General features: G+C 39.6%; 2 protein-coding genes and 1 long non-coding RNA gene across 7 annotated transcripts in view; 1 reads left to right on the top strand and 2 right to left on the bottom strand.

Moving 5' to 3' along the window:
- SCAPER (S-phase cyclin A associated protein in the ER) overlaps positions 1 to 8638 on the bottom strand; it is a 515685-nt gene extending 507047 nt beyond the window's left edge. For 2 of the 3 annotated variants that reach the window (XM_029951067.1, XM_029951068.1), the window contains exons 1-2: positions 8568 to 8638; positions 1091 to 1158 (exon numbers count right to left, since the gene is read on the bottom strand). In XM_029951067.1, coding sequence (XP_029806927.1) covers positions 1091 to 1096 — 6 coding nt within the window. In that variant the 5' untranslated portion in view covers positions 1097 to 1158; positions 8568 to 8638. The remainder of the gene's footprint in view (positions 1 to 1090; positions 1159 to 8567) is intronic. The other variant, XM_029951069.1, reaches the window with a different exon arrangement.
- A 6358-nt stretch (positions 8639 to 14996) lies between these two features.
- LOC115302506 lies at positions 14997 to 30911 on the bottom strand. The gene is made up of 3 exons (XR_003913502.1): positions 30468 to 30911; positions 22566 to 22646; positions 14997 to 15139 (listed from the first exon to the last, which is right to left on the bottom strand). It is a non-coding gene; the product is annotated as an uncharacterized LOC115302506 (long non-coding RNA).
- Positions 30590 to 47072, top strand: RCN2 (reticulocalbin 2). Of its 3 annotated transcripts, none has more exons than XM_029952424.1 (7): positions 30590 to 30961; positions 31349 to 31454; positions 34476 to 34672; positions 40729 to 40842; positions 44377 to 44473; positions 45586 to 45725; positions 46248 to 47072. In XM_029952424.1, the coding sequence occupies exons 1-7, from the start codon at positions 30818 to 30820 to the stop codon at positions 46398 to 46400; spliced, it is 951 nt and encodes a 316-aa protein (XP_029808284.1). In that variant the 5' UTR covers positions 30590 to 30817; the 3' UTR covers positions 46401 to 47072. The 3 variants fall into 3 exon arrangements, with proteins under 3 accessions (XP_029808284.1, XP_029808283.1, XP_029808286.1); XM_029952423.1 differs by having other exon boundaries at positions 45583 to 45725; XM_029952426.1 differs by lacking the exon at positions 30590 to 30961 and adding an exon at positions 31062 to 31211 and having other exon boundaries at positions 45583 to 45725.
- Positions 47073 to 62530: the final 15458 nt, after the last annotated feature.

Below are 62530 nucleotides of genomic sequence, written 5' to 3'. Positions count from 1 at the left end.
TGAATGCTGAGAATGAACTGAGGGTTGAAGGGGAAGGGGGAGGGGGGAAAAGATGTGGCGGTGATGGTGGAGGGCACTTAAGGGGAAGAGCACTGGGTGTTGTATGGAAAACAATTTGACAATAAAATATTATGAAAAAAAAATGAAATACTTTAATCCCCTGACTCAGCCAGGACCCCTTTTATGTGCTTGAACAAACCTGTACTAGTTTGTAGCACATCTCACAATTATATTTTAAATCATATACGTAAGTATTTACCGTTTATCTTTCTCCATGAATGATGAATAACTGGCATGATAAAGAAATCATGAATAAATGAACATCACTGGGAAATGAGGTATTCAACATAAATAAGTAACTAAACTTTGCCCTGCTAAGCACAAATTCTTATCAGTTTTAATATTTTGGATGAAAATCTCTGATTCATACTTCCCTGACTTTTAAACAAAGGCTACTGAATCAACTTCCTCTTTTCTTGATACTTTCAGGTTATCACTAGGAACAACTTTTGTGTATTACAATATGCCCTCAGGAACTATAGAAATGCAAAGGATGGTTGCTGTAAAATAAATAGGCTCAGGCCAAAGTGCTTTTTAGACTTTTTGAGCTCTTTACTTCCTGATAATTAGACAGAACAGAAAAGCTTAATTCTTAATTATTTTCTCTTCTTCCCTATCAAGATACCATCTTTCAAGTCTTACTTGTTAGAATTATAGGAAATATTAGTACTATGGTTCTGAATAAGAAACTCAAGAATTCTAAAAGTAAAGTGAATATACTTTCATCATGTGAATTATCTGTGTAACTGATAATTATGGATGATCACAGGCATTTTTAATTTACTCTCAGGTTTTTGGTCACATTCCTTACCATCACAGTTGGCAAACAAGCAGTGCTTTTACTACGCTTTGCCCATTAGAGCTATTTAAAAACAAAACAAATCAACAGGAAATACTATGAAGCTGTTAAGAGGAAATAAAGCTCTCTGATGCTCTAGAGTATACTGCAAAGATAATAAATGAAAAGAGACGCAAGGAAGGGAGGACAAAAGAGACTAAGGTTAGTGTTTAAGGTAGCATGATCACTTACCATCATTCCTTAATTCCCTTGGTATGCCAAGAAGCTCATTTACCACATAAACCCCTGGGGTGTGACTCCTACAATAAAAAATAATATATATACATATATATTCTTACTCTTAACATTGTCAAAAAATATTTATTCTTAAAAAGATACAAGTCTCACCACCACAAGTTTGTCATTACATTAAACAACAAAAAAATAAAATTGCTCTTTTATACTGCCTGTTTTAAATATTCTACGCGGAACAATACCTCAGTTCTCTCCAAAAAAAAAAAAGTTAAATACAAGAGAAACACTGTGAATGAATTACATTAAGAGTCTATGATACCTCAATCCAGAGACTTTTTTTTTTACTACCATCTATATAGCGCACACAACTCACATACAGTATATCCTTACCAGTTCACAAATGTATGTTTAACTGAAACAAAAGTTTCATCCCTATTGTCTGAGATATACTCTGATATTTCCTTCTCATTTTTCAAATGCTGCTTTCACTGAATTGATTTATGACCCACCAATGAATGCAAACTCCGGATACAAAACACAGTATACCTCTTCTTAGGAACTTTCAGAAAACTGAGATTTTACCAGAATATTTTAATTACTATTATATAAGTCCCACATAGAACAGATCTTACTTTTAAGGATTTCAACATAATGTGACCAAACCTTTACTCAAATCCAAAGCAGAAACCCCAATAGAACACAAAGGGACCAGGATATTGCTGGATAGAATGGCCTAACCCCGTAAGAAAAGCTAATGAAACAAAGAAAAGAAAGTAGCAATTAGAAGCTAGGTGCTTCTGGGTGAGAGCCTAGGTAATTTATCCTTTGCCCAGTGTATTTGCTCCTTTTAAAATGCAGCATGTAAGTCCACACACAAACTTATACACAAGTATTCATAGCACCATACATAATGGCAAAAAATTGTTTTCAAATTGTGAAAACAATCCAAATGTCCACCAAATGATGGATAAAGTTGATATATCCATACAATGGAATATTATTGGGCCATAAAAAGGAATAAAATGCTTATACATGCTACAACATAAAGGAACCTTAAAAACATTATGCTAAGAAGCCAGCCAGTCACAAAAGATAAAGTACTGAATAATTTATAGGTAATTTCCAGAATAAGCAAATCCACAGAGTCAGAAAATAGACTATTGGTTGCCCAAGACTAGGGAGTTGGAAGAAAATGGGAGTTACTGCTAATGAGCATAGGGTTTCTTTTTGGAATGGCAAAAATGTGCTAAAATTCATTACAGTGATGGTTACAAAAGTCTGTGAATATACCAAAAGCCATTTTTAATGGCTGAATTGTATGGTGCATGAATTATATCTCAATTAAACTGTTTTGTTTTTTTTTTTAATGCAGTGCCTCTCTGTTCACCACTCTCCCAGCTACTCTCCATCTCGGAGTAAAAGCCAAAGTGCTCACCTCCCTGACCATACCTCGACTCCTCTCCTCTTTGGTGTTCATTCCACTGCAGCCACACTGGCCTCTTTATGTTCCCTAATGTGCCAGACACACTCATGCCTCAGGGTTTTATAATTATTGGCCACTTATCTGGAAGAGTCAAGATTTACTCCATCTTTACTCATATACCACTTCCTCAGTGAAGCCTTCCCAAACATTCAATTTAAAACTGCAACCCATTTAGGGGCACCTTCAGTACAGCACACAACTCTTGATCTCGGGGTTGCGAGCTCAAGCCCCATGTTGGATGTAAAGATTACTTTAAAATATTAAGTTATTTAGTAAATTAAAATACATTAAGTTGCAACTCATTTATCCTGACTCCCACCCCTGGGACTTCCTATCTAGAAGTCTAGATAGGAATGCTCTCTAGAGCATTTATCTCTAGAATAATATATCTAGAATGCTCTCCTCTAGAGTATTTATCACCTTCTAGTATTTACTTAATTGGTATGCTGTCCATCTCCCCCCACAGGGACATAAGCTTCATGGTGTTTGCTGGTTTTGTTACAGCTATGGCCTCAGAACCTATGGCATTCAGTAGGCACTAAACATTTGATAAAGCCCATGCTAATGAGTATTTGTTCACTATGTTGCCCTCCTCTCACCCTCCTACATATTCAAAGCTTTCTACTGTTCAAGGCCAGCTCAAAAATCATCTTCATAAAGCCTACTCTGACATCCCCAGATGACAGAGATCCTCTACATCTGAATTTCCAGACCACTTCATCTGTATTCACTTCTAAAAACTCAGAGAAAGCATGAGGTAGTGGAAAGAGTACATAGAAACATTGGCGTCAATCAAATCACTGGCTATGTGACTCTGACAAGTCATTTAATATCTTTGAGTATCAGTAGTCCCATCTATAAAAATGAAGAAGTTAAAAAGGCCATGTCCCGGGGCGCCTGGGTGCTCAGTCAGTTAAGTGTCTGACTCTTGATCTCAGCTCAGGTCTTGATCTCAGGGTCATGAGTTTAAGCCCCATGTTGGGGCTTTTTTTTAAAAAAAAAAAAAAAAAAAAAAGGCTATTTCCTCAGTTTTCCAAAATAGGTACACAAATGACTAACGGGAGCATGAAAAGATGCTGAACACCATTAGTCATTAGGGATATACAAATGCCAACCACAATAAGCTATCACTTCACACCCACTAGGATGGCTATAACCCAAAAGACAAAAAATAACAAGTGTTGGAGAGGAGAGGATATGGAAAAATTAGAAGCATAATAAACACTTGTAGGGAATGTAATATGCTATAGCTGGTTTTATAAACAATCTGGCAGTTCCACAAAAAGTTAGAGTTACTATATGACCCAGCAATTCCACCCAGTTACTATATACCTAGCAATTCCACTCCTAGGTATATACCCAAGAGAAATGAAGACATATGTCCACACAAAAACTTGTACACAAATGTTTATAGCAGCATTATTCATAATATTCAAAAAGTGAAACCATCCAAATTGATGAATGAATAAATAAAATGTGGTATATCCACACAATAAAATATTATTAAATTAATAATTATTAATAAATATTATTAAAATAATAAAAATAAAACATGAAGTTTCTGGAGAAGTCAAAACTATGTAAAAAATAAACTGTTACAGGGGTTAGAGAGAAAGAGAGATAAATATGCAGAATTTGGGGAATTTTTAGGGCAGTTAAAGTATTTTTTATGAAACTATAATGGTGTATACATGTCATTACACATTTGTTCAAACCCATAAATACAACACCAAGAGTAAATACTAATGTAAAATATGGACTTTGGTGTGATAGGAACCTGTCAATGTAAGTTAAATTAATATTAACAAACATTCCACTCTAGTGCGGGTTGTTGATAAAGGGAGAAACGAAGCATAAGTGGAGACGGGGAGTGTATGGGAAGTCTCTGTACTTCCCCTAAAAAATTTTTCTGTGACCCTAAAACTGTTCTAAAATATTAAAGAGTTTAAAAAAAAAAGCCAGAAATCCTGATACATGCTACAGCATGGATGAACACTGAAAGTATTATGCTAAATGGAAGAAAACAGACACAAAAGACCACCTACTATATGATTCTATTAATATGAAATGCCAGAATAGACAAATTCATAGAGGGGGGAAAAAGTAGATTAGTGGTTACCTAGGGCTGATGCAGGAAGTAGGAAGGGGAAGAGAGGATAGTTGGGAATAGGGAATGACTGTTAGGGGGTTTGAAACTGGGGTTTTGAAAATGTCCTAAAATTGTGGTGATGCTTGCACAATTCTGTGAATACACTAAAAACCACTGAAATGTACACTTTAATGACTGATTTTACTGTGAAATATATCTCAATGTGTGTTAAAAAAAAAACCTAATATGTAATTCAGAACTTGCAAAATTTCAAGCATTCAGTTACTACTTTCATATTTGCCATAACCACCACCCATACTATTATTCATATAACATTTTTCTCTAAATAAAACACTTTTACTTACAATTTATTTTTTTAATGTTTATTTTTGAGAGAGAGCACACACAAGCAGGGAACAGGCAGAGAGTGAGGGAGAGAGAGAATCCCAAGCAGAATCCTATGTGGGGCTCAATCTCAGAACCATGGGATCATGACCTGAGCTGAAACCAAAAGTCAGATGCTTAACGGACTAAGCCACCCAGGTGCCCCTTTTACTTACATTTTAAAAGAAAATCTATAATGCTACCATAAACAAAAAAGTCAGTTAAGATAAAAAAAAATGGATATGGGAAATATCTGGCAGTTCTCCTCAAATAAATTAAATTTGAGAAACTCTAGGCTACAGCAGAACAATGGGCAAGCAGAAAATGGAGCACAAAAAATAAACAAGTCAGTAAATGGAACAGACACTGGGCAGAAATTTTGAAACAAGAAGCTGCCAGTGATAAACTGAAGTCTCACTTGTCCTAGCCTGCCCTATAGTCCCTATAGAAACTGTGGAGATACTTGAGTCCTACAAATGGAAATGGAAGATTGGCTCAAGGGCCAGGAAAGACCTGCCTCTCTTCTTTATCTGAGTTTAGGTACGCAGGTTGTGAAGGGGCAAGAAGCAAATGGCAGGCCCAAAATAGTGAGAAGCCTGTTAGTAACTCTACTCTAAAAAATACAGGCCCATCTAACAGAAGCCAGGACAGTACATCTATCAATTATTCTGTATTTACCAACAAATTCTAACAAAGTTGGGGTTTATAATATCCAATGTTCACAAAATCTATCACTCATGTTCTTGAATTTTCTGAAATTGAAAAAAATCCAAATATTTCCCTGAGTCTGGTACTTAAACTATGCTGTCATAGGCATATTCAAAAACTATCAGAAACTGTTCACAGCTTTTTGGAAAGCCGTGAAAAATTAAGTGTATTATGGCAAAATAAGTACTTTGAAGAACATATACATTTTATTTACAATTTATTTATAATTCCAAGTTGTTTAATGAAGTTTTTAATTCGGAGGACTTCCATATATACTACCATGAATAAATCACACAGGATGCATTTATCTTCTCCCATGAACCTGGCATGCCTCTTTGAAAAAACCAAAACTACCTCTTTTTTGCAATACTACATTAAATTGGCATAATACATGCTAAAACCTTTACAAATGAAATATATCTGAGTTTTGCTTCAAAACAATGAAGGGGGATTAGCTTTTATGAGACAAAATTGTACATGCATACATGAAATAGAAAAACTGGTACATAGCAATTAATTCTACCTTTAATTCATGTTTTCAAAATATATAATGAAATTACTTTAAGAAATTATCATTAAAACATAGTCATTATTTTAGCAAAGTTTCATGAAATCTTTAGTGTTCATGTCCAGAATAAAGTCTTCCTATAAATCATTTCCTTCTAATAATTTTTTAAGGTGGCTCCACCAGTGAGCTGCAGTTTTTGCTTTTCTCATCATATCTACTGCCAAAGCCAAACACATTTGTGAAAAAAATGACCATCCCAGCATACAACTAGAAACAGATTTTTATTAATTATTTTACTATTCAAGTCATTTGCAGTTCTCACTTCTACAATTTCAGAACTGCCAATTTCACAATGGATATCAGCTTGCACCATTAGAAAGAATTCTGTTTAACTTCCCACTTCACCACCACCACCTCCTAAGTGTTTAAAGAATGTTCACGTGGGATTCCCAAATCACTTTTGTTTCCCCTTTAAAACTAGGTTGAGTTGTGGTTAGGTATGAAGGTGAAAGAAAGACAGAATCTGGACCTCCTTCATCTTAACATTCCTGTAAAGTGGTTAAGTAAAGATATTAATAAAGTTTGCATCAAATCAACCTTTCAATGATTAAGTATCTATGAAGCCCTAAGGATATTTTTAAAGTCTATATTTCAAATACCATATCCTTTGAACCCTAGTCACCAATTTATAAATGCATTTGTATAACAACACACGCACAATCCACCAGGTGGCCTAACATAAAGTTATTCTCTACAGAGAATAAAAAACTGCAGCTCAAGGGAGCGGGGAGAAAGGCAAGCATTTGCTGAGGGCTTACTATGGGCAAGAAGCAGTTCTTAATGCTGTACACATACCTCATTTACTTGCTATCAACAAATTTATGAGGTGAATGATATTATCTCTATTTTACAGATGAGGAAACCAAGGCTCAGAAAAATTAATCTGCCAAAGGATATGTAGTGAAGCTGGGATTCAGCCTCAAGCCAGTCTGCCTTCAAAGCCCTCATTCTCACACTTCCTCCCACAAAGAAACTTTCCAAATCATATTAAAAATTGACTCATCAATTATTAATTCCCTAGTGGATATTACTCAGATCATTTCCATATGAGACGCAAATCAATCTGCACCCAACACATTTTGAGGAAAAGTCATAGCTAGAAAAAAATACAAGAGCCAAGACATCTATATAAACCAGAGTGGGATGGATAATGGTCAGATTACCAACCCAAGGTATAAAAGCATCATTCCAGATCAACTATTCACCAGCTGGTGATCCTGGGGCAAGTAATAACGTCTTTGAACCTCAGTTTCCCCACTGATAGAATGAAGACAATGCCTAGCCCACCCTTCTACCTCAGATTATGGGAATCAAAGAGTTAATGTTGGTGAAATCAATGTGTAAACCATTGTACATATAAGGAATTACTATCTATTCAGTAAAATGACTATAATGAATAGCAATTTTCATAGAAAATATCTTGGCACAAGTAGAATGAGGGATACGGTCCACCAGCAACAGGAAGCTGGTCTCAAGCAGGCAGCCCCATCCCAGCGGGAGCCACTTGACAGCAGCAGGTGCTCAGAGAACCAGTTTTCTACCTGCTTTCTAAAAATCCCCGTCCCTCGCTGGCGAGGGGAAGGCGCGAATGAAGTGGTGGGAAAAGAGCACTAACACAGGCAGAAGGCTGGGTCCTACTACTCCCACGTGCAAGGCATTGGTTCAACTCTTCACCCCTTCAGGCCTCAGTTTACGAATTTGTAAGACGTAGAGAGAATTCCCGCCCTGCTTCCCAGGCAGAGCTAAGGCCCGAATCATCAAGCAGGGAAAGCGTGGTCAACTCTGCGGAGAATGAAATGATGGTGGCGATCACCTGTCAAATGAAGGGCTGGGTGGGAGTCTCCTACGGAAACTCCTTGCAGTTTGGACATTCCAGAAGCCTCAACACGCGCATCTCCGCGTACCCCGTGAAGGGGTGAGGCCGTCCCCCGCACCCCGCCGGGTGTGCGGGGTCCCACTTCCCTCGCACCCTAGTTGAACCCGCAGGGCAGGCCGGGAGCCTGCCTACCCTCGCCCCCAGACCTTCACAGAGGGACCCCGGGCCCTCCCAAGCAGCCGTGGCTCCCCTCCCCCAGCAGCGATCGCTGACCCTCTCCGCCCACACTCCCAGGTGAGGGGAGAGGGTAAAGCGGAGTATCCGCCGCCATTTTGTCCCTTGGACCCCGCAACGCATTCCACCGGGCCGGGCCTGAGCCCCGGGCCTCCTGGGTCTGCGCTACGCGCGCCCCTCGCGGACACTCACCCCCGGCAGCCTTGCGCAGTTCGGGGCGGCTCCGAGCGTCCCGCCGGGAAAGGGGCGGGGCAGGGAGGGGCGGCTGCGGAGGGGCGGGGCGGCTGCCCGGTGCACCACGTGACTCCTAGCCGTGGCCGAGCCGCTCCTAGCCGTAGTTGCGGCCGCCCGCGCGCAGGCGCAGCCGGGTTCGCGCCGACCGGTAGCGGAGGCGGGGAGGCTGGGCGTGGGTTGGCTTTAGTTGTCCTCGCGTGATTGCTTCTGTGGGGCTCTTCCCTTCCTTAACCTGCGTTCTCACCGAGGCTTTTAGCCACAATTTTGGATTCAGTCCCTTCCCTCCGCCTGTCTTATCGTTACAGTCCCACAGATTAACGACCTAGAGGCCCGCCTCACAAAAATCTGTGCATGTGGAAACGCTTCGGAAAAGCACGCAGCACTATGCCAAGCATTGCTTACCATCCGCGGTAAAGCTTTATTCGTCCCCTCTTGTGTGCCAGCCTTGAAAGGCTCAAAGTACAAGGTCCTACCAAATGTGTTTTCTCTACTTCAAAGACAAAATAAACACACCAATTAAATAATTTAACAATGTTTAAATCACAGTTCTGAATGAAATAGAAAAGAAACTCAACGCAGACCATAATTATGAAATGAATAGTCCTCATCACTTTTCATTCAGCTGGGAAATTCGGACTCTACCTTTCCCTCTCATTACCAACCCACAATAAGCAGAAGTCATGAAATCTAATGGAGTCTACCTCACAAATAGACTATAGACGCTGTGAAGGCAGGAACCATATTAAATGGCTATGTTCTGGCTCCTTTCCCCTCTTGCCTTCTTAGAAAGTGTGTTCTTTAATTCATTTATTTGACAACTCTTTGCAGGGGACTTACCATATGACAAATGGTATTTTATATGGTTGGAATTAATAAATAACAAAACATTAAAAATGCCTGCCTTCCAGAACACCTGGGTAGCTCAGTCCTTTAAGTGTCCAACTCTTGGTTTCATCTCAGATCATGCTTTCATGGTTCTTAGGTTCAAGCAGTGCGTTGGACTCTGGACTCTGGAGCGTCTGGGTGGCTCAGTTGGTTAAGCATCCGACTTCAGCTCAGGTCAGATCTCACAATTCCTGGGTTCCCGTGGGGGAAGAGGAGGCCTCTGTGCTGATATCTCAGAGCCTGGAGCGTGCTTCAGATCCTGGGTCTCCATCTCTCTCTGCCCTCCCCCTGCTCATGCTCTGTCTGTCTCTCTCTCTCTCTCTCTCTCTCTCTCTCTCTCTCTCTGTGTGTCTCTCTCTCTCTTAAAAATAAATAAACATTTTTAAATGCTTTAAAAATAAAATATAAATAAATAAAAATGCCTTCTTGGAGCTGCAATAAATAATGAGCATAACAAGTAAATTACATGATAATGTAATACACACTACAGTAAACAAAGTGAGTAGGATAAGGAGGATGGAGTAGGGAACATATTGCAATTTCATAAAGTGTAGTCAGGGCTTTATTCCTCTAATCAACTATTCCTTTTCTCCTCTCCTTTAATTCCCATGAGGGTTTAAACAACCTCTCCCATCTTGAAATCTCCCACCCAACATACCCCACTTCAACTTCTGCTTTCTTTTTCCTTTCTGCAGGCCTGCCCTTCACAGCTACATTTCTCCAATGCAGGATGTCTCTATTTCATCAACTATAACTCATGTCTAATAACTCGGAGTACTGCACTCTGGTTTCTTCCCTACCACCCTATGAAACCCATTCTTTCCAAAGTCACTAGGATTCTCCTGACTACAGATGCTATGAATGGATTCATCATGACCTAACTTACTTTCTCTAAAAATTTTGACACTCCTTCCTTCTGGAAACACTCTTTCCTTGCCTACCAGTTTTACTCTCCTTCACTTTTTCATCTCTAATTACCCCCTCTTCATCTCTTTTGAAGTCTCTTGTGTTTCTCATCTCTTAATTGTTGGTATCTCACAGGGATAGGTGCAAGCCCTCTCTTTTCCCACTGGACACACTGTCTCTGGGTGATTGATTCTTTTTACATAATTTCAGTTAGCATCTTTATGCTCTAGATTTCCCAGAATATATCTCCAGGCCTGATTTCTGCTCCTGAGCTTCAGATCCATATGGTTAACTACCTGGATAGTTCCACTTGAGCCTCTCAGAACCAACAAGATGAAAATAAAACCACACATTATCTTTCTTATATACATGTAAAAACAGCCTCATGAGATATAATTTCCATATCACACAATTCACCCACTTTAAAGTATTCAGTGGTTTTTAAAGCATTTACAGAATTGTGCAACCGTCACTACAGTCAATTTTAAAACATTTTCATCACTCCAGAAAGAAACTTCATACTCATTAATAGTAACTTGCCCATTTCCCCTCAATTCCCTATTTATTTCATGTGAAGGGAATCATGCAATATTTTTTGACTGGCCTCTTTCGCTGAGCATAATTTTTTCAAAGTATAACCACACTGTAGCATGTATCGATACATCGATGTCTATGGCCTCTCTTTTTGTGACTGAATAATATTCCATGTATGGATATATCAAATTTTATTTATCCATTCATTAGTTGAAGGACATTTAGGTATCACCACTTTTTCACTATTATGAATAATATTGCTGTGAACATTTGCATACAAGTTTTGGGTGGACATATGTTTTCATTTCTCTTGGGGGTAGACCTAGAGTGCAATTGCTGGGTCATATGATAACTCTATGTTTAACTTTTTTTAAACTGTAAGACTATTTCCAAAATCAGCTGCACCATTTTACATTTCTACCAGCAGTTTACAAGGGTTCCAATTTCTCCACATTTTTTCCAAACCTTGTATTGTCTGTCTTTTGGATCACTTAAAGTGTGGTTGTGATTTATATTTTCCTAACAACTAATTTTGTTCAACAGCTTTTCATGGGCTTATTGGCCATTTGTGTACATCCTGAAGAAATGTCTATTCCAATCCTTTGCTCATTTTTTAATTGGGCTACCACTCATTAACTTTTGCCACAAAATCTTTTCTGATTATTGTTCTGCCAAATATTCTGTGCCTTTCCATGAAATGCCCCTTCCTCAGCCCCACCAATGGTAGACTTGACCATGTGATTTGCTTTGGCCAATAAAATATGAACAGAAGGATCAATTCCAAGCAAAAATTTTATTTTTTTTATTTTATTAATGTTTATTTACTTTTGAAAGAGAGAGACACAGAGTGTGAGTGGGGGAAGGTCAGGGAGAGAGGGAGACACAGAATCTGAAGCAGGATCCAGGCTCTGAGCTGTCAGCACAGAGCCTGACATGGAGCTTGAACCCATGAACTGTGAGACCATGACCTGAGCTGAAGTCCATTGCTTAGCTGACTGAGCCACCCAGGCGCTCCCCCACCCACAAGCAAAAAATTTAAAAGCCAGCTTGTGGGTTCACCATGTCTCTTTTCTGTCTGCCACAAAATAGGCGATTTATTTCAGAGAAAATTTATTCCATCAACCTGGACCCTCTGGCAAACCCCAATAAGAGATCTGATGCGCAGATTTTAGGGCTTTGAACAAAATGCCATCTCTCCTCTGCTGAAAGAGCACTGGATTCTGGTAGAGACCAGGTCGTGATGATATCAAGATCAATGTGATCTCAGCTGCCAATCTTTTTTTTTAATGTTTATTTATTTATTTATTTATTTATTCATTTGGGAAGTGGGATGGGTAGAGAACAAGAAGGAGAAAGAGAATCCCAAGCGTTATCCATGCTGTCAGTGCAGAACCTGACACCAGATTTGATATCACAAACATGAGATCATAACCTGAGCCAAAATCAAGAGTCAGGCATTTAACCACTTAACTGACTGAGCCACCCAGGCACCCCATGTCATTCTTGAACTGCCATAAAATTGGGCATACATAGCAATAAACTATCATCAGTTGAAAATGGTGTAGAAAAGATTACACTTGAGCAGATCAGGAGGACATAAGGAAGTTTAATGGGCAGGTGGCTCAGACCCTACCGCCCTATAACTAGCTGTCAGAGGAGGAAAAACCTGCACCTAGTTTAAAGATGGGTCTGCACAATATGCTGGCATCAGGTGAAAGTAGACTGCTGAGCTGTCACCATTCCATTCAGGAATCGCTCTGAAGGAAATTGGTGAAAGTCAACTCTCCCAATAGGGAGAACTTTGGGCAGCCCATCTGGATGTCCATTCTGTCTGAAGAAAACATGGCCCAAATGTTAGAAGAAACCTCTTCTGGCTCACAGGTAGTAACCAATTATTATGTCTGTTACTCAGAGACTTGGAAAGAATAATATTGGAATATTGATAACAAAGAAATCTATGGAAGAGGTATGTGGATGGATCTCTCAAAATTGACCAATAGTATGAGGATTTTTGCTTCTCATATTGTTACGAAACCTGATCTGGATCACCCAGTGGAAGAACCAAGTGGCACTCAGAGATCTTGGAAGGCAAGAGGTTTATCTCACACTGGCAGGCTCAGAGGAGATCACTCTCCAGAGATCTGAGCCTGGAGCATAAGCAGAGGAACAATTTATAGTCTGTTACTTCCACATTCCACATTCGTAGTAATTTGGAGCATGCAGCAAGTGGGGTTGGAAAAAGAACTCAGAAGGGGTGTCCTTGATCGGGGACTGAATTTCCCTGTCAGTCCTGTCAGCCATCTTATAACAGATTTTTCCCTATCAATGTGAATGCTCACCAAAAGGCTTTCAATATAACCACACGGATGACCCATTCTGTGAACTATGGTCAGCCACATCAGCCTGGTTCAGTGGGCCTGTGTACTAGTAGCTATGGCAACAGGAATAAAGATGTCTATGGCCTCAACAGCTGCCCCTCTGTAAGGCATAAAGTCCACCCTGCCAATAGCATAGGCCAATGTTGAGCCCCTGTTATGCTTCTTTGGGGGCAGTGGGGACATGTTGTTGATTATGTTGGGCCTCTTCCATCACAGAGGGACAGCGATTTGTCCTCACTAAAATAGACACTTTTTTCTCTTTCTCTATCCAAAATGGTTTTGCCAGCAATACCATCTGTGGACTTACAGAACATGCTGATTCCATGATTCATCATCATGATATCCTAAACAAGTTGCTTCTCACCAAGGATCTCATTTAAAAGCAAGAGAAATGGGCTAACATTCTTAGATTTCACTAATCTTATCACATATCCCATCATCTGAGAATAACTGACCTGGTAGATTGGTGAAATAGCCTACTGAAGTCATAATTACAGCACTCCCTGTAGGATAATAACACCCCTCTGAGACAGTGCTGTCCTACAGAAAGGAGTACTATATTTGCTTTGAGCCAGTGACCAACAGATGGTGCTGTTTCTCTTACAGCCAAAACACCTAATGACTCACTGGCAAAGTTCACAACCTTAGACCCTTCTAGAGATCTTAGTTCCTCTTCTAGTTTGGGTTTTTGTCCTAAGACAAATCTTGGCTGCTGTTTGTTTGGGCAATGATCATAGTAAACACGAGTGAGGAAGAGAGGAAAGTGAGCAAGAGAAGGGAGAAAAAAAACAATAAACGTGTGATAATGAGTAGATGAGCACTATAGGCAACTGAAGCTCAATCTCACCAAAAATCTTCTGAAAAACAGTGTGGAACAAGCTTCAAAATTGTCCTTTTGGAGGACGAGAAAGCAAGGAATGTACCCAACAACTCCAACTCACAGGACATTAACTTTCTCACATTCCTGGGCTATACTTCCCTTTGGCAGAGTGCCAAAGAAAGCCCACCAAAAGAGACAAGAGAAGGGGGAAAGCTGTTATTGTTCAAGGAACTCTCTCCATTGAAGCTGCACATGAACTCAGGTGGACTGACAGGATATGGAGAGAGGCATCGCCCTCATCTGCTACAGTCCAAGAGAGTTATACTTTCATGAGAATACACAATAATGACCCAAATGAATGAGAAATAGAAACTGCTACCTGACTATTTTGGGGCCTCATGCCACTGAACCAATCGCCAGAGGAGAGGTTACAATAGTGGATGAAGCAGTAAGTCCAATTAGCAATGAAGGCAAAGAGGACCCTATCTGGCACCCAGGGGGAATCAATGGGGTGCCTCTGTTTTTCCCTCTCCAGCTGAAAAATTTAAAGGAAACCCCCCCAAAATGGCAAAACGCAATAAAGGCAAGACTAGTAGGACTCAGATCCTTCAGGAATGAAGGTTTAGTTCACTACCCAGGGAAAAACAACAACCAGTCAAGCACTGACTAAGAACAAGAGGCATGGAATGAGTAGCGAAAGAAGTGATAAATATCAACTCTGCCATTATGACCACTTACAGAAGCAACTAACAGCTATGCATATTTTTGTTATATATATTAATATAAACTTTTTTTCTCATTCTTTCTATACTAACTCACACAAAGAATGTCAATGGTATTTAACTTTGCCAATTAGTTCAGATGTTACCAGACCATAAGAAATGCAGTTTATTAGGGAAAACTGAATTTCCTAGAGATGATGGGTTTTAAAATGGCAATGACGACTTACTTCACCCATGTTGAGGAGATGATGAGGGTATCTCATTTGTGTGAAACACAGTTGCATCCTGTTAGAAAGAAGCATGAAACTGTAATAAAGGAAGTAAATATTTTGAATAGATAATGATGTGGACTGTGACACTTATTTACCTGCTTGCTCTTGGTCCATTCCCTGATCTTCCCCTGTTTTGCTCTGACTCTCAGCGAACTACATTTTCTGACATCCCTTGGCAAGTGGCTTCCAGCTAGATTTGGCCAGTGAGAGGCCCTGACAGAATACGAAGGGTGGAAGGAAGGGACAATCAGGGTATTATGCTCTCTCACTCTTTTCTCAGGCAAAATGTCTATTAGTGGCTATGTTTCCTCCGTACCGCCAGCTCTCTCCAAACAATCTAGAAGGTAGTAAAGTCAGGCTCTTCCCTAGAGCTTCTGGAGGGAGTATGGCCCTCCTAAAACCTTCATTTCAGCCTAGGCAAACTGAATTGAGACTTCTACCTCCAAAACTAAAAGAATAAATATATGCTGTTTTAAGCCACTAAGATTATCATAATTTATCACTGTAGCCATGGGAAACTAATAAAGGAAGCAACATTTCTCTTGTATACTTTTATATACCTGCACTCCATGTGTGTTATCTAATTTAATCCTCATAACACCAGTAGGAGATAGGTATTTTAAAGATGAAGAAATCAAGATATAGGGAAACTAAGGAAATTGTTATAGGTGTTACATTTAGTAAGAGGCAAGTCCAGGGCCACCGGACTATAAAATCCATGCTCTTTCCATAATGTTACCCAGATCTCCTCATCAATTTGGGCTTTGGTTTCTCCTTTTCCATCTACTGCACTGACCCCAAAAGTCACAAGGGTACCTGGAAAATGAGTTAGTATGTTACTGCCACCTCCAGTGGGAGGAAGGTCCAAGCTAGTCACGTGACTGCCATTTTCTTGGGCAGAAAACTGCTCAGAGGATCAGCGATTCTGGGGCAGTCAACCAAGGTGTCCATTTCCTCAGACTACTAAATTTAATCCTCTAAATTTAATCTCACAGAGAAGAGGTGTTACCACCTGCATCCATCCAAGAAGAGCAGCTTGGCATCAAAAGGAGTGGAAGTGTGCACACTGGTGTCTAACTTCAGCAACTTCCTGAATAAGGATGCCATTGTGGTGCATGCTGGGGACCAACTCCATCTCATTTCAAAGCCTGGATAGCTGAAAACTACCTTTTCCAGACTCCTTGGCCACTAGGTTTCTGAATGTGAATTAGTTTCTGATAATGGGATAAACTCATGAAATATGATAAGTAGAAGTGAGATGAAGCTTAAAACCACCTTTTTACCCTTTATACTATCAAGAAAACTTATGAAAATGTGAATTTTTTCTGCGGCTGGATTCCAAGAGCCATTTTCCAACTTTCTGAGTACCAGGAGAGTGTGAAGTCATGGTGGTCATGGCAACAGTTTCCTGATTACAGTTTCCAGACCTCTGAACCAAAGCTATGTAGGCGTGTCTTGAATAATTCAAATGATGACCTTGGAATGTTGCTGATGGTCCAGTTCTGTATTTTTCTGGGAATAATTTCCAGTGGCCTAGCCTAGATCTTGCTCTTCTAGACCTTATATGCATCAATTTCTTATAATAAGTTTCTTCCTTTAAAAAGTACCTGGAATGGTTTCTACTTTCTGCCTTGAACCACGAAAGATAAAGCTTTCAACTGAAAGTGAATATGACAAATTCAACTTAGAATACATTTAATTTGAAGGGCACCTGGGTGGCTCAGTTGGTTAAGCATCAGGCATTGGTTTAAGTCATGATCCTGTGGTTCATAAGTTCACCCCCACATCTGTGCTGTCAGCACAGAGCCCACTTCCAACCCTCTGTCCCACTCTCTCTGCTTCTTCCTCACTTGCTCTCTATCTCAAAAATAAACATTCAAAAATACATAAAAATTTAAAAAGAACATACCTAATTTGAGTTGCCACTGAAATGTACAGATCCAGTTGTTCAACAAATATTTATGAGCGTATACCATATCTCAGAAACTGTGCTAGTCAGTGAAGAAATACCAGTGAAAAAAGAAACATAGCTACCCTTTTAAGTGACTTAATTCAGATTAGAGAGGCAAATACATAATCAAGAATAGTGTTATAAATATTCTGGTAGGTAGAGCACGATCTATTGTAAGGGTCATCTATTGTAGAGAGTTATCTAACCCAAAGTTGGGGTCCAGGAACACATCTGGGAGGAAGCGATAGCTCTCCGAGACTGAATTAATCAGAGTTCACAGAAGCTAACACTGATTCATGTAAGTAGAAAATAAATTAGTTTAAATGATACGGAATTTGAATATGGACTATACATTAGATAATAGCTTTATATCAATCATTTTCTGATTTAGATAAATGTATGGTGGTTATGTAAGAGAATAGTCATGTTTTAAAGAAATAAACACTGAAGTATTTCAGGGTACCAAGCTACGTTTACAACTTACTCTCAGATGAATCAGAGAAAATATGTGCATGTGTGTACACATGTGTGTGTGTTGCAAAAATAGTAAAGGAACTCCCATAGTCCTTTCATTTAAATTTATCAATTGTTTGCACTTTGCTTCATTTGCTTTACCATTCTTCCCCATGCTTGCTCTCTTCCACCCCCAACCCCTACTTTCTCCCTGTCCTAAGGGCATATGGTTCCTTAACTATTCTTGCAATTTTGCTGACAAATATGAAATTATACAAAAACCAAGCTTTGCAAACCAAAAAAAAAAAAAAAGATATAGGAGATGTCCCCACAATTTCCCAGAATTTCCCAGTGCTACCCAGCAAGAAACATATCCAAAATTCACACCCAGAAACTTGTCACTGAAAGCACTACTTCTGCCCAAAGAACTTGATCGTTTTGTAATGTTGCCGCTAAGAATTCCCCCATGGTCCTCCTGTGGCTTACTCCTGATACAGAGTATTGGAAGATTGCATCTGGCCAGTGGTGGGTCCTAGGTCATGTACCTATACCCTTCCTATAAGGAAGGTAAGAAAGGAAGCTATTTTCAGCTTCTAGATAGAGTAAGAGACTTAAGGTGGGGAATTCTCCAATCATCCGAAGGAAAACAGATGCTAGATGGAAAAAAAGTGACAATATTCACTTGAGTTCACTTCTTTGCTACCCCTGTCCAATATTAACATAAACTCTTCTTCCTGTATTTAATCCTACAGAAGAAAAAATTAAAATGTGCTCACTCCCTTCCTAAAAGAATGATAACCTCAAATCCCTTTGGTAGCTGAATACAGCTTGACTCTGTATGGTATTCAGTCCTTATCTGGTCCCATCAAGATCCTCTCTCAGAATTCTGTAACCCATGAGTGAAATTGTAAAGCTAAGCACCACCCCTGGAAGAAAGGGTCGGAAAAGAAAATGAGACTAGTTTAAAATATATGCAGAACATGTGAGAAAACTATGCAGATTCTATAAGCTTTATTTCTGCAAATAGTCACAAGACTATAACTGATATTTCTAACCTCCATCCTCCATTACTCATTTCATGTTCTCTTGCCCAGAGCAACAATTCCAGCTGGTCAGGCTTCATTACTTGTTTGAATGACCCAAACCTTCATTCCCAAGGGATCTGAGCCCTTGATAGTCTTGCCCACCTAAGATTGTTGGAGTCTTCCATTAACTTTACCACTGGACACGGCAGTATAAGTGTGACCCCAAGGACGTATGTGAATCCCAGCTGTAGTCTGTTAAGCCTCTGCTGCTTATTAGTGACACTATCTCCTCTTGATAGTGAGGATCAATCATCCCAGCCAGCACCTTTTGTGGCCTGTTTTCCTAGTGATATAAAGAACTTCAAGCACCCAGGTGGCAGTCTTAATCTCCAATTCAGGGGAACTATAGTGTGTCCCCTGGAGGAAGCATTTCTGCATGCATACCAAGACCTCTAAACTAGCCCATCAAGGATCACGGAGAAAAAACAAAAAATTTTCCTAATTTGCATTATGTATGAAAAATACATTTCCAGGATGCCTGGGTGACTCAGTCAGTTGAACATCTGACTCTTGATTTCAGATCAGGTCATAATCTCATGGTTGGTGAGACTGAGCCTCACAGCAGGCTCTGCACTAACTGAGTGGAGCTTGCTTGGGATTCTCTGTCTCCCTCTCGGTCTGCTCCTCTCCTGCTCATGGGCATGTGCTTTCTCTCTCTCTCTCTTTCTCTCTCTCTCTCTCTCTCTCTGTCTCAAAATAAATAAATAAACTTAAAAAAAAGGTACACTTCCCACTTCCATCTTGATACCTATACTTTTTTTTTACAATGGAAAAAAAAAAGACAATATCATGATTGCTGACTTAGAGGACACCTTGTAAAGTAGCACCTTAACCTTGGAAAATATTCCGGCTAGCATTATTTTAGTTTTCAATAGACCGTCATACCTCTCTATAAGATCACTTGTTTCTGGGTGATGGAATAAATAAGACCGGTGAATCCCATGAGTATCAGTTCATTGCCTTAACTCTTTCATCATAAAGTGTGTTTTCTTTGCCAGAAGCAATATTAGATGGGATACCATGAAGGTGTATAAGATATTTAAGAGCTACGGATGATGGTATGGTCTGAGGCATGGTGGGCAGGGATATTGAATGGTACCATCAGATAGCAATCATCCAAGACTACCATATATCCCACTTCCATTCTAAGCATCCTACTTCTAAATCAATGCCTTAATTTTCACATGAGAGAAAGGCTATGAATTCAAGAAGTGCCTAAATTCAGCAATTGAAATTTAAATCTGGTTTTCAGCCATCTACAGGTATAGAAAGCTGATGGTTTTCAATCCATACCTCCAGTCATGGTCACTGCCCAACACAGTTCATTGAAAGATTACATAGGCTGGTATGTTGGTTATGTTTTTAGTTAATAGTATAAGACCCTCCTTGGGTCAAGCTGACCCTAATGGAAAAATACCAACCATTGTTTCACTCTCCAACCCTTCTCTGCTTGAACAATTAAGGGTTAGGAAATTGAGTTCTGGAAGTCCTAAAATGTAACCCATAAATTATAACTTAAAGACTAACTTGTTTTTCAAGATATTGTTGCAAAATCCCACCTTTTAACCGCAAAGTTCTCACTTCTCTGCACCTGCTTCGCCTCCTCTTTGGACCTATGATCAGTCACCTCAAATCTCTCCTGAAACAAAGATCTCTAAATTTGATAGGTCTCTGCCAAATCTTATGGTTGTGTGTTAGAATGTGATTGAATGACATGTAATGCTGTAAACTATGATTGGTTATCTCAATGATGACCTTTTCTGCTTTGCTATGATCTATATAACCCCTGAGCTCCTGCTCGGTGACACTCTCCTGAAGACTTGCCAACTTTTGGGAGGGACCATTTGGCTAAACTAAAATAAAACCCATTTTCCATCTCCATTCATGTCCGTGGGTTTCACTCTCAGTGACTCACTTCAGGAAGGAAAGATCTAACATTTTGGAGGCCCCAGTGAGGTCCCGAGAGGAGAAATCCCATTTGGTCAGCCCTGGCGCTGGGCTGTGGCCTCGGACATTGGTTCTGGGCTTGTTTTCCATCATGGAGTTAAGTTTTGTGCCAGTCACGACAGTTCATAGATTGGGTCTGAGGAGGCTGAGGAGCCTGGGCCCTCGCCAACCATCCAAGCCAAGATGTTGGTCTGGGATTTGGGGTCTTCGGACCATTTGGGGTCTTCAGGCCATCTGAGTTGGGCCTGATCACCCCAACATTTGTGTGAACATTTTCTGTTATTGGTGCCTCTTGTGTCTGTCATATGCGCTTGTTCTTATTTTGAGTGTCTTGTCACCATCCGTGTCCTTGTGCTTTGTTTATCACTTTTGGCCAAATGGGCAACTCAGGGTCAAAAGCATATACACCTCTAGTGTGTTTTCTCACTAACTTCAAAGCCATCTATTCACCTGAAAGTGCGGATGAGTATGGAATTAAATTTTCTAGGGACAGGTATTGCAGGCCTGTCTGATGGAAGGTACTTGGCTCAGCTTCTGGCCTAGAGAGGCTACTAAAAGTTCAACCTGTAGATTCCTTATAAAAGGTTCCAGCAAATCAAACTTTAAAAAATCCTCATGAACAATACTTATTCTCACTGAGCTTATGTAAATAATTAGGCCAGGGTTGTTAAGACTGGACTTGTTCCACAAATGCATTGGTGTTGATTTGACTATCTCTGGAAATGGCGGTTTTTTAGAGAGAAAAACTATGTTTCCACAACACACCACTATAAATGTTAAATTCTAGTTCTGATCGTCTTTGAATGTTTGTTGTTACCATAAAGTTACCATAAAGATGACATTTGGTTAAAGCAAAATGTGTACAAAACAAATGATGGATTTAGTACTAGGTACCAGAAAGCAAAATAAAATAAAAAAATAGAAGTAATTAATTGGAAATAATAACTTCTCAGTTGAATCTTTCTCCAGCCAACAGAGGGTTCAAAATACTATATTTTAAGTTCCTGAATATAGATTATAACCATAGATCACCTGGATCAACTAGCTACCAATTCAATGCTTCTGAAGCTTAATGAACCCTTTATTTTGTTTTCACCATGTGATCATTGAACTTGTGTTTTAAAATCTAAGATGACAGGGAAATCAACCTAACCTGAGGCCATACTAATAGCTAAAAGTTCTCCTTGTGGTAAATGGAATTTCTTGTCACTGTAATTTACACCCTTGAAACTAATTTCACATCTTGAAGTCCTTCACATTTCATTGTTAGTGAGGTTTCTACAAACACATACACAACTTCCATTATAGAAGGTGAATTAAAATACCCTAAAAGTATAAATATAGTTATACATGCAATATATACTATGATTCAATTTTAATGATTTTTATAACAGGTGAAGTCCAGGAGTTCTTTCCTATAATAACTTAGGGTCATATGGTCTTCTCAGCTATTAAAAATCCATTGGATAAATAACTGCTTTCTTACACTGGAGAAAGAATTGGGTGAAGGTAGTTTATTTGGGAGAAATTTTAAGTAAGCTTCCTTGAAATGGGTACTTGTTTGCATGTGATTTATTGAGAATGCACTCAGAAGAGACAGGGAAGTGGGGGAGGAAAGCAGAATAGGCAAGGAACTGTGGAATAATGGGATTCCAAGTGAAATCTAGTTTCAGCTTCATTCTACAAGAAGCTGGGGAAGTATAAAGTACACTATAGATCCTGTCTTGTCCTGAAGCAAAGGAGTAGAATTTTTGTACCCTTGCCCCCAATCAATTATTTGTCACAGTTTATAAAACGGGAGGTTGGTCAAACTCCCAGGAATCTCCAGCCCCAGTAGCTTTAAACATATAAGGAAAATCCTTCAGAGAAAGTTGAGTGTATGGCCCATTACCCTAAGTACCTGTGGCTGCTGGGTAGTGGATACTACAACCAAACTGGGAAAAGGGATCTCAGAAGATCTGGGAAGAGCATCAACAATATCTGCCAAGGGCTACCTCTCTTACCGTTCAGATCTGAGTGCTTTACACATTGGGTTTGCTCCCCGCTGTCGTGGCTTTTTCCAGGATTCTGGTCAATTATAATTTCTGGAAAAATATAAGAAAGGAGTCTTTACAATTTGAGTCTCTGCTGCTGTAGCAGGACCCATGGCCATCAGTGATATTCATCATCTTTCTCCTCTACCATCCAATCTAGATTCTCCTCATCCGCAGGTAGTACTTCTGCTGATCTAGGTGGTTTGTTTGGTGAGGTAACCTAATCCTCATCTCTGAGGAGCCTGAGCTCCTGATTATCAAGTTCTTATTAGGAAAAGTTCCACTTATATTTAAAACTGCAATGAGAGTACCAAGAGACTCTTTAGTGGATCACCCAAGTGCCAAACATTTCTGCCTGTCCCCGCTGTGCAGCAGCAGACCTGCCTCTTCATGATTTCCTTCACAAGGTCATAATTCTTTTCTACTGGCCCAGATAACCCAAAGTGGCAAGGTGGCAGTCATAGTATTAAGTTCAGTGGGATTCTTTGTTCCATGGTAGAAGTATCTTCTTTCTGAAAAGCAGGATATACAGAACCATAGGACCTAAAGTTATAGAAACAAAAACCCCAAGTTCTTCAAATGGGTTTCTAAGAATGACAGTAAGTAGAGCTGCTCCTACTTCCACTCTTTGGTTCCCAGACCCAGGTATTGTACTGACTGGGGACACAGAAGAACAGAATGATTGTTGACAGAATAAAGAAAGATAGAGACCATTCTCACAAAATATCATCATAGCTGGATGTTCATTCTTTACCAAGGCACAATAGCATACCTAGAGATACTTTTCAAATGGTTAAAATAGAGCTTAACTTTATTTTCAAAGAAAATTCTCTGCTCTAGATCTCATGGCTTTACTATAGAACCCAAGTGGTCTGTACTGTGACTCTCCTACTGGGATTTGCTAGGGTAAATATGTAGGTAATAAATATTGATTTTTAAAATTAAAAAAATTATTTTAGGAAGAGAGAGCATGCATGCAAGTTGGAGAGAAGGTCAGAAGGAGAGAGAGAAAATTTGAAGCAGGCTCCACGCTCAGAATGGAGCCTGACACGGGGCTTGATCCTACAGTACTAGGATCATGACCTGAGCTGAAATCAAGAGTCCAATGCTTAACCAACTGAGCCACCCAGCCACCTCTGGTTTGTTAAATAATAATAACAACAACAATATATTGTAGAGTCTAACAAGTAGAAAGAATTATACCACATAACAACAATAGCATTAAGGCATGTGGTGGGTAGTAAATGTTATTGAAGGATTCTAAGATCCTTGTACTAATCAGAGAGTGGTGAAAGTCCTATCATATATCAGAGAAATTTTCAGAAATTAAAGATCAATGTTATAATCTCTTTGGTAACACTAAAGGAACAGTAAATCAATGTATAACTAGTAAGTAACTAAGAGAAAGAAAACAGAATAATGAAAAGAAAATTAATTTTTAAAAGGTGAGAAAAAGGAAGATAGAACGTATCAGACAGGTAGAAAAGAAATAGTAAGATGATAGTTTTAAACCAAATCTCTCAGTCACTATATCAAAAATAAGTAAATTAGAAGGCAAAAATTTTAATAACTGAATATAAATCTTCAACCATTGCTGTTTCAAGAAATACACTTAAATACAAAGATACAGTGAAGCTAAAAGTAAATGTATAGAAAAATGTATCCTGAAAACAGTAATGGAAAGAATCCTGATTTAAGTTATAACTAACATCAGACAAGGTAGTCTTTATGACAAAAATCTTTAACTAAAGATAACATTTCATAATGCCAAAATGTTAGTCTCCCAGAAAGATAATAAAAATCATGATGTTGTATGTTTATTTACTGATTGATTTTGAGACAGAGAGAGAGAGAGAGAGAGAGAGAGCATGCAGGGGAGGGGCAGAGAGATGGAGAGAGAGAAAGAGAGAGACTTCTAAGCAGATTCTGCACTGTCATTGTAGAGCCTTATGCAAGGCTTGAACCCACAAACCATGAGATCATGACCTGAGTGGAAATCAAGAGTTGGATGCTTAACCAACTGAGCCAGGCACCCCAAAGTTGTAGGTCCTTAATAACATAGCTTCAAATATATATGACAAAAATTGACAAAACTTAAAAGAAGTATAGAAATAACCAGAGTAGGAGATTATGAAACATATCTCTCAGTAACTGATAAAACAAGCAAGTAAATATCAGTAGTCATAAAAGATCTATTTTATGCAATGAACAAATGTTACCTAATTGATACACATAGAACATTGCAATCAGCAACTTCAGAACAAGATTTTTTCCCTCTGAGCACACGGTGGGTAACTCTTTAGAAGAAGACATGGAAAACAAGAGTCCAAGAACTGGCCTCTGTAATAGAATAAATAACAGATACAATGGGGCGAGGGGGTTATTTAACCAGAGCATGAGAGATATCTTTCACTTTGGGTACTACGAGTAAAATGTAAGAGTAGAGACAGGAGTCATATTTTGGAGGAGATTCAAAGGTCTAGTTTGTCATACTCAATTCCAAAACAGAGTTCCTAGAGGGAGATGGATCTAGGTGAAGCAACATGTGTGGTGGGAGGTGAAGACATGCGACCAGAAAGGGAGAAAATAAGGAAAAGCGTATCAGGCAAGTGTTCATTACAGAGAAATTCCTGAGATGGAATGCAGATCTTTGGGGAAGATTTTTAGCTCGTCCCTAGACCTTGTATGACTTTCTAGGCTTTGCTCCTATGTTTTCTTAAGCTATTTCATTGATTAGTAGTGGCTTTTCTTTGTATCTGATTTTTACATAAGGCATATCTGCCTTCAAAAGTATGTATAACACATACAGGAAAACTCTGGAAAGTTAAACACCAATGTTAAAGCAGTTATTTGTAAGAATGGGATGTGTGATTTTTTTTTTTTGCTTATTTGTATATACTGACTTTCCTAAAATAAATAAGTAAGCATCCATTATATATGTTCTTTGTTTCTGCACTACATTGCAGTACAGGCCCCCCCCTTTTTTTTTTTAGCAGAAACCAACCTTAAAAGCCTACAGACCTGAGTTGATCTTGAATCCAAAAAACTGAAGCCCAAATAACTCACAAGTCCCAAAACACCATCTTGTGATGGAGTTGCAATCATAGCAACTGTATCTTCTCTTTATTGGTTGGATCTGAGAACATGTATGGCTTGAATGCATGGTGTGACTGTGAAGCAATCCAAAGTTTTCATGCTACAGTCACCCAATACTTCTATATTCAGGAAGTTCTGTCTTTCAGAGAAGCCACTCTGCTCATATCAGTTTCGGATTTCCTCTGACAAAATTGTCTTCAGAGCTGGTTTAGTAATGCCGAAAGAAAATGAGTTCTGTTATAATTCATTAAAACTCCTGTTTAGTCCACAATCTTACTCTTCTTCTTGTTTCTTGTCTCGCTAAGTTTCATCCCTTCCTTCTTTGTACTCTTTATTTTTACTGCTACTGTGTTTGACTAAGACTTCAAGGACCTATTGTTGAGAAACTGAGGAAAAGAGTGTGGGAAAGGGTTCTGAGGCTTAATAAAGACTGGGACTTGGGGAGGGGGACTGGGAAGGGGCTGGACAGTTTGAGTGTGAGGCCCAAAGGTACGGTGACATTATAATTTATCACCCCATCTGTAATACTTTTGAGAGTGAAAGGGGACATGATTAACAATTTTGCCACGTCAACCAAGATATGCAGTTACCCTATGGATTTAGGGAACAAATCAGGGAAGGAATCTGACTAATATCTGTCCACTTGGGTGGACAGAGATGCTTATAGAGCCAGAGATGGGTGTAACTGGCCTGGGGCCATAAATGTGAATTGCCGGATGCAGGGGATGGCTTCTATTTGAGGACAGACCTGTCATTACATTTGATCATTGATTCATGTTTAATTTAAGGAACTTTCATCCAGTAAGAAACAATAACATTGAATTTCTTGGAATTACTTATATAGGGCATAAGATTTTATGACTACTTACACACTTTTGGATACCCCTTGGAAATGAAGATATTTTCTAGGTATTATAACACTCCTACCCACCTACATATTTTCTGTCACCTTCTAGGACTCTACTATGACCCTGGAATTTTCACATCTCTCCTCAAAAGACTCATAAAAGATTAAACAACCAACAAAATCCCTCTAATTGTGTGATCATTCAGTCTAAGTTGTTCCTTCATTCACTGCCCTATAGTCTGTTCTTTTGCCCTGTGTTTTCTAACTTTTTTTTTGCAGTGAAAATAGTTCATTGTGTCTTGGCTGAACTTTACACTGTCCTCAAGGCATATATGCATTTTGTTATTTTTAAATTTTTTAATATTTTTCTTCATTTAAATTAAAGTTAGTCAACATATAGTGGAATATTGGTTTCAGGAGTACAATTTAGTGATTCATCATTTACATATAACATGCGGTGCTCATCCCAGCAAGTGCCCTCCTTCAACACCCATCACCGTGCTTTCCTCCACCTCCCACACAGCAACCCGCGCTTTGTTCTCTGTATTTGAGTCTCTTGCTGTTTGCATCCCTCTCTGTTTTTATCTTGTTTTCCTTCTCTTACTCTGTTTTATCTGTTTGTTTTACCTGTTTATCTGTATCTGTTTTTTAAAGTTTTATTTCTTTTTATTTACTTATTTATTTTACATTTATTTACTATTTTTTTATTTATAGTTTATTGTCAAGGTGGTTTCCATATAACACCCAGTGCTCTTTCCCACAAGTACCCTCCTCCATGATCATCACCCTCTTCCCCTTTCCTCCTCCCCCCCTTCAGCCCTCAGTGTGTTTTCAGTACTTAAGAGTCTCTCATGATATGCCTCCCTCCCTCTCCCTAACTCTTTCCCCCCACTTCCCCTCCCCATGGTCCTCTGTTAAGTTTCTCCTGTTAGACCTATGAGTGAAAATATATGGTATCTGTCCTTCTCTGCCTGACTTATTTCACTTAGCATGACACCCTCGGAGTCCATCCACATTGTCTGTGTTTTCTAACTTTGGAAAAGCTACAAATTCATGGAGTTTGTTGGCTTTTCCACTTAAGTTGTTTATTGTGCCAAAAAATCATTCATTTCCATGGAAACTGGCTTATAACACAAATGCCCACACTATATGTTAAGAATTGCTTTGTTTTTTAAGCCACTGTTCATCATAACACACATTTTACCCAACTAAAGAAGAAATCCGTAAACTTCCTCTTTCAATAGTTTCCAGGTTAACTCTCTTATCTATGGTAATACTACTAAAGGACTGTCAGTACAGCAGGATTCATTCATTCCACAAAAACTTATTAAGCTCCTCTTACTGGTAGGGGCACTAGTGAAATACAGGCACAACCACACATTTACTGACCTCAAGGCTCCCACATTCTTGCAATAGTGTCAACAAATAGTCACAGTAGACTGTGCTAAATGCTCTACCAAAAAGCATATGTACAATTTTGGAACAATGAGGAAACAGAGAGACCTAAGAGATCAAAAATTCGGGTTGGCAGTAAGTTAGAAAAAGATTCATTTAGGAAACACTGTGTTGGGTCTGGAAGGTTGAGTAGGAATTTTTCTAGGGGGAAAGAAAGGAAAGTAAAAAACCTTAAGCCCCTTCTATGTGTCAGATATATAGATTATTAATATGCTTATCACACAAAAATTATCAGTTTTTTATTATTCCATTTTTCTATAGAGTCAAAAAAAAGATTAAGTCATTTGTTCAAGGTTACATAGTAAGTAAGCTATGGAGACTGAAAACTCAAACTCTGCATGCCTGATTCCAAGATTGCCTGTGTTCTTTCCACAGCACCATACAACTTTCCAGGAAGGCAGAAAGGCATATGATTAGTAATATTTAATGCTATATGATGTCATCGTTATATAGTTCAAGAACAGGCAAAACTTACCTATGATGAGTCAGAATAGTAACTAAATTTAGCAGAGATGATATCTAGGGAGCAGGAGGGAGATTTTCGGGGGATGCTGGCCAGGCTTCAAAGGTATATATGTATCTAAAAACTTATGGAGTTGTACATATAAGAATTGTGCATTTTACTGTATATAAATTATACCTCAAAACATAAATAAAAACAAATTTGCTATGTGCTATGGCTTTTATAGGTCAAGAAATTTGAACTCGATTCTCATAATGCCTTTTTTAATTAATAGGCTGGTTATTTTAGATACTTATTTTTCCCTGAATAAACTAACAAGTAACGACAATGCCTCAATCTTGCCTCTCTTGAGCACAGGTCTTTACTGTTATCTACCCCCCAACAATTCTGACTGCCAAGATCATAAAACTGTGCATTTAAAAGATGAAGAGCTGCTTAGAGACTTCTACAAGTGTTGCCACCATCTGATGAAGGCAAAACTATAGATCTCCCCCCAGAAGTGTACATATGCATACAATTTTGCACAAGATTTTAAGATTATCACACCATTTAGAAACCATGTAGCAGCCCTAAACTCTCAAATTAAGATCCTCCCAGCTAACCTAGTTCCTTTCCAAGAGAGGAAAAATATAGGCCCAAGGAGGAAAAACAGCCTGTGTAGGGGTGAGGCAAGACAGAACCCAAGCATTCAGATGCTCAGACATTTATGTTGTTCACCACTGCCTCTCTAGATATCATTAGATTCCCTTTGCCCCAAAATCTCCACCTGCGGAGCCCTTGAGACCAGAAGAACTTCTATAGTACCTTGTATCCTAACCTTTGTAATCAGAATCGCATCATACGCTAGTCAAAGTTTACCTTGTACTTACTGGAGAGCAATAGGTACAAAGCTGTATTAGAGACATTTATGTCGCTTTTTTTCAAAGACTGCCTCAAAACCCAGAATTGAAGTTAAAATTAAAATGGCTTGGTGATAAAAGTTTTTTCCTTCTTTTCTGTTTGTTTTAGAGAAATCAACTCTAGGTGTAGCCTATACGTAGACTCTGAAACGTAAAACTTTATTTTGCATTGATCTCTATAACACTGAAAAGACCCCATTTGATCTTAGTCTGCTCTGTAAACCTTTCAATGGTCTCTGACCAAAAACAATAAAATTCGATTCTGGTCCAGAAATTTGTCTGATTTGTGCCCACTCAGTTTTTCAGTTTGGAACAGGATTCTTACTCCCAATCCAAACAGAAACTGTGGGAAGTGAAAGAGAACCTAGAAAGCCTTTTCTTCTGTGTGAAAAGGCCTGATCTTAAGTGGAGCAGTCAATCAAAGAAAAAGGCTCAAGCTGCAGCCTACAAATATTTTTGTGTTTAGTGTGGATGAGGTACAGAAATTACATAGACTTATAGACAGACATGGAATAGAAGCTAAGAGTACATACGTTCTATCCATAAACGTTTTCCTAGGTACTAGCTAAGCTATTTCTTCTGTCCAATCATCTGGTTTTTTACCCACATGGAGGTAAGCTCACATTTATTGAACACTTTACCCTATGTGCCAGCTCCTGTTCTAAACGCATTATATTATTTAATTTAACCTTCTCAACAACTCTTTAAGGTCAATTTACGCACATTTTATAAGTAAGCAAACAAGTTTTCAAGGGCCAAGGAAATTGACTAAGGTCACAGAAATTTTAAGTCACGAAATTGCTACAAATTGCTACAAAAACTTCAGTAGCTGGGTTTGTTCTTACTGTCCTGGTGAAATAAATAAGTAGACATACACTTGAAGACCGGGAAATGCATACCGTTTGTTGGTTGCTTAAGATAAACGGTTTTTCTAGGTACCATATTTTTTTCACCCAAATCTCCAGCCATTCTTGAGGGCGGCTGGACACCTGGAGTGGACAGGGAATTTCTGGCATTAACAAGGCTGACGGGAAGCAACAGGGCTGGAGTAAGTGGGGGCGTGCTTTCTGAGGGTTTCGTGGCGCAGACGAAGGGACCAGCGGGGGTCTCACCTCCCGGCAGCCACCGCTAGCTCCATGGAGAGGCTCCGCCGGCAGCCGACCGCCTCATCGCCGTGGCCCGCCCCCAGCTCCGGAAGGCCCAATCAGCGGTGCGGCCTGGCGCCCCGCCCCTCCGCCAGGGCCATTTAGGCCTCGGGCTGGTCAGCTTCACCACCGCAGTAGTCTCTCGGGCTTCTGCCTCCTTGGGGTCGGGGGAAGGCGGCCACCGCCCCTTCTGCATCGCGTTCCCTCCTCCCCGCGTACGCCGTACTGTCGGTTTGCAGCGGCCCGCGGAGCGCTGCCACGGGCTGAGTCCCCGCCGGTCTCCTTCCTTGCCTCCGTGTCCGCGGCGGGCCGGCGAGATGCTGCTGGGCCCGAGGCCCGCGGCACTGGGGCTCTTGCTGCTGTGCGCCGCGGCAGCCGGAGCCGGGGACGCCGAGGAGCTGCACTACCCGCAGGGCGAGCACCGCAGCGACTATGACCGTGAGGCGTTGCTGGGCGGCCAGGTGAGGTGGCCAGGGCCGCGGCTGGGAGGGCCGGGCCTCGCACCGCGGCTGCCGCGGGCTTTGTCCCGGGACAAAGAGGGGCGGCCAGGCGAGGCCTGGCCCGGGCAGCCTGACAATGGGGTCCAGGCGAAGCGCCGCTCACTCTCGGGGGGACCCCGAGGCCTCTGAACCACAGGAAATAGCGCGGCCCAGGAGCCAGAACCCTTTCACCCTCCCGACACAGGACAGGATCACTGAGGGTGTGTGGGAGGTGGGAGCCTTGGAGAGCAAATGTGGGTCACCCCAAAAACCCTGGGCTGGGGAGACTTCTGGTAGCCTTATTTTTTCCACCATTTTGCCCCACTGATGGTAATGCTTTACCCCCCTGTGTATTGCTTACCCCCAAAGGAAGAAGTCGATGAATATGTTAAACTCACCCCCGAAGAGCAACACAAAAGGCTGAAGTCAATTATAAAGAAAATTGATTTGGACTCAGATGGCTTCCTCACCGAAAGTAAGGACGTCCTACACAACTAACAATGGACAAATCCCTTTGTAGGAGACAGAAACAAACATTTTACGAAGCAGGACTATCTGTTGAGTGTAGATTGCTAGTGTTGCAACAAATGAGAGGTACTGTGAGAGTGGGGGAAAAGGACATGTTGGGTCAATTTTATCTGGAAATCTTTAGACCTAGATCCCAAGTAAAAAATCAGTGCTCTCCAATAATATATAAATATCGTTGAAGCTACATGGTATGGGCAAGTCATACATTGACCAAGCACTCTATTTCTCATGACTTTTATCAATGTCAACAATATGATTCTTTTTAGAGAAATATGTCAAAAAACCTTCTTATGGTGTTACGTGATCTATTGCTTTTTTGATTTTTGCTTAATTAGGAATTTAAGAATTTGCTTCTTTTTTTATAAGTAGAAAAAGACCTGTTGCATGTAAATTGTTCATTACAAATTATTAAAGCTGGTAGGGGCCTTAGAATCATTCTGTCCACCTCTCTTTATGTAGAGCTGAAGAAACTGAAGAGCAGAGGGGTAAGTGCCTTTCTTAAATGAGTGGCCAGGATTAGAATCCAAATTTCTTGCTCTTAATTCAGTTTTTAATATTCTTCACTAAAGAAAAAAAAATCTGAAGGGCACCTGGGTGGGTCAGTGGGTTAAGCGTCTGACTTGGGCTCAGGTCATGATCTCAGGGTTCATGGGTTTAACCCCCACATCAGGCTCTGTGCTGATGGCTCAGAGCCTCCTTCTCTCTCTGCCAACCCCCCCCCCCCCCCCCCCCCCCCCCGCCCCGAGCTTGTGCTCTGTGTGTCTGTCTCTCAAAGATAAATAAACATTTTTTAAAAAATCTCAAGAGTACCTGGGTGGCTTGGTTGGTAGAATTTACTTTAAAAAAAAAAATCTGACTGCTCTCAGGTAGGTTCTCCTGTCAGAAATAAAATGCACAGATTATTAAAAAAATATTCAATGTCTGTGCAACTGTCTCTCTACATTGCTTGATTCAAGTGGTGAACCCTATCAACCCGAAATCAGTCCTCTAAAAAAATTCAGGAGATATTTTGCTATAACTTTTTAAAAGTTTATTTATTTAGAGAGAGGAAGAGAGAGAGAGGGAAAGAATACCAAGCAGGCTCCGTGCTGTCAGTGAGGAGCCCGATGCGGACCTCAAACTCACACACTGAGATCATGACCAAAAACCAAAAGTTGGATGCCTAACTGACTGAGCCACCCAGGCCTCCCATATTTTGCCATAACTCTTATTTAAATGCTGCTTACCATCTGAAGTCAATCATAAAAAAAAATTACTGGACAGAGAAGTACAAAATAATTGGCAAATTTAAGGTGTGTTGTCAGTAAAATTGGTGCCCTCAGGAATCCTAAGGTTTTGATTTCTCTACTTCAAATAAAAACCAAGCTTTAGACTCTAGCTGTTCACTAAAAATAGGTCTATCTTCGGTTGCACTAGCAAGCCCACAGAAAAATTGATTTGGAAGACTTTGTGGCACGTATTAGGGCCTAGATATGTTCAAATACTTAATAGTAAACTTTAAGTAAATTTAAAGTTAAAAGGAACTTATTTCAAATCTTCATTTTACATATGAGAAAACAAAAACTTGGGAGGGTAAATTTATAACCCCTTATGAAACAGCTGAAGTGTGAACCCATGTTCCCTCTTTCAGTATGTATTCTATTATGTCATGATGATCTCTTTAAATAAACCAGAAAAAAACCCTCATTGTACTTGAAGGACCCTTCAGAGAAGTTTGCTAATTTGCACTTTAAGGGCTGGGGCTGGACTCAGGTTCTTCAGAGCATAAAATTCAGTAGGAGGAGTTTGGGCTTTAGAGCCAAACATAGGTTTGACTCTAGATTTTGCTTTCTGGCTGTGAGTCCTCAACTCCAAATGGCAATTTCTTGAACTGTAAAATAGATTAGAAGTGTAAATGGAAAATGATTAGAATTGCCTTGCTTTGAAGATTAGAGACAGCATATGTGGAGGACCTGATATGTAATAATTGTTCAAAAAAATTATTGTTCAGGACAGGATTGCCATAATTATTCTGCACTAATTTAGAGTTTCAGGAGAGACAAAGTATATTCACTTTTGTATTCACTTGCCCTCCCCCAAACCAACAGAGGACTACCACTCTTTAAACCCGGTGGTGTGCTCCTGCCGTCCTTGCACATATTCATGTTCTTTCCCCACCACCTTTATTCTATACTGCAGTATAGTAAATATCTCTGAATAGATTTTTTAAAGTTGATCTGAACGTGGATATTAGAAATTTAGAAACTTTCCCCCATGTCTTCAGGAACCAAGTTAAGACAGAGAGCTGTTGCAAGAAGGGCTTAAATCATAATTGCTACCCATAACTTCAGTTAAAATTTCCTCCAGAAGTTTTAGGACGTATGCTGGAACAGTGTTTCTCAAACATCAGTCACTTGAATACATTTCCACAATTTAGATCATCTACTACTTACCACCTGTTACTTCCTTAATATGATTTTGATTCAACTCAACATGAAATTTATCTTAAAGGGAAACTTTATATTACTTTCATAAATGAAAAACACTTTTTTCTAATATATTAAAATAAATAGGTAGTTATAAACATATATGTACTTCCCAAGAGATCTTTGATAGTTAGCAAAGGTCATCTGCAATTTTGTGGATAATTTTGAAAAGTCAAGTACTAGTTTGGCTAATTGCTAATTCATTTAAGAAATTATTGAGCCAGACACTTTGTAGGCATTTAGAGTACCTCAGTGAACAAAATATGCTCAAACTCGGTTCTCAAGGAGCTTACATTCTGTTTGCATCACATAGTATTATATTCTTAGACTCCAAACTGCTCTCACCACCTTCTACTCCTGTTGAGTACAACTAGGCTAATTCTCGCTCAGTATTTGATAACACTCAAGATTTTTTTTTCTTTCAGATAAAGTTTAGAAACCTTCACTTCTGTAAATATCAAAATTACCATCAACATTCATTGTGTTCTGGGAAATTCTCACAGGTGAACTCAGTTCATGGATTCAGATGTCTTTTAAACATTATGCTATGCAAGAAGCAAAACAACAGTTTGTTGAATATGACAAAAACGGTGATGGTAGTGTGTCATGGGGTGAATACAACATTCAGATGTATGATCGTGTGATCGACTTTGATGAGAACACTGCCCTGGATGACGCAGAAGAGGAGTCTTTTCGGCAGGTGAGTATGTGCGCACAGGCTATTCTTTTGATCTGTCCGTCCACTTTCCCTTCCTGCGTGAATGAGCACAGCAGGTTCTGAGGTTATAGACTGGGATTGCCTTGTTCTCTGGGCAATCACCTGGTCCACTTCAGTGGTCATTTTGATGGCTTCCTTTCTCGCTGGATTTAGGGCTCTTATTCCAGACTACCTAAATTATCCTTGCATTTGTTTTTCTCAGCTGCATCACCTGTCCTCATTGCTAGAGTTGCTTTTTGGTGTATTTTGAATATGTACCTCAATATTTTATTTTTTGTTATTATTGAACAGTTTTATATTGACAGATTATAAAGGCCCATTCCCATTTGTAAACAGGTCGTTTATATAAAATAACTATTCAAATAATTTTTAATTGTAATAAAATACACATAAAGTTTACCATTTTAATTTTTTTAATGTTTATTTTTATTTTTGAGAGAGAACATGAGCAGGGGAGGGGAAGAGAGATGGGGACAGAGGATCTGAAACGGGCTCTGCACTGACAGCAGAGAGCCTGATGCAGGGCTTGAACTCATAAACCGTGAGCTCGTGACCTGAACCAAAGTCAAACACTTAACTGACTGAGCCACCCAGGCAACCCCCATTTTAACCATTTTTAAGTGTGTAGTTCGGTAGTGTTAAGTACATTCACATTGTTAATAAACCAATCTCCAGAACTCTTTTCACCTGCAAAACTGAAATTCTAAACTCGTTAAACAACAGTTCCCCATTCCTCCTCCCCTAGGTCCCTGGCAATCACCATTGTACTTTTCGTCTTTGAATTTGATTATTCTAGGAACCTCATATAAGTGGAACCATACATATTTTTGTCTTTTTGTCAGTAGCTTACTTCACTTAACATGATGTTCTCATAATGTTGTAGTATGTGTGAGAATTTCCTTTTTGAGACTGAATATTGTGTGTATGTACCACACGTATATCCATGTATATATTATGTACATATACCACACTTCGTTCATCCATGGACACTTGGGTTGCTTCAACTTTTTGGCTCTTGTGAATAATGCTGCTATGAACATGGGTGTACAAATAGCTCTTTGAGACACTGCTTTCAATTCTTGGGGTATACACCCTGAAATAGAATTGCTGGATCATATAGTAATTCTATTTTTAATTTTTTGAGGAACTGTCCTATGGTCTTCTGTAGACACTGCACCATTTAAAATAACTAATTTTTGGAGATTCAACATCACTATGAGTTTTGTTGATTCTCATGGTTTAATTTGTCATAATTAAAAGATGTCTTGTTTTAATGCTTTTTAAAAAAAAGTATTTTTTAAATTTCATTTATTTTTGAGAGACCCAGAGATAACGTGAGCAGGGGAGGGCAGAGACACGGGGGTAGAGAGAGAATCCCAAGCAGGCTCCATGCGGCCAGCTGCAGAGCCTGACCCAGGGCTGGAACTCACCGTAAGATCGTGACCTGACCTGAAAGCAAGATCGGTCACTTAACTGACTGAGCCACCCAGGTTCTAATGCTTCTTAAGCAGAGATGAGGAAGACAGTTTTTATTTAGGAATTAGTAAGAACTTTTTTTTTTAATTTTTTTTTTGTTTTATTTATTTTTGATACTGAGAGAGACAGAGCATGAGAGGGGGAGGGGCAGAGAGAGGAAGAGACACAGAACTGGAAGCAGGCTCCAGGCTCTGAGCTAGCTGTCAGCACAGAGCCTGATGCGGGGCTCGAACCCACGAACATGAGATCTGACCTGAGCCGAAGCCGGAGGCTTAACCGACTGAGCCACCCAGGTGCCCCTAGTAAGAACTCTTAATTAGTCATTTGTAGGAACCTTTCAAGACAAAGGAAAATAAGCTTAAGAAATTACTATTTCAAAGGTAATTATAAAGACTTTTTTTGAATAGATAGTGTTTTATATGTGGAAAAAATAAACCCAGGGGCTCCTCAGTCAGTTAAGTGGTCTGACTCTTGACCTCAGAGTCATGAGTTAAAGTCCCATGTTGGAGACCCAGCATGGAGCCTACTTAAATGAATAAACAAACTAACTGATTTAATTAAACCAAACACCTTGTTGCATGTTGTTACATCCCAAAATATTAGTCAGGGTGCTTGGAAGACATTTGAGCCTCTTCCATTCTTTAACATTCCATTATAGTGTACACCTTCTAGTTTTTGTTGTCATATTCATCATTGTACATGCTGTTTATTTCAGAATCATATTGGCCACTTGAACTCTATAGGGCATCACTAACTCAAAGTGGATTTTTTTCCCCTGCTAATGATTAGGCTGTGCATATGCCACCAGTGTTGAGATTGAGGGCTTCAGCCTTGGAGCCAGTCTGCCTGGCTTTATGTCCAGCTGTGCAGCTTTGGGTAAACTACTAAAACTCCTTATGCCTCAGTTTCCTCATATCAAAAATGAGGATAATAATGGTATGGAGAAATAGCAATAAATAGTGGCAATTGGGCAGGTAAATAGTTCTCTGTTGATTTAAAAGAATATTACTGAAGAAAGCATATGTGATTCACATCGCTTTATACTTAATATATAATTAGCTTTTAAAAATGATTGAAGCATTGGTTAACTATATCAACTTCAGGTAAGATTCCTTTTCTTTTTTTTCTCCTTATTTGGGTCTTCATCTTACAGCAGACTGAAGAGAGTGGAAATCAGTCTTTTTACTACTTAATGCTGAAAAGAAACAAATGATAATGAGATTTGGGATTTGTCTGTTGCCTAGATATCCTATAGGAATTAATTAATCTTAAAAGTATCATTTGAGTTCTGAGACTTTTCTAAAACCAACTATGGAATGATATGATGACTTAACCTGCTAGGTAACAAGAGAGAAATTAGAGTATTTTTAAAAATCTTACTAGAATCAGACTATAATTGTATCCTTTTTTTTCTTTTGGCACCCAGATTTAATAACTATCCCATCAAAACATAAGAAATGTTTATGTGTGATTTCTTGAGTCTGTATTCTTGGAATGGGTGATGACTAGTAGTAGATGATGGTTTTGAGAATAAACTCTGTACTTTGAAGGGATACAGAACTCATTAATAGAAATTGCTTATGAGGTTTTTCTTTTAAAAAATGACTGGTTCGGGCGCCTGGGTGGCTCAGTCGGTTAAGCCTCCGGCTTCGGCTCAGGTCAGATCTCACATTCGTGGGTTCGAGCCCCGCGTCAGGCTCTGTGCTGACAGCTAGCTCAGAGCCTGGAGCCTGCTTCCGGTTCTGAGTCTCCTTCTCTCTCTGCCCCTCTCCCTCTCATGCTCTGTCTTTCTCTGTATCAAAAATAAATAAAACATTAAAAAAAATTTTTTTTTAAATGACTGGTTCTAATAATGAGTTCACCACTGGGGTACTCAGTACATTTTGATTATAAGACTCTACCTTTTTAAGAATGAATTAGATCTTAATAATGTAAAGGAATTGATGGGTCTCTAAAATGAATACTTCTCTATAGAGGTCCTACTGGTGATTCTTTGACAGCCCAGGAATATCTCTACATGAGATATTATCTCATGTCTCCATGTCTCTATATGAAGTTCTAATCTTAATGCTTTATTAGAATTTGATATATATAACCCCCTAAAAGTGGACATGAGGTATAAAGGTAAACCCAGAAACTTCTGCATTATTCTTCAAAATAAAAATCAATAAGGATGAAGAATGAATTAGTCTTACTCAAAGTTACAGACTTAACATTATACCATAACTAATCATCAAAAGTAACTGAATATCTAAATAAAATTTTTCTGTATGGAAGCCTATTAAAAAAAACAAATCAATATGATGCTTGAATTTTATCTTATTTTTAGTAACTTTCCATGTAAATAATAGAGATAACCTGTAATAATGGCTCTCTAAGGCTGTGAAATACCTGAAAAAGCATTTCTTTATCTTAATGATGAACAATTATAGTCAGCATTTTTAGGCAGGATAATTAAAGTTTGAGGATCTATCTGCCACAAGTTCAGTTGGTCTAACTTCTAAAGCCAGCTATTGAATGTACATGTACAAGCAATTTTTATTTATGTAAGAATCTGGCATGTGGCGAATCAGAATTTTTAAGACCTAGACTTTTGTTCTGGTATCAAGGTTATAGATTTTCTCATGTAAAATCATTAGTCTACCAAAAGATGGCAGTTTTGTTCTTCACAAGTTTCTGTTACAATATAAAAATAAATGATTATGGTCATTTCTATCTTTTTACTACTGTATGTAGCACTTTTTACTCTCCACCAGACTACAGTGTTTTTACACAGAAGAGTGTTGAGGTTTTATGAAAATCTGACAGCCTTTTTTGTTGTTATCTTTTGCCACTTTGGAAAACAATCTTTCTGTGTATTGGCTTCTTTAATCTGAGTTGCTCTTAAATTGTTTTCTTCAAATAACCATGACTAATACCATTTAAAATTTTTTATTATTTCATTTGGTTTTTAAAATCTGAGAAATATGAACAAGAAAACTACTTTCCTTAATTTTTTTTTTTTAAACAATCTGAGCTTGTTGAAAGAGATCCTTTCTTTCCATAGGCAAATTTGGCCAAATTCAGCTCCCACTGCTGAAACATGGACCTTTTTGCTCCAAACTGAAGGGTTCTTTCATAAGGAAATCTAAGCACTTAGTATTTTGAATAGTGGTTTATTCAAAAAGAACTTGATTGACTCAACAAAGTACCTCAAATTCTTGTTTGTCTACTTTTTCCCATGTTAAATCCCTGCACGTAAAATGTAAATCATTTGGTCTAGTTATGTGAAATTAGGAAACATTAAGTTAAAAGCAGCTATTTGGAAACAAGGTTGTAGGTTTGTTTGTTTGTTTGTTTTCCTGTCATGATTTGGTAAGTATAACTGGCTAGTGGAATCTGGATGGTTTAAAAGATGAACTCTTTGGGGGCAGGGGTGAGCCTCTCCGCTGTAAATCAGTCATTGCAAAAGAACTAGTGTTTCAGTAAATGACTGCTACCTAATGTCTATGCTAGAAAACTGAAAAGAACATTTCTTTTCAACAGTGAGATACATAAATCGAAAGCTTCTAAAATATTTGAAATTGTGGGGGTTTTTTTCATGTGCTGTTTAATACATTACAGTTTACAGAAAGGAAAGTTTTTCCCATAAATTCTCAAAATAGAATTTATGCAGGATTAGCAATATAGCACTATTGTCTTTCCAAGGCTCTTGATTACAGAATTACCTTTGAGAAATGCATTAAAAGCAGCCTTGTCTCTAATAGCCGCCACTTATTTTACTACTTGTGCATACTTTACAAAAAGAAAAAAGAATATTGGTGTGAGAAAGTAGAAAAGTGTGTTTACTTAACCTCAAAATAGGTCTGCTTCAGCTTTTGATGTGTTTGTACCTGAATAATTATTAGCACTCTAAAGCCTTTCAAATATTAGATATGTATACTAAAAGTATTCTCATAAGAGGACTGTTTTTTTGAAACCTGTTAACATTTTTGAAAAGTCATTCCAAGGACCAGAAATGATTTGAAAATGGTATATCAAGAATTAAAACATAGTCTGAATTTATTGCTTTTTGGGCACTCAGAAAAGTTGAGATTGTTAACATAATGTATAGTACTATAGAAGACAGGCAGGATCAAAGTTCAGCCTTCTAGCTGTACTTCTGATATCTCTCTCAATCATTTAATTTCAGTTTTCAATCAGTAATAGTAATATGTAACATTTTATAAATGTAAGGTTTACTAATTGCTTGAGAGGGATTCTCATCCCAAATGCTTAATAGAGATTTTTATCCTGGTTTTAAAGCTGAGGAAACTGGAAAGGTTAAGCAGCGGGCCCTCACCACAGCTGGTCAGTGGCACTGCTCGCATTCAGACCTGAGTCTCTCTGACTCTAGAGTTTGTGTCTCAGTTGCTTCTCATAAATGTTTGTTAATTTGTCTAACCTACCTTCAAAGGGGCGATGTGAAGGTAACGTATGAGAATGTACTTCAGATTTCACATAGTATGTATTTTTCAAAGTATATGGAATGATGTTACAGTGTTGGTGAGACCTTTAAAATATTCAATGTTTAATCTTCAAAGCTTCATTTAAAGGACAAGAAGCGATTCGAGAAAGCGAACCAAGATTCAGCTCCTGGTTTGAATCTTGAAGAATTTATTGCTTTTGAGCATCCTGAAGAAGTTGATTATATGACGGTAAGGAAGAAAAGTTTTAAGGGAACTTTTGAGTGACCAAAACTTTAAAACTTGTTTTTTCTAAGTTGTTAAAATGAATTGTATAGCAACTGGAGTTTTTAAGAGAACACAAGATCCAGAGATCTCCCCACTTAAGATTAGAGGTGGGAAAGGGTTTCTGCTGGTGAGGGAGGAGTACTGATTAGGAGGGAGAAGGTAAATCTCCATCATATGTGTAAACGGCATACTTCCCTTGGCTCTTTTCTCCCTTAGGACCACATTACCTTCGTTGTCTTCCTTGACCTTTTGTAGCTTTCAGACTTTTCTGTTTTTCAGTATCAGTAACATCAGGACTTCCTATTTAGTTTACGACATCACTTGTATGAACTTCGTGTCTGGGAAAACATATCACCTTTGGATCCCTTTTCATAGGGTGGTGGGGAGGGAGTGAGTGCACTGCTGCTGATTTACATGTTTGCAGCGTGAGGCATGAGGAGTCCTCATCACTTTAGTACGTAAAAGAAATACCAGTTCTTCAGAATTTTTGTTAAACTGTAGAATTTAACTCAACAAACATTGATTGAGTCCTACTATGACATGGCAAGCTTCTTATAAACAGGAACTGTGCTATTGGAGGGTAAAGACCAATATAACAAATAGCTTTAGAAAAATATGGACTAAACATTCAATATTGAGGTCTGTCGCCAGCCTCAGCCTCCAGCTGTGTGGCTTGATTCTCTGGATATTTCAGGAAGGGAAGATGTAGCTTTATGTTAAATGGGTCGTGGCCAAAAGCTGCTGTGTTGAATAACAAGGCTGCAGTTAACCTTTCTCCGTAGCCCGGTGGCAAGACACCATTATTGTGACCACATTTGACACTGAGGCTTCTGATTTCTCACTTGGCACTAAACACAGAGCCTAGTTATGGAAATGTGCTTTGCACAATTTGTTTAAGTGCCAAAATTAAGTAAAGACTAGCTAATTGAACCCTAGCATGGCAGGCAGAGCATGTAGGATATTGATTCTCTGGGGAATAAGGAACAATTGAATTGAAGACTGAGGAGAGGAATGACCAGTGAAAGCAATGAAATAATTTTGGCATCATGCACCACAGCCCCAGGGTATAATGTGGTAATGGAATGAAATAGGCATGAACAACATTCTGAAGAAAACACTGTGGGAATGTTGACTGACTAAATAAGTACGTGAAGAGAAAGGAAAAGCCAGAGAGGACTCTGAGGTTTTCAACTTGTGTAAAAATGATCAGAACAGTATTACTATTGACAGAATGGGGTGCGTCAGGATGGAATAGGATGTGCTAACTGGGAGTTGACTGCAGCACATAAGATATGTGGCCCAAAAGTGAGATCTCATTCAAAGCAGCTTCGTTAATTCTTATTTACTTTAATTTGTTTTGGTGCATCCCTTTTTCCATATAAGGATATATTTGATAAAGGGAAAGGCAGCGTACGAGATCAACTAGGTGATTTTACTTTGAATGAAAAGTTAGAATTTAAAGTACTTTTATTCATGTAGTTCCAAAATTTCCTTTTTTTTTTTTTTGAAGGAGAGAATTCCAAGCAGGCTCGGCCTCACAACTGTGAGATCATTCATGACCTGCACTGAAATCAAGAGTCAGATGCTCAACCAACTGAGATACCCAGGCGCCCCTAAAATTTTTTTTAACCATGGCAACATTATTGAAATAGGTCTGTTGTCTCCCAAGAGGATTACTTAAATGGAGGAATAACCAGTGATTCTGAACTTATATGGGATCACAGATTCCTTGAAAAATATGGAGCAACTGTAGACTCTGGGCCAGAAAAATCACATGTGCTCCTACACAAAATAGGGGATTATAATTTCAGGAGAGTCTCAGATTCTCTAAATCTAATCTTTGGATATCCAGGTTAAGATCCCCTGACTTCTATATATAAAATCTGTAACATTTAATTTTTAGAAAACTAAAACTTGTATTTAAGTATTATTTCATGCAGATGTAAAGGAAGCCTTTTTGTTTGGCTAGAATCAGAGACTTTTGAGAATATATTTTCGTCACAGTTATGATGCTAGAATCCAGGTGGAAAGGTGTTCAGGTGGCAGCAGGTTGTGAGTACAGAGAAATAAATGTAACCCATGAGAGGCTAGGCATGGAAGAAATGAAACCAGGATGGTAAAGAGTGCAGCAAAGTCATGGGGACTTGAGTGTGTTAAAGGCATAGAAGAAGCTGATAGAGAAGAGGTTGGAGCCTTAGGAGAGGCCAGAGTTAAGAGTGAAAGAAAACACTCAGGAAATGGAAGAGTATGGGATCTAGGAAGACCGTTGAGGGGTTCACCCTAGAGAAAGGGTGAAGTTAGCTAACTCTTAAGATTGAAGAGAAGGATGTGAGGAATAGGCGTTAAAATAGAGATAATTAAAGGTGAGGATGCAGTGCTGGTAAACAAGTGTAACTGGGGCACTGGGTGGCTCAGTCAGTTGAGCATCCGACTTCAGATTAGGTTATGACCTCACAGTTCATGAGTTCAAGCCCCACATTGGGCATGCTGCTGTCAGCGCGGAGCCAGCCTGGATCCTCTGTCTCCATTTCTCCCTCCCCGGTTCACTCTCTATCTCTCAGAAAATACCTTGTACCTTGTTTGAAAAAATGGGAGGGTCTTTGCCAAGAGAGTATTTGGAGAGAGTTGCAGGCTTAAAGTGGAGTTTTCAGAAAACAGCTTTAGAGTATGTATGTGTTAGGGAAACTGAGGCAGAGACAGACTTCAAAGCTGCAGTGAGAGTCCACTTAAAGGAAAAAAATTATTTTTAGAAGCATTAGGTTTGTGTTTGTGTTTCTCTTTTTTTTAGACTTTATGATTCTGGAATAAAAGAGAAAGTGATATGGGTCTGCTATTGGCAAAGTAAGAAAGGGTGCAAAAAGATATAGGAAGGTAAGAAGGGAAGGCTTGAAATAGCTGGCCATTAAACAGGTCATCTTGGGTCAAGTGTAACTAGAAAGTGTGTAATCTTTGGGTTAAAGAGGATTGGTTGGTAAGAAGCCATGATAAGAATGAGGAGCAGAGTTGGGCCAGTTTGGGGTGAATGGGATAGATTTGGTGGAAGAGGAAGCAAGGAGGTATAGGTTTATGGGGGGATTGACACATTTCATTTAGATCTGGAGGCAGAACCACACTTCCACACAAAGGGACCTAAAATGAGGGTTCTTTTGGGGTTATTAAGAGACTAGAGGAAAAGTGGAGCTAAAGGAGACTCAGGTGATGAGAGGTGTCCTGGAGAAGGAGGGGGATGTGCAGAAAATAGGATTGTGAGTTTAGTGCTCAGGTTGTTTAGGAGGGTGAAGTGGAGTTCTTCTCAATAGCAGAAGCTATTAAATTTAAAACTACTTAGTATTTGTGGTTTTATTCCTGCTTCTAAATTCCAGTGTTTAGAAAGATTGTCTTGCAAGAATGGACAACTAAAATGATTATCCTTAAAGAATTTCTGTCCTTGGATGGATTCAGATGGTGGTGGGAAATTTTTGTGACTAATTGTTATTGTTGTTTATGAACATGCAATAGGAATTTGTCATTCAAGAGGCTTTAGAAGAACATGACAAAAATGGTGATGGATTTGTTAGTTTGGAAGAATTTCTTGGTGACTACAGGCGAGATCCAAGTAAGTACGCTGGGGTGTGTAGAAGGAGGAAGAAAATAATGAAATTGAGAAGGAATTGGGAGACAGGCTTGCTCCTTGAGAGGTCTGTTTGACAGAGGGGAAAGTGGAACAAGAAGAACTGCCTGATTTCCGCTTGTTCTGCCAAGTGAATATAATACGAGCCAAACAGAAGGATTCACGGCTTATGTGAGAACGCTATCTCACTTTTAGTTCCACGTCTAGATTCAGTTTTCTTTCTTTCCAAACAAAAGTACCTAGTGGTTCTGTGTATTGCTTTAAGAGCAATAGGTGGATATTTTTAAACAAAATCCTATAGCTTTGCATGTAGATCTTAAAAGAAAAAGAAACAAAATACTATAATTACTGCCATGTACCATGGAAGGCATCTTACTGAGTGTTTGAAATTTGAAGAGTCTGCATGTACAGCTTTTTCTCTTCACAGCAGTCTTTTTAGAATTGTTACTTCAAAGCATCACTTAGTGCAGATTTCACTTTAAAATTGCATAGGATATTACTTTATAAGTACACATAGAAAGTTTTCTGTAGTTGCATGATATACATGTAATGTATACATGGGTGCATCCACCCTGCTCATATGAAGGATAACAAGTAGATACCAGAACAATTAACAGCAGTTAACAAATGTACTAGTTGTGATAATATACGTCACTTTAAAAACTCTGAGTGGTGGGGCACCTGGGTGGCTCAGGTCATCATCTCAGAGTTATGAGTTCTTTTGAGTTCAAGCCCCGTGGCCGGCTCTGTGCTGACAACACAGCACAGAGCCTGCTTCTGGACCTATGTCCCCCTCCTTCTCTGCCCTTCTACTCAATCTCTTTCTCGTTCTCTCTCTCTCTCTCTCAAAAAACAAAAAAACCTTTAATAAAAAATAAAAACTCTGGGTCATTTAGACTTACATGTCACTTTGGAAAATTATATACTGTATACTTACTTCAGGCCTTTTCAGATAAGTAGATGTATTTCATTGGACTTCCTTGATGTAGTAAGCTCTAAATTCATATCCTGTATTATAGGGATGTACCAGACTTCTTATTGGATACAGGTTCTATTCTTGTGTATGTATATTGTGCTTTATTTTTTTAATTAAGCAGCAAATGAGGATCCAGAGTGGATACTGGTTGAGAAAGATAGATTCCTGAATGATTATGACAAAGATACCGATGGCAGGCTTGATCCCCAAGAGCTATTGTCTTGGGTAGTACCCAATAATCAAGGAATTGCACAAGAAGAGGTGAGTGTTAAAAATTCTCCTCTTTCTCCCCCAGGTTTGGTGCTATTAATAGGAAAAGAAGTTCAAAGCCATAAGCCAAAGAAAGAAGTAATGGAATTGTTTCTTTAGGATCCATGCATTGCTATTTCTCGATTTAAATCTGTGAACTGTTTTACATTGTCAAGGAGACAAGATTAGATCATGTATTAATTTTATAGTATAGTGAATAGAACAATAAAAGTTTATACTTTACCTATAAGGGCCCAAAGTAGGTTATATTTTTTTGGCTTAACTTTGAGGTATCCTGAATTGGATTTGAGTGGGGAGAAGGCAGAACCTGGCAGAAATTAAGAAAGGGGATAATAGGAGAAGCTGTAGACAGCCTGGTTATAACGTGTAATATTTTGAGATAATTGGACAATAAGGAGTACTTGGCACACCTGAGTGATTTTGACAAATCCAATCACATTGAAATGTGAACATCTTGCTGAAAATACTTATTACACTTGACACCTTTTTGTTTTATTTTATTTTGTTTTGAAGGCTCTTCACCTGATTGATGAAATGGATTTGAACAGTGACAGAAAGCTCTCAGACGCAGAGATTCTAGAGCACCAGGACTTGTTTCTTACCAGTGAAGCCACAGATTATGGCAGACAGCTTCATGATGAGTATTTCTATCATGATGAGCTTTAATCCCTGGGTAGATCTGGTAGAGTACTGTGTCTTTTATAATTTGTTACCAGCTTTACTTTTGTGATAAAATATCGATGTTATATTTTACACTCAAGTCTTACCACATTCAGAATGATCTTAAATGTAGGTTGTACTCTTGGCCTTTTAGAAGAACAAAACCAAACCTGATATTTATTTCAAAATGTATTGAAGAAATAAAACAATATTGTGCCATATGACAACAAAGTGTTTCTGGAATATTCCATCTGTTTAGTACTGTATCGTGGGATATTTGAGTTCTGTTTCCATACTTGAAAAAAATGCAGGATTTTAGAGATGCCTGAACAATATTATTTAAATAGTATGTGAACTATCAATTTTTCTTTTGTTTTAAGTAGATTTAACTTTGGAACTGACAGAAAGGACATTGTTTTTAGATTTAGCATTTTTTTTAAACCTTTAAAGGAACCTTTAGAAGGACTTATACCTCACATTTTAATGTTGAGAAGTTCTGCTTAATTTTAAAATGGTTTCTATAAAGGGTTTTATTGTATGAAATAGAACTATATTTTTGCATATGTATAGATAGTAATTATATTTAATGTGTAACTATAGCATTTGGTGTGTGGAATTTGACATTGTCCAGAACTCTTCATTTTTGACTGATTAAAAATGAAATGTCCTATCTTCTTACATGTTTGTTTGTTTTTCTTTGATCTTCCAAATATTTCACATAGGTTTTGTTATTATACATGATCTTACCTTATTTCTGCTTAGATTTAAGTAGTGAGTGTTCTCAAAACCTAAATTATTCCTGCTACATATTCTCATTTTGTTTTTCTCTTTTTGTAAAAGAATCAAGTTATAATTGAATGTACAGTTGACCTATTTCGGTTGCTATTGTAATGAATGTGGTCCTGCTGTTTGGTGCTAGAAATAACCCTAAGAATTACGCCGGTTGAAATCAGTAGTAGAGCTGGTTAGTTATCAGTGGTAGAGCTCACCATCAGTTCTATTGAAATTAAAATCATACTTGATAAGTATATGTCAGTTTCCATTCAGGCAATCAATTTATTCATCTTTGCAGGGAGTAAGAAAAGCGAAAAGGTGTAGAATTTGTGTTTTCCTAGCTCTTACCCACAGATAGTCTTTTTTTTTTAATTACTTTTGGGGTACCTGGGTGTCTCGGTTGAATGTCAACGTCGACTCAGATCATGATGATCTTGCAGTTTGTGGGTTCAAGCCGTGCATCAGGCTCTGTGCTGACAGCGCAGAGCCTGGAACCTGCTTCAGATTCTGTGTTTCCCCCTCTCTCTCTGCCCCTCCCCCTTTATCTGTCTGTCTCTTGTTCTCAAAAATGAATAAACATTAAAAAAATTTTTTTAAATTTTATTTGGGGAGAAGATGTCAGCTATATAATCTGTTAATCTTCTTCCAGACCAAAGTTGTGTCTTCTGTGGCACACAGAGGAGGCTTAACAAGTCCTCAGTGAATATTTGGGAAAGCCTGAAGCTCTTTGCAATAGAATTGACAGCATCTGCCTAGCTCTCTGCCATCCCTGTTTGCTGATGTGGAGTGTGAATGCAAATTGTAAACTCTTACACTATATGATAGCTTGCTTACCCTGGTACCTAAAGTACAAGGTTTTCATTTTAACCTACAACACCTATCTGGTCATAGCAGTTTAAGAATTAAAGATATGCCATTATCATACACTTGTCACTTGTCAGCCTTACTGAAGTTGGGATATTAGGAATAACCAGTTTGATTAGCATGATAACTTTCTGTTATTAGATTCTTCAAAATCTATATCAGAATTGTTAGATCATTAGATATGGATTTTATTTTCATCTTTAGGAGTTAGGAATTAACATTTTACATTCAGCCTTGATACCATGCAGATACAAGAATTTTGGTGATATGATTAGTGTTTGGTAATATGTTCTCCTTTCCTTCCTGGCGTGAGGAAAATTACACTTCCCAACCCCCTTGCAGGTAGACAGTTGCTACCTCTGACCAGTTAAAAGTGAGTGGAAATAGTGTGGGTCACTCTCAGACTGGGCCAGTGACCCACCCATTTCCTTTGCCATGGCATTGTAGAGAAGGCCTTGGTTGATATGGTGGGTCCACAAGATCAGAGAGGCCTTGATTTCTGAGTGACCACATGGAGGTCAACTGGACCCTCAGTGGACTTTGCATGATCAAAAAAATATAAACTTTTACTCTGTTAAGCCGCTGAGATAGTGTGTGTGTGTGTTAAGCCACTGAGATCTTAGGGGTATGTATGTTTAACCACAGCAGAGCCTAGCCTATCCTGAAGGAGGATTTGGTATTAAACAACTGGCTTTTATAAGCATATGGAGAAAAAGCATCATCTGCTTGAAAAGAGTTTCTATATCTTCTGCTAAGTCAAACTAGAAAAATTTATTTTTAAGGCTTTCTTTGGATTTTAATTTTAATAAACCACTAAAAATAAAGCTTTTGTTTTAATTTCGGTAGAATTAGAAGAATCTGAATTTATCCTTCTAGCATGAGAGTGTGGCTTTTTGAATTATTGATGGATTCTGGCTAAAGGACTTAATCACTTCCATTGTGTGACTGCAGGTACTACTTCAGAATGAAAAAGATGACAGGATTTGTACAAATCAATTCTTAGGTGGTTCTGATTGGGCAAATTCACAGGACAGAAAATGACTGTCTAGTTTGTGATGTGAATTTAAAGGAAGCCAGGACACTCAGTAAAAGCCACGATGTCATGTTTGGCTTTCTTGTTCTTTCCATTGCAGTTTTTTTTTTTAAATAAGCTTTAGTTTTTATAGCACTTGCAGGTTCACAGCAAAATTGAGCACAAGGTACAGTGATTTTCCATATATTTTCTGCTCCCCACATATGAGCAGCCTTCCTACTCTCAAACTTCTGCACCAGGGTGGATATTTGTTACAATCGATGACCATACAATGACACGATACTTTACATTAGGGTTCACACTTGGTGTTGCACATTCTGTGGGTTTGGACAAATATATAATGACACGTATTCACCATTGTCATATCATAGAGTTGTTTCACTGTGCTCTGCATAGTAGCCCTCCCCATTCCCCACCCCTGGCAACCACTGAACTTAGTATCTCTAGTTTTGCCTTTTCTAGGAAGTCATGTAATTGGAATCACACAGTATGTGGCCTTTTCAGATTTCCTTTGCAGTTTTAAATGTAAGAATAAATTTGTGCTATTGGTTCTCTATGGTTTTTGTGTAACAATATTTCCTTTTAGGTGAGGAATTTCTACTTAAGCTATGAAATCTTTTTTACTTTCGAAAATGGTTTAGATTAGAATGAGATTTAGATTAGATTAGAGCCAATTAGAGTGAAATTTTTGATAAAAGTATAACAAATACTTTGCTTTATTTCAACATTTAGTTTTGTGGAATAAATCTTTGGCTAGATTTCCTGGCTGCTATAAATTATTTTTATAACTGATATCAACTACCTAAGGAACCCCAAAGAAGCCACCAAATATAAAATATCTCAGTTTTATTTGGAAAAAGGGACTCAATCCAAGTACAAAGAAAAACTAGTACCTAAAGTTTACCATATCTTCATTTCAAATTAACCAAAGAGAGATAGTTTTACAAGATGTACAAAGGAAACCATTGAGTTTATAAAACTATTTAAAAATGGTTAAAGGGAATTTTAGAAATAAGAAAGCCCTTAATCTTCATTTTACATACCTTAAAAAATAAAGTCCGAACTAGTTCTCTGTTTTACAAAGATATTTTTCTTCTCTTCCGAGACCAGCTTCCAGTGAACAGAAGGCATCACTGTTTTGCTCTGTCGTACCATTAGCAGTGGTTAGCGACACAGGTAAAGAGGCTGTCCCATTACAAGATACACCGAAAACATAACCAGAGGTATTTTTCTGCCAATTGCTGGACCGCCAGAACTGATGCTGTGTGGCTCCGTCTATGACAATGACAACATGCAGGTGATTGATTTCCTAAGAGTATTCTAATGAAAAACTTGCTTACATTTAGTTGTGGACTGCCTTCGTGGTGATGAGGGAGGGGAAGCGAGGCGAAGCTGAGACTGAGCTGTGATGAAGCGATTTGCGCATTACCTGGCGGTCACACAGCAAGGTCGTCTTCCGGCTGTGCTCCTGCAGCCCGTCCACGTTATAGAGTGCGGCCTCTCAGCTAAACTCTCGCACCCCCACACAACCTACCAAAACGAAACAAGTCCTGTGTGCTTAAGAGAGGGAAAGAGATGGAGATTGTTTGTATTAATGCCACTACCCTGCTAAATTTAAAGACATAAGTATCTATAAGAGTTTATGCGTGGGGAAAAAAAGTATAACGGTTTATCTAGAAATCAGTGTATCATCTTGCACTTAAAAAATGAAATGTAAACTTCTGGAAGGCTTGCAGCTGTATCTTCTTTACCACTGTGTGTCCAGGACGTGATTATCACAGAGTAGATATCTACTGAGTGAATGTACATTCAAGAGAATGGTACAGGAGAAGAGAGCTGACACAATACCTGTTCGTTTCAATGGCTGTGGCTTTTTTTTTTCTTTATGTCTCAGCCTATTCTTGTCTTGTGGTCTCTATATTCTTTATCTTTTTGGATATTTATGTTTATTTATGTTAAAGTGTCTTTGAGATGATTCTGTGACTTCTAGTTATATTCCCATTTAGTAGTCCAATGTCTCTGCCTCATTGTGGCTTGCAAATTATGGCTAAGTTCACATTTAGTGAGAGTTGTTTTCATGGGAATCTGGAACATTGTGCAAGTGTCCTTTGTTAAACCCCATGGTTTTATCTGTTCTAAACAGGTTTCTGTGTTAAATTTCTTAGCCTGAAGTCTCCATACTTCATAATAGGGTGAATTAGGCCTCCCGTGTTGCACAGGCAAGTGTTGGATCTCAGTTTCTCATCAGTGACCTTATATATCCATGACTGGCAGATACTGCAATTTCTTGCTCCCTTTAGTCCAGTAAGTGGTGTTTTTCTAGTCTCCAACTCAAAGAGATCTTCCTTTGTGGTCCTGGCCATCCCTCCATATGTACAAGCATCATCTCCTCCCTCTCTTTGGCATTTGGCCTCAGTGCCAGTGGTTAAGGCCCATATCCTGTGGCCATATCTGGTTCCCCTATGAGCCATTGTGCCCCTGTTGATTCCTTCTTTGTTTTTATTCCTTCATTGTTTCTAGCACGTAGAGATTTCTTTTTCTTATTCTTGTACTCTGATTTATATTATTAAACATTTTGGATTGTATTTTATCCAGCATTTCCCTGTATTTGGAGCAGGATTTCAGTCAGCCATGATTACTAGAAGAATTAGTGTTAATTTATATTGCAAGAGAGCTAGAGATGTTATGTGACCACAGACTAGGAGCATCTAATAGTACAAAAATAATGCAAGGTATATAATGCAGTCTTACATGTGTTTCAAATAAAAATACTAAATGCAGATTGTGAGAAAAGTCCCACTGCTATTTTGATCTCATTTGCATTTTCTTCTTGAGACTTAGCCATAGGTCAGAGCAAACCAGAGACCAGTTGAGTCAACTAAATGACTAAGCAAGAATTCTTAAAATTCCTCAAAAGAAGAATAAGGGGACATGTCAAAAGGACCCTGGAGTCAGCTTGTAGGGGCCCCCACTGGCCAAATACAGTACAGTTTAAGCATCAGAATGAGTCATGGTAATAGATTATAACATTTTGAATAAAATAAGAATCTATGAATCCATGGTGATATAAAGTAATGAATTAAATAAGTGAGCAGAAGAGGGAATCTCCCTCCATATGGCAGAATGCCAACTGATAAACATAAAACAAATGATGGGATTAGAAAGTCATCAATGGATGCTACAGCTAGTGGGTGAAAGTTTGATGAAGAACGTTATATTTAAAGTTTCAAAGCATCTCACCACAAATGACAAAGAGAAAAACAGTAACTTTATAGCTGAGAAACCTGGTGGACACCACCTTAACCAAATGATCAAAATTAACATCACCAATACCAGGACACACTAATATTATTTGTCTTCTGATACGGTCATTGAGGACACACCATCATTGCTGTGGCATTCCTGACAAAAATAGTCTGAATCACTGCAAGGAAACCTCAGACACAAAGTGAGGGACATTCTACAAATACTGACTTATGTGCTTCAAAAATGACATGTGAAGAAAGATCAAAAGGGTCATGGAACTCTTCTAGTTTAAAAGAGATTGAAGTATGACAGCCAGATACAACATGTGATCCTGGACTGGATCCTGAAGAAAGAAAAAATAGGGATAAAGGACATTAATGGAACAATACTGACATTTGGAAATGTAGTGTAATTAGTTAATATTACTGTACCAATGATAAATCTCCCTATTTTTGACAATTGAACCATGGTTTTAGTGAGAATGTTCTTGTTTTAAAAATATACACTTAAGTACTTGAAGACAAAGGAGCATGATATCTGCAACTTTCAAATCATTAAAAAAAAATCAATACGCATGGAGAGGGTGGGGAGGGAGGGGAAGAGAAAGAATAATGATGCAAATGGAGCAAAACATAAACAGTTGGTGAATCTGAGTCAAAGTGATATTCTTGAAACTTTTCTTAGGTGTGAAATTATATCAAAATGTAAGAATTAACCCTTAAAATACTTACTAGTGATAGGCTTGACCTTAGGCTTTGGATCAAGGTTGATTCTGCAGATGGATATAACCAGGAGGTAAAGGCAGGAAAGCAGGTGGGTCATTAAAGAGTTTATCGGGAAACACCACTAAGTGTATGTTGTCAGGTTGACTGAGAAGATCATTTTGGTTGTAGGGAAAAAATGATCTGCGATCGGCATGTGTAGCTGAAGTGTGTAGAGCCACTGGAGTTGGTATTAAGCTCCAGTCCCCATCCCATCCTCCTCTAGATACTCTGTATCTGATGACCTCTGATCCCTCCAACTCTTCCCTTCCCACTCACTTTCCTTATAAATGTCCAGACCCATCAACATAACCCCCACTTTTGACTTCTGTTCTTACCCTCTTGAGATCTTTAAAAGCATAAGAATATTTTCTCTCTCATTTATATTTGTATCATATTAAGTTTTTTAAAGTTTACTTATTTATTTTTGAGAGAGAGAGAGAGAGAGAGAGCGCGCCAGCGAGCGAGCAGGGGAAGGGCAGAGAAAGGGCGAGAAGAGAATCCCAAGCAGACTCTTCACCTTCAGCGCAGAGCCCAATACAGGATTTGATCTCAAGAACCAGGAGATCATGACCTAAGCCCAAACCAAGAGTCAGATGCTTAACTGACTGAGCCATTCAGGCACCCCTGTATCATATTAAGTTTTTATTGTAACTGAGAAGATTGGCAGAAGAGAAAGGGGCTCTAAATACTTTGGTGTATAGTAACCTTATTCAAAGCCCCATGAGAGAGGGGCGCCTTTGGTGGCTGTCGGTTAAGCGTCGGACTTGAGCTCAGGTCATGATTCCGTGGTTGGTGAGTTTGAGCCTCACAAAGGGCTCTGTGCTGACAGCTCAGGGTTTGGAGCCTGCTTCAGGTTCTGTGTCTCCCTCTCTCTCTGCCCCTTCCCTGCTCATTCTCTCTCTCTTTCAGAAATAAACATTTTTTAAAAAATGGTAGAATAGAGCTCACTAATGATACCAACAGGATAAAATCCCAGGCAAACAAGATCATAGAGGAGACAAATCCAGTTTTGATGACAGAAGCCTTGAATCCAAGCCTGCCAGAGAAGCTGGGTCCCTTTGCCTGCTTGCTCACTGGGCTGGCATCCCATGGAAATAGAATCCAAACAGAAGCTCAGGGGCCCTCACCAATGCAGCTCTTTCTGTAGTTCACTGTGCTCTTGGCCCCCAGGGTGGGGGCTGCCTCACTGCTTTATCCTCATTGGGGTCTGCAGTCTAGTTCAGGGTTTCTCCACCTTAGCACTGTTGACGTTTGGGGCTGAATAATTCTTTGCTGAGGGTCTGTCCTGTGTGTACTAGGATGTTTAGCAGTGTCCTTGGCCCCTTTTGGTGAAATGCCAATAGCACCTCCCCACTCTACTTGTGATAGATGTCTCCAGATGTTGCCAAATGTCCCCCAGGGGGTAAAATCACCCCATTCAGAGCCACTGGTCTAGTGGTTCTGTGTTTTGCTTTAAGAGCCTGGCTTTCAAAGCCTAATTTTGTTTTCTGTGCTTCTCTGACCGGAAGCTGCAGCACTGTGTCTGGGAAAGGCGCTAGACTGGTGTCGGAAGCCAGAAAGGCAGACCTGGGCTTCCGCCACTCAACAGCATTACAATCCCAGCCGCCCTTTCTCCTTCCCTGGCTCCTGTTCCTCATCAGAGGGCTATGGAAGAGATCACACACAAAGTGGATCTTTACGGGGTGCTTGGGTGGCTCAGTCGGTTAAGTGTCTGACTCTTGATCTTGGCTCAGGTCATGGTCTCATGGTTTTGTGGTTTTGAACCCCACTTGAGATTCTGTCTCTTCCTCCCTCTCTCTCTGCCCCCCACCTGTTTGTGCTCTCTCTCTCTCTCTCTCTCTCTCCCTCTCAAAATAAATAAACTTCAAACCAACCAACAAACAAACCAAAGTGGATCTTTACATTTCCTTCCAGCTCTGACTCTCTGTCTTTCCCTGCTTTACCTATCAGCCAGTTGGAATTGGAGTGTTTTAATAACACATTTATTGAAAAGAATTCTATATTTCCCATTTAATTAAGAAAAAGGTCATCAAATTGCCTTATGGTTATGACTTTATTGGTTCTCCACTCCACCTCAATAAGTTTCCTGTACCAACCTCCCAGGGGACAAACTAAAAGTAAGGCATGACATTGTTTTCATTCCTAAGTTACATAACCAATTTCAGTGTGGAATATCATTTAAACAGGCAGGAAGAAACACTGGTTTTTATGAGAGGAATTTAAAAGTGGAGATGATGGATTTAACACTTTAATTCTCATGACAAAAAATGTCTGTAGGAATTTTCAAATGTAGGTGTTATTTTTATATAGATATATTTTAATAATATATTTATATATAAAATTCTAATATTAAATTAACTTAAATGAACTATTTCCAGTTTGGGATGTGTGATTGCAAACAAATCTGCTAATTCAAAGAGACTCCCTTCCTTCCTCCACACCCCCTCCTTTCTTCCTCTCCGACAATCAACAATCGTTGTTTGAGCTCCTCATAATGAAATGCCCTGCAAGGCAGCAGCATTGCCTATAGGTTACAGTGTGAATGGAGAACCCTGGAGTTGTGCAAATGCATCCCTGCTGGGCCCTGGAGATATAAAAACAGCTAAGATTGGTGCCTTGCCCTTTAAAAGCCAACAGTGAAATCAGAGGAACCTTTACAGGCAGAATAGAGTAGAAGGTAGTCCGAAGGTGGGGCAAGAGACAAGACATTTGGGCTTGTAAATGAGGCTCCAGGAAGCCTTGAGTCCTTAATTCCTCTTTCGCTCATTCCATTTCTAGTCTAGCCACCTGTCAACCCTGCACTGCTACTGCCTGACCTATCTCTTCTGATTAATGTAATCAACTATTTCTAGGGGCGCCTGGGTGGCTCAGCCGGTTGAGCGTCTGGCTTTGGCCCACGTCATAATCTCATAGTTCCTGGGTTCGAGCCCTGCGTCAGGCTCTGTGCTGACCGCTAGCTCAGAGCCTGGAGCCTGCTTCCGATTCTGTGTGTTGTGTCCCTCTCTCTCTCTGTCTCTCTCTAGCCCCTCCCCTGCTCATGATCTGTCTGTCTCTATCTCTCAAAAATAAATAAATGTTAAAAAAAAATTAAAAGATCTCATTAAAAAAAAAAAACCTATTTCTTGCTTCCATTTTGACTCCCTTTTCCCCACCCTCCACCTTCTTCATAATCTCTTCTCCAGAGAGCACAAGAATAGAATAGAATTGCTCCCTACCACTTGACACTTCACTCAGAGTGAAAACCCAAGTCCTTATGATAGTTACAAGGTCCTATAGAATCTGGCTTCCCACCCCTCCTCTTATATGTTGGACCTCATCTACTGCTACTTTCTCTCATTTACTCCTCTCTCTCCACACTGGACACCATTCTAGTTCTTCAAACACACCAGGCACTTGGCATCTTCCTGCCTCAGGACTTTTGCACTAGCCGTTCCCTCTCACAAGGATGCTTTTTTCCCAGACAGCCATAAGGTAACTTCTTTCCTTCCATCAGCTCTTGGTAAAAGGTCCCTTGCTTAATTCAGCCACCCTGACCACCCTATTTAATACTGCAACCGGCTACTCTCACGCTGACTCCCCTTTCCCTAGGCCTTACTTACCACCTTCAAACATACTATATAATTTACTTATGATGTTTGTTCTCTTTTGTCCATTTCTTGCCACCAGAATGTAAGATTCATGAAGGCAGAGTTCTTTGTTTTCTACTCTCATGTTTTCCAAGCACCTAGAACAATGCCTGGAACATAACAGGTGCACCAAAACCACTACAAAGAAAGAAAGGGAGGAAGGGAGGAAGAGGAAAAGAAAGCGGGAGGGGGAGGGAGGGAAGAAGGAAGGAAAGAAAGAAGAAAGAAAGGAGGGAGGGAGGAAGGGAGAAGGATAAAAAGTCGGTGGAAGCCTCCTCTGGTCTCCCACTATACACTCACACATCTACTATAGCACTTAATCTTTAGATCTTCTCTCTCCCAAAACTGAAGCAAGCTGCTTAGCATCTCTGAGTTTGTTTCATTATTGTTAACTGAGATTGACGAGTTACTATATTTACCTGATAGGGTCATTGTGTGCATCAAATGAGTTCTTACCTGAAGGGACTAGCACAGTACCTGGCCTGTGGAAAGTCCTTAGTAAACGTTAGCTGTTGTTATTGTTACGAAAACTGTTGCCCAGGGCCAAAGGGCATAGTGGGTGATGAGTGAATGAATGAGCTCCTGGCTGCAGGACTTAAAAGCAATGGCTCTAAGGAAAGAAAAAAAAAAAAAAAAGGCAATGGCTCTCAGGCAGGAGCTGGGAACTGGGAGACTGGGCAAGGTGAAGCTGGAAAGGAATGTTGGTGGGAGGCTCTGTGGTGCCCCCTGAGGAGGAATGCAGACTTGATCCATGGGCCATGGAAGTGTGTGGAGAAGGGATTATTAGCAAAATAAGAAGGGAAGGACAGTGGGGTGGGGAGATCGAGGGTGGGGGTTAGGCGGATATTGACTCATCTAGAAAGGAGTAATGAAAAAAAAAAAAAAGAAAGGAATAATGAGCCCTTGGGTAAGACAACTGTCTTCACAACAGATGGTGGAGACATTTTGGAGAGAACAAAGCAAGCTGAGGAAGGCAATCTGCTTTTTTATTCTCTATCCATGGGCAAATATAATATTAACATGAATTATATTGATTCTTACCTACCATTAATTTCTAAACAGACTTTTTATTAATAGGCTCTTTGGCCTATTATTCAACAGAAAAGCAGACTGTTTTTCTCGTGGGGAATGTTTAGACTAGAAAAAAAAAAAAGGAAATTCTTTCCTTGCTAGGTAATAAAAAGATGAAGCAAGCATAGCCAAAATGCAATGTGAAGGAAAGCTCTGGAACCCGCTGTCATAAAACAGTTCTCGTCAAACCTCAGTGGGTACTATAGCAATTCCTCTTGAAGGTTAAAACAAAAAATACACACATTCTGATGAAAGCTCATCTAAGTTCTGATAGCCGCTGACAATGCTTTGAAAACTTTGGCATTTTAAGATCTCCATAAAGTGATTTTCTAAGCAACAAAAGGGCAATGCTTTGACAAGGCTGCAGGGTCAGATGAATCCCACAGCCTGGAGTTAAGATGCCAGAAATGAGGGCTCCTTTTCCACACACATTAGCTACCAATTGACAGCTCCTGCCCCTGAAACTTAATTGCCCTTTCTCTTGGACCAGGAAGTTTCACAGTGTGTCGTTAGGCTTTGATGCTCAGGTGGTGTGACAAATTTTAAAAACCAACAAAATCCCCCCACCACAAACTAACACCTCTTGGTCCTGATGACAGCCTGTTCTGCTTTGGTTTCTCTTCATTACTAGCATCCTCTAGCAGGGCAAAACCAGGCTGCCGTTATTGGTAAAGTATTTCTCATCTCTCAGGAGCCACATCTCCTGAGAACCAGATTTCCCAGAATTTTGAACTGTGCTGTGTGGAGGACTCTCAGACATGTCTGCAGGCCCTCTGACATGCATGGGAGTTGTTTAAATGCTGGTTGAGGCCAGCGCTGTGTTCCATTCTCTGGTGATAGCCATCTCCAAGACAAAATGGCTATTTTCTTGCCAATTCCTTTTTAAAGGACAAAATTGGGTCCAGAGGAGCAGTTTCCTTTAGTCTCTGAGATAAAATGATCAGCAAAGCAACGCTTAAGTGCCAGGCACAGTGCTTCCGGCTCCGTGAGACTACATTTGTGGGGGGTGGGATGCCACAGGCAGACAAGAGAGGAGCCACCGCAGGGGGAGGCGTTGGGGAGCTCACATATGAGGGGTGTGCAAGTCCAGCCTCAAGCATTCCTACTGGGCACTTAGAAACACTTCCATTCTCTGAAATCTTGCTTCCTTTGTGAATGTTTCTCCAGTCATTTCATCCAGTGGTTCTCAAAGTATAGTTCTAAGACCAGTAGCATAGGCGTCACCTGGGAACATTAGAAATGCACATTGGCCCCACTGCACACCCCCTGAGTGAGAAGCCTGGGGCTGGGTCCAGGAATCTGTGTTAACAAGCCCTCTGGATGATTCCAGGGTAGGTGTTCAGGTGCGAAACTACCAATTTGAACCACTGTTTCTATTGGTGTGGGTCATCAAACCGCTTTACTTGTAATTTAGAAAGTGTGTACTTCTGTGCCCCTGAAGTTGCCTCCTTGGAAGGCTGCTGACAGCAACAACCTCCGTGACTGGATGGGAAGAAAGACAGTGTTGGGAATGCCTGGAGAGGCACTCTCAGACCTGCTGGGGCCTGCTTTCCATCTTCACACCTTTAAAAAGGGAGAGAACTCACAAGTAGGAGGGAAAAATATAACCCTTAAAGAGAAAAACAACTGCTGTTTTGAATCAGTGGCACAGCAAATTGAAGAGATAGCCATAAAACATTTTTACTTCTGACAAGAGAATCCCTTTAGGGCAGGTAATGGTCTGTTAAATATCAAAGGAGCAGACCAAGGGCCTGAGGACATTAATAAGGAGAAGAGGTGCAGTGGGAAGAGGGGAAGGATTTGAGCTCTGCCTTCAACTAACTGGCTGCAGCCCAGTCAAGGGGAAGAAGACTCAGAAAAGGACCAATGCAGAGAACCATGGAGGCTCTGTGAGCTCCTTATGATCATTAGAGCTGCCTAACAATAGAATGACATCTTAGGAGCCTCCTGGCTCATAGAGCATGCAAGTCTGGATGGCCATGTGACAAAGACGCCATAATAAAGGGAATTCTTGTATCAGGCAAGAAGCTGCCCTAGGGCTAGGGTTTTGCAGACTTATTACTGTTATTTTTTAATCAGAACTCTTTCTTCAAGCTAGAAAGTACAGCATGGTATAAAAACAGTTTGAAGAGAGGCCTCTTTGGTGATCCAGGGGCACCTCTCAGGTTCTGTGGTGCTTTGATAACTTTTCCAACCAGAACTCTTTCCTCTCCAGGCTTCTCCTGAGCTGCCCATGAGCTTCCTTCAATGTGGTATCACCAAGATGGTGATGTTTAGAGGAGGTGGGACAAATACAAGAGTGTGTGCTCCTGCGGCCACATGGCTCACAGGTCCTCCCCAGGGATGGCACCCAGGGAGGGCCTTCCAAGTTGAGGCTGAGGATCATAATGGCAGGGAGAGAGCTGAGGCTGTGATTGGAGCTCACTCAAGTGGGACATGCCTGTCTTCAACCACCGTCAGTGCAAACATGGTGAAGCAGGCCGACCCCAAAGGCTGAGCTAACAAGAAAGCATGAATGGAATTGGTTCTGGCATGTGTGGGGAAACCCATCTTGAAGGCAGCCTAGAAGGATGTCTGGCCTGCCTTGGAGGGGGTCTCCGAGGTGAACAAAGGGGACTTCTTCAACTCTGAAGGGGCCCAGTGTGAGATGGCCCAAGGACCTGCTGAGGAGGGCTGGCCTCCAGGGCCCTCCCTTCTCTGCCCAACATTTGCTGGCTCTGAGTCTGTCTTTTTCCAACAGAACTGGAGTTCTTGTTATAAAATTCTTGGACTATTTGAGTTTCTGGATTCTAACATCTTTTTTTTTTCCACAGTGATGATAACTCAAGTCTCTCTTATAAACATCTAACAGGCAGAAAATGCTTTCCTTCAGAAGGGCACAAAAAGAATAACACCAAGGAGAGCTCATTATGGTACAGCCACTTCCCTGGTTGGTATGAGGTATGGTTGTGATCTGGAACTGATTGTGTTCATTTAAATTTTCAAAAATTTTATTTTGAGAGATAGAGTGTGGTAAAAGGAGAGAGAGAGAGAGAGAGAGAGAGAGAGAGAATGAATCCCAAGCAGGCCCCATGCTCAGCACAAAGCCTGATGCATGACTCAATCCAATGACCCTGGGATCATGACCTGAGCCAAATTCAAGAGTTGGATGCTCCACTGAGCCACCCAGGCACCTCTAAATTTGCTTATTTAAAAAGAAAGGCAATTGTTTGGTCATTCAACAAACATTTAGTGAGCACATAGAGCGGCTGGACTTCTGCTTGGCATGGAAGATACTGAGACCCAGCTCTGAAGGAGCTGGGGGGCAGTGAATTTAGGAAAATCATGGTCCCATACATCCATGCATGGGTTTACACAAACTGCTACATGGTTAGCCAGGTTGAAGAAAAGAAGGACAAAAAGCTTTCAAAGCAGAAAGTAGAGCACAGTGTCAGGGAAGAATGGACCCATCCTCCTGGGTGGAGGGCACATGAGAGGTGCTGGGGAGTGAGGGGCAGCAGGTGGCCTGGTGAGCTGAGCAGGATAGGACTTGGTAGGGTGCTCTCTGCTGAGCTAGGGAGTTTGGACTTTATACAACAATCAGGAGGAACCATTGTTGGGTCTTAAGGAAGGGAGAGTCATGACCACATCTGTACTCCTCTATGAAACCATACGGTGTCTAGGATTTGCATTCAGCAATAAAATCAGGGCAAAATACAAAAAGCAATTAATTTTAGGACTATTTATAATGGGAAACATCCTACATGTCTATCAGCAGGCTGGTTGAATAAATTTTAGCATGCCCATGCACAGAAGTACTAGGCAGCTGTAAAAAGGAGTAAGGAATAGCTCCACCTAAGATATACTATTGAGTAAAAATGATGTGTGCATATAATATTTATCTAGTAAAGACAGGGATACAAATATATAAACATATAAACTTACCTGCTTATATTTAGAACAGACAGGCATTGGAAAGATAAACCAGTGAAAAATGGTTACTTATACAGAGAGGGACGGTATAAACTGGAAGGTATGGGGATTGAAGCTGAACCTATTTGGGGCTGCCCTCTTGATTTTGGCTCAGGTCATGATCTCTCAGTTCGTGAGTTCAAGCCCCACATCAGGCTCCACATTGACAGCCTGCTTGGGATTCTCTCTCTCTCTCTCTCTCTCTCTCTCTCTCTCTCTCTCTCTCTCTGCCCCTCCCTCACTCTGTCTGTCTGTCTCTTTCTCTCTCTCTCTCTCAATAATAAAACAATAAACTTAAAAAAAAGAAGCTGAACTTATTTGAATACACATTTTTGTATATTGACTTTGGGACCAAGTAAAGATTTCATGTAAATTTAAAAAAATCAAATAAAAAAGGAATACCTGGGGGGTGTCTGAGTGGTTCAGTCGGTTGAGCCACTGACTTGATTTCAGCTCAGGTCACATTCTCATGATTTGTGAGTTTGAGCCCCATGTCAGGCTCTGCACTAACAGCACAGTGTTAGCTTGGGATTCTCTCTCACCCTCTCTTTTTGCCTCTCTCCCTCTAAATAAATAAATAAATAAATAAATAAATAAATAAATAAATAAAATCCCTGAAAATAAAAAATAAAATGAAACAAATAAAGAGAAGAATGCTTGTGGTTGGTGGGGTAAGCACACTGAGGAACTGTTCCAAACACAGTAATTTAATTATATATCTACAGAAAGAAGTAACCTAAGAACAAAAAAAGTTGTAAACAAATGATCTTAAACCATCTCAGCAATCATTTGGCTGATGGAGAATTG

The sequence above is a fragment of the Suricata suricatta genome, chromosome 9, assembly GCF_006229205.1.
Source record: "Suricata suricatta isolate VVHF042 chromosome 9, meerkat_22Aug2017_6uvM2_HiC, whole genome shotgun sequence".
NCBI lineage: Eukaryota > Metazoa > Chordata > Mammalia > Carnivora > Herpestidae > Suricata > Suricata suricatta.
Note: the sequence above shows the minus strand (reverse complement) of the source record. Positions and strands in the feature narration are given on the sequence as shown.

What these genes read in the sequence shown, in the direction of transcription:
- RCN2 (XM_029952423.1), top strand. Translation starts at nt 30,818, where the DNA reads ATGCTGCTGGGCCCGAGGCCCGCGGCACTGGGGCTCTTGCTGCTGTGC. An exon ending in AAGAGGAGTCTTTTCGGCAG is followed by an intron (nt 34,673 to 40,728) that starts GTGAGTATGTGC and finishes TAATCTTCAAAG; the next exon opens with CTTCATTTAAAGGACAAGAA. An exon ending in AAGGAATTGCACAAGAAGAG is followed by an intron (nt 45,726 to 46,247) that starts GTGAGTGTTAAA and finishes TTTGTTTTGAAG; the next exon opens with GCTCTTCACCTGATTGATGA.